Source organism: Hordeum vulgare, chromosome 2H (assembly GCF_904849725.1).
Source record: "Hordeum vulgare subsp. vulgare chromosome 2H, MorexV3_pseudomolecules_assembly, whole genome shotgun sequence".
In the NCBI taxonomy this organism is placed as follows: Eukaryota; Viridiplantae; Streptophyta; class Magnoliopsida; order Poales; family Poaceae; genus Hordeum; species Hordeum vulgare.
The window spans coordinates 602,489,573-602,561,661 of NC_058519.1; the positions used below are offsets into that span (position 1 = coordinate 602,489,573).

General features: G+C 43.7%; 3 protein-coding genes and 1 long non-coding RNA gene across 4 annotated transcripts; 1 reads left to right on the plus strand and 3 right to left on the minus strand.

Annotated features, from left to right (window-relative positions):
• Window positions 1–902: 902 nt before the first annotated feature.
• LOC123430729 lies at window positions 903–1,802 on the minus strand. Its single transcript, XR_006622976.1, has 3 exons — window positions 1,758–1,802; window positions 1,530–1,591; window positions 903–980 (listed from the first exon to the last, which is right to left on the minus strand). It is a non-coding gene; the product is annotated as an uncharacterized LOC123430729 (long non-coding RNA).
• A 4,401-nt stretch (window positions 1,803–6,203) lies between these two features.
• On the plus strand, window positions 6,204–13,627 carry LOC123427649 (probable potassium transporter 15). Its single transcript, XM_045111740.1, has 10 exons — window positions 6,204–6,691; window positions 8,567–8,795; window positions 8,896–9,150; window positions 9,308–9,358; window positions 9,457–9,717; window positions 10,054–10,106; window positions 10,309–10,423; window positions 10,556–10,810; window positions 10,923–11,445; window positions 12,717–13,627. Exons 1-10 carry the CDS (start codon window positions 6,377–6,379, stop codon window positions 13,231–13,233), a joined length of 2,574 nt encoding a protein of 857 aa, XP_044967675.1. The 5' UTR covers window positions 6,204–6,376; the 3' UTR covers window positions 13,234–13,627.
• A 2,232-nt stretch (window positions 13,628–15,859) lies between these two features.
• On the minus strand, window positions 15,860–16,721 carry LOC123430730 (late embryogenesis abundant protein 19-like). The gene is made up of 2 exons (XM_045114576.1): window positions 16,457–16,721; window positions 15,860–16,352 (listed from the first exon to the last, which is right to left on the minus strand). Exons 1-2 carry the CDS (start codon window positions 16,616–16,618, stop codon window positions 16,086–16,088), a joined length of 429 nt encoding a protein of 142 aa, XP_044970511.1. The 5' UTR covers window positions 16,619–16,721; the 3' UTR covers window positions 15,860–16,085.
• A 22,527-nt stretch (window positions 16,722–39,248) lies between these two features.
• On the minus strand, window positions 39,249–40,089 carry LOC123430732 (protein EaeB-like). Its single transcript, XM_045114577.1, has 2 exons — window positions 39,858–40,089; window positions 39,249–39,731 (listed from the first exon to the last, which is right to left on the minus strand). The coding sequence occupies exons 1-2, from the start codon at window positions 40,014–40,016 to the stop codon at window positions 39,447–39,449; spliced, it is 444 nt and encodes a 147-aa protein (XP_044970512.1). The 5' UTR covers window positions 40,017–40,089; the 3' UTR covers window positions 39,249–39,446.
• Between the last annotated feature and the right edge of the window lie 32,000 nt (window positions 40,090–72,089).

Sequence of the window (72,089 nt, forward strand, 5' to 3'; positions counted from 1 at the left end):
TAGGTGTGTGTTTCTCTTATATGAAATGTTAACATTTACGATGATAGTTTAGTGCCCGTGCGTTGCCACGGAACAGAAAAATATATATAAACACATTGATCAAATCTGATAGGGCAATCAATTATCAGCTTTATTCATGGCTGTCCTGAACTTGGTCCGCCACTGTTGTAATGAAACAGACAACGATGAGAGGAATCAGAGTAAGACATGATACAAAAGTGATCATCAGATATATTAGATTGAGCATTTATGTAAGCAAGAATATCCTAAGACTACAGCTGCGATGACAAAGTACAACATTCACACCTGTGTCAAAGCCAAAGTGAAAACAACGTAAGTAGCGACTGAAACTGAAGTAATCCAAGCAAAAGTGGAACCAAACTTGTAGGCAAGTATACTTGACACCATACCAATCTGTAAATAAGAAACAAAACACAACACAGACAGAGCTCAAGCAAACATTTCGAGAATAAGTGGCATCAATTATCAAAAGCAACAGCAATATCACAGTATGCACAACTGATGGATGGTAACAATTGGAGAAATAACTGTGAGTACCTCTAGTATTGTGGGAACAATATTGAACGCTGTCACTGTAAGAATGAAATTTATTGCATTGCTGCCTCTGTCAATTATGCGATTTAGAGCTCCAGTTTGCCGGTTGAAAAACATAAACATGCAAAGGAACATAAAAATCAAATAATTCCGAGCTCGTAAATATCAAAACTCAGCAATTACATAATAACTGTAAGTGTTGAATTCTTATAACGTGTTTTCACAATGATGATTTACACAAGTAGCAGTTAGACCTAGGGCCGATTAATTGCTAGCAGGAAGGCACCTTACTGGCCGCGCAGAATATAATGTGGACAATCAATGAATCAAGGAAAACATCAAAGCAGACATGATGGCATGAACCAGAGCATTCACAGATACCATAGATGATAACGAAGATCAAGCTCATGCAAGTGAGAAAACACCTGCAACACGGAAAGTTAATAAACTGAAGTAATACTTAAAGTGTCCACACATAAATATCGAAATAGTTGTGCACGACAGGTCCATCTAAATCTGAAAGTGGCTACAAATGTACAGATGACACTCGATCCTCACGGAAGTACAGATGCAAATAGTTTGGCTCCAGCTAAGTGCAAGATCTTCAAATGGTTCTTTTCCTTTTTCTAGCTTTTCTAGTTTCAGTTAGGCCTTTAGCTTTCTTTTGCTTGCTTTCAATTTTTTCTTACTGCCAAATAGACCTTGCCCCATTTGGACATTTTTTTTAATGAAAATGACACGCACTTAGGTGCGGGTTCGAGCAAGAGAATGTACAGATACCACTCATAGTAACCTTTTTTCAGCTTCACGAATATAAGGACGTATAGGAACAACATTGTATAGCAAGAAAATAAGATACTTCATTCAATATATATCCATACTGTGTTGAAATATCTAAAATTCTGGACAACTACAGTACTTAAACAACTTCACCAAAAAGTGATACCATGGAAATGAAAGGGTTCAGCATTTACCATCCTGGAGACTGAACGGATGGCTCTCCAGGTAACTTTCGAAAATAAAGCATTCCGCAGTTCTGGAAATAGAAAAATTACCATAAATATTTACCATAATGCGTAAATCATAGTTGTATATGTTATGAAAGGAGAGCAGAAAGAGAGAACTTAAAAAATGCAGAGTTTCTTTCGGCGGCTTTTCAGGCATAAAATACATTGATAACCAAGTTCTTTAACAAAATTTACCTGTACAAGCTGATACTCGTGACCGCACAATACCATATCCAATCAGAACTGCTGCTCGGCTTGCATAGAGAGCCAACAAGGTTGCATTAGCATCTGTAAATGATGCCAGTGAGGCTTCAACGCCACCAAGTGCTGCAAGCCAATCGATATCAACCTTAAACATGAAAGGCACTTGAACATTTATAACCTGGTGTTCACTTTAAATACAAAAAGGTCAGGTGATAAAGTTGAAAGATTCATGTAACCCTGGATCAATTCTCTTTTTGAAATGAGATCAATTCAGATGGGGAGCCCTTCCACCCGATGACAATTTCAAAAGAAAAAAAACTTCATGTAACAACTTCCATGTTTTAAGTTCATCATGTCATATATCATAACTACAAGGGCAATATTTTTTCCTTTGATTTAAGAATGACGATAGTTGACTATTTCTATTTGAGACCTTGTTGAACAATTAAACAAGAAGACGTTACCTATTTTGTTTTCAAAAGAAATATGCATCCAACAAACATGTTGCATCTGAATTTACCACATTGCATCAGAATAGGTCAAAAGGATCATTTGTATAGAAGCCAATAATTTCAGTACACTATGAGTAATGCAAATGCACTGCATTCCAATGAAGTGAGGTAAGGAGACTATCAATCTTGCGCCTACTGCATGATGGTCAATGGTAGACTCTACAAAAAAGTGTTAGCCCAAATGGGGTTACTAATATATCACAGATCGCTAGTACTTAATGAGTACAACAGAAACAAAAGCCTTTGCTAACAAAAGTGGGTTGCATTATTTTAGCTCGAACAATATTTGTATAGGTAACAATTTCCACCAGTAACATCTACCTTCGCGGTGACTAAGAGGCCCAATGACAACACAATCCTGATGTTGAAATCACGACTATTGTTCATCCTTAAGTACTTCCAAAGGTTTTGAAGGATCTGAATATCTGCTATCTGATCATCGATGTCCTTCTTTGGGGCATCTTTATGCACGTCATCATCAGCCGTTTCCCAGCCGTAGCATTGGCAGAAGTGGAGAAGGCATTCGCTCTCTAAAAAACAAGCAAGGATCACAAAACCATAATTTGGCAAAGAAATAGTACCTTTTATGAAGAAAAGGAACATAACAGATGCATCAACCTCTTTCTATCGTTTTGTCAACCATTGATGTCATGAACGAACCACAAAACAATACTTGATTAACCATATTTTCAGTTGGAGCTAAAAAAAGGCACGGTAAGTGCAGTTACAGTTCATAGGATCAGAGGAAGTAGAAAGAGAAATGCAATGTGCTCCACACTTGTACTTCATTTTGGGCTTTGATAAATTAATCCAGAAACTGATTTTCATACAGAAACACACTGGAAAGTTGAGTGCATGCAGGTTTCAGGTTGCCTCAGGTTAAACAACCAAATGGCTAGCTGATAGAGAGAAATTTCATATGCATTCTATTTTTTAAGCCGAGTTCCAGGTGCATTATTAGGCAATCAAAAGAGCCTAAACATGCAAGCAGATTTAAGCAAACTAATTTAGATCATCAATAACCTTATAACTTAGAGGGTTACAATGGACTAGGAACATTTTGTGGAACATGCAGAAGGTATACGCATACTTGTGTGCATCTTGTCCAAAAAGAAGAAATTAAAATTGTATCTTGACAAGTTCGCATTTGTTTTGAACACGAGATGCTACTATATAGTGAGCTACAAATGGTGAAACAAATAGTACTCATGCAGAGAAGCAAAACATCAGAGCTATTGAAAAGGCTAGGGGATTATTATTAAAAGTAGGTGCATGTAATCCACATTATCCTAGAGCTAAAGTAGCAGCATATCTGATTGTTTAATCTAATTGCTGGTATCTGGAGGAGAGAAGTATACATTTGTAATATGTTGACTCTATGACAACTTTAATCACCATTAGAAACAATCCTAATTGGAAATTTCTAAAAAGAAACCCAAGCTGTAGCAGATTGGTATTATGAATCTAAATGGTTAGAAATTTAATGCAATTGCACCAGCACTCATATGAATATATCAACATATGAATGCAAAATGGTCTTGCAAAAAATAGAACAAAGCTTCCATGATAAGAAACTCACCTGCCCATTAGGAGTTGTTCTAGACCAATATAGGTAAAAAGAACAAGAACTTTCCATCGGGAGTTATTCTAGGCCAGCATGATCTGCACACTGTCAGATGAAGAATTGACATCTCCGGACAACAACTCCACGCATTTATAACAAGAATATTGCAAGGCCACAGGAATAAACAAAAAATGAAAATAGATTGACACTTGAGGGCTAATATCCTACCATTATATTATGAATATCAGTATTAACAAAATCTCATTCCATGAATAGAGTGTAAACAACTGAGAACTGACGGCATTTAGTTAGTCAGATCCAGTACTAATCAGAACTTGCTTGGGTGCTTCACAATTTCCTTGCCGAAACCATACTTGCTCTAGTAGAAACCAAATTGTTAGAAATTTATTTATCAAAGCATAACATTTTTTTTGCAAGTTATAAAAGCATAATATAATTGAAAGAAGTTGCAATACTTGATTTTGAATCTCGCTAATTTCTCCTAACCACCATATCACTCCTCTCCGACTTCAGTTTTACAAATAACTTGCTGAATATAACATGCTTCTACAAAATATAAAGGCTCTAGTTAATATATAATACATTATATGTTATTGGATCCAGCAGTTAAAAAGAAAAGTAGACCTCAGTAATGTTTGTGGCTGCTGAATACTTGTCGAGGAAATGTACTTCTCAGCAAGGTGATTTTTTTGTTGGGCTGGGAACCTATCACGAGCAACAAACAATTGATCGAACACCTACCGTGCATGCCATGCCACAGCTAGAGTAACTTGGACGAGTGATTAACCATGATATTGGAACGACGCACCACTGAAGACATGCATGGGCAGATCCTGATAGCACCATGGATTATGTGCCGGCATTGCCGCGTGTGCTACAGCCAACATCGGTCTCGCCTTCATCACTGTCGACGTGCTTGAGGGCTGCGAGGTCACCGGTGCCACCCTCTCCTCTCGCTCCTGTGTGGGACCCCCAGGACGCCGATCTTGTTGATGTCCGGCCGGGACGGCGTCCATGGATAGGCGAGCTCGCACACGATGCATTTGTCTGGGTCGGTGTCGCCGTGCTGGGCACCACCATGTTCTTTGCCAGGAATGGCATCTTGGGTGGCGGGTTCATCGTCGTGTTCCCTAATGGGTGCGGCTTGAGAAAACATCACCACGGCTGCTCCCACACCGGGCACCAGCGACCCCAACCGCTGCGGCAAGGCGAGCTGCTACGCGGGTGGCGGTGAAGGGCGGGTCGTAGCCGTCGGAGGAGTAGGTGACCATCCTCCAGCTGCAGGGGAGAAGGTACTTGCCGAAGCGCTCCACCACGAACGCCTTCTTCTCCGGGACGATGCTCATGCCCAGGTTCGCCGGGGTCGGCGGCGGGTCGTAGAAGGACGGCGCAGGGTCCACTCCCCCGCGGTACCACCGCCGTCGCGACTGCGGGGTTGGCGGTGACGGCGGCGGAGCGGAGGAGGTGGCCGGGGACGGCGCTGCGCGCAAGCATCCGGGTCGACGGCGATGTTGCAGCAGCGCCGCCGTCGCGACTGCGGGGTTGGCGGTGGCGGCGGCGGAGCGGAGGAGGTGGCCAGGGACGGCGCTGCGCGCAAGCATCCGGGTCGCCGTCGACATCGCCGCCGACTGCGGGGTTGGGGGAGACCACGAAGGCCGGCGACGGCGATATGACGCCGCGGTCAACGCGCGAGAGAGGAGGGGATCGTGAGAGCGTGGGGGAAGGCAGGTGCGTTTGTGGATCGCGTTTATTTTTTTGCCTTTTGACGGGTTGGGTGGACGTGGGTGGGTCTGAGCGACGGGGGATGGATCGCTAGGTGGTGCGTGCGTAGGTTTAGTGTTTTTTTTAAACCGTTATATTTGGCTGTGCTAGCGACGATTTTTTGACTGGTTTATGAAGGGATTGAAAAAAACGATGAAAGGATGAAAAGGAGAACGAGCGAACGAGAGGTCAAACCATCGCTCTGGTCGAACCATCACAACGGCAGATCCCTTTTAACAGTAGAGATTTACCATCTGTGTAGAGTCTATTGGATCGGTCACACCGAACGAGCACTCTCCTTGAGAGCAGACATTTGGTGACCTCCATTTTGCTGAACCGCGTTGGAATGACCCTAATATGAGTCATTTTAAAACGGATCCTTGAAAGAATTTATGTAAAATCCACACGTCCCAAACAGGACCCCCAACGCGGTACACTTTCAAAAAGAATCTAAAAATCATCGACGGAGAGGGGGAGACGGAGATTGGATCTGGTCATGTGGTCCGCACGTGCTGCCACCTCATCAGTCTCCCCTCCGCGAGCCAAACCGCTCGCTCCACTCCATTCGCCTCCCGTCCCGGTTTTGACGCTCTCTCCTCTCCCACCCTTCCACTACGCCCCGAACATCCCACCCCCCGACACGCAACGACGGACCCAATTTTTTCCTCCGCCTCCGGATTTCCCTGCCCCCGCCCCGCCCCGCCCCGCCCCGTCCTCTCGCCTCTCGATCCGATCGGGGCCACGGCCCGGGAATGGCGGCCGAGTCGTCGGCGGCGGCCGGCATGCGGAAGGCGCCCTCCATGGAGTGGCGCTGGGTGTCCGCGGGGGAGGAGGAGGACGACGAGCTGGAGGGCCGCCGCGGGGAGGGCGGCCCCGCGGCCGTCGGGGCGGCCGGCAGGGGCGGCAGCTTCGAGTCCGAGGACGAGGAGGACAACGTCGACTACGAGGACGAGGACGAGGAGCAGCGGGAGGCCAGGCAGCGCCTGATCCGCACCGTGCCCTCCGTCGACTGGTTCGACGTCGAGGGCAACGAGGTCTCCGGCGCGCAGCAGCTCGAGGACCCCGAGGTGAGGGCCCGCCCTGTTTTCCCTCCATCCGTCGTTTGGTTGCGTGCGCGGCGAGGCGTTCGACGCGCGCAGCTCCATGCCGCGCGCGTGGAATGCCACGAGAGAGAGAGAGAGAGAGAGAGAGCGGTCACCCCCGTCCCGGCTGCTGATTTTGATTAGCTTCAGCGTCCGCCCATTGGATTGGAGGATTGCGAATCTGCGCATCCTTGTGGTTCAGGATGGCTGTGCTTGGGCGAGGGGATACACGTGTTTTATTCGATCAGAAACATCAAAATTGTTTTGTTCCTTCATCCAAATTCCGTTTGCATAACATTGGGGCTGGTAACCAGGACGTGGCGGGAATGGTGATTACAGGCGCGCATGTTATTTGTGACCGTTTTCTTGCGCATGAATGGGAACGATACTTATTTAATGAGTTAAATTCGTATCACTTACATGTACTGTTGATATTTCTGCGACCCATTACCCACCCCAATCTGCTCATACATGACATACCTTGTACATAAAAGTGAATCAGTAAACTGCTACCAATCTCACCGGGGACAATGATTGCCTCCATCTGTTATGTAAATCAGACCACTTTTCCTTCCATAAATGTTTAGATTCTTTCGGTGTAGGTCCAACGCAGGAACCTCTTCCAGCTCTGTGGGTGGTTAAAGCGAGAATACGGGCAATCATCAAATTTCAAGTCTCATAATTAAGAATACCTTGTCCAATGCAAGTACCTCTTTCTAGGTGGTTTAAGAACTTGTATAAGCACCCGTAGTCTATCCAATGCAAAAGTCCAATCCTAGTAAAAAATTGTCTATGCGTGCTATGGAAGATTTAAAGCAGCTATCGAACTAATCTGTACAACTAGAAACTTCCGACATGAAAATGAGATTCCAATTCAACTCCAAAGACCTTGAAGAGTCACGTTTTCTTCCTTTCACATTAGGGAATTGGATTTCTACTTGAACATAATATTTTGGTGGCAAGCTATCAGACCTCGAAGAGTCACATTTTATCGCTTCTTTCAAATTGGAGAATTGGATTTCTCCTTGAACATAATATTTTGGTGGCAAGCTATCAGACCTCGAAGAGTCACATCTTATCGATTCATTCAAATTGGAGAATTGGATTTGTCCTTGAACATAATATTTTGGTGGCAAGCTATCAGACCTCGAAGAGTCACATTTTATCACTTCTTTCAAATTGGAGAATTGGATTTTCCTTGAACATAATATTTTGGTGGCAAGCTGTACCCAGATGCATGCAATGTTCCCTAGCAAAAAGGATGCATTCAAAGTTCTTAGTGAAGCCATCTCAAGCAGCCCCCCTCCCCCTCCCCGCCCTAATATTAGCACCCTACTGTCCTGCATAGCAAACAAAATATTTTGCTATTTACCTTCATTACTCCAAGCAACCGCATTGGAGACAGTGCAGGGATTTTTTGATGCAGTAGTAAAATAGATGGGTGTTAGTACGAAAGCTAAAATTATAGGCCACTGTTACGATTTTGAACGATTTGTCAGGTCGGTGTATGAATAATTTCACCTGTTTTTTTCAAGTGACTTCATCTATGAGTAACCATAATTGAAGTCATATCATCAAAAGAAATATATATTTTCCCAGGAAAGGGAGATGTGTTTAATTAGGAGATTAACCATAAAAGTTAAATATTTTGTCAGCAGAATATCTATGTGGAGATCGATCTATGGGATTAACCATAAAAGTTAAAAAAAAATGTCAGCAGAATATCTTTGTTGGCAGCTGTATGAAATTAAATGCATGTAGATCGTAATGTCCTCACCGTTTTAATAAAGAATCTACATTTTCTTATCATGTTTCCTTCATTATCTGTTGCATGGTTTAGTTATTTCAGTACATGTGCAGGAGTTTGATTTTGGCAGGACAGTATTTCTTGCTCTTCAGACTCTTGCTGTGGTTTTTGGAGATATTGGAATAAGTCCTCTGTATACATTTGATGTCATGTTCAACAAGTACCCTATTCTTGAGGAGGAGGATGTGCTGGGAGCACTCTCACTAGTTCTGTATACTCTGATTTTGATGCCATTGGTGAAGTATGTCTTGGTTGTCCTTTGGGCCAATGATGATGGTGAAGGTATATTTGAGGTTGTGAATTGAGTTAGTAATGTTAAAAAAAATTTATACAGGGATATATTACAGGCTTAACATCCTTCAGTTATTTTATGACTCCACAGGTGGTATATTTGCCATGTATTCTTTAATTTGTAGAAATGCAAAAGTGAGTCTCATTCCAAACCAAGTACAGGCTCAGGCTGAGAAGAGGATGTCAAGTTTCCGTCTCAAGCTTCCAACAGATGAGCTTGAGAGGTCCATAAAAGTAAAGGAGAAACTTGAATCTTCACTCTTGATGAAGAAGTTACTTTTAGGCTTAGTACTTTTTGGGACTGCCATGTTTATATCCAATGGAGTTATCACACCAGCAATGTCAGGTTTGTTTCTTCTTCTTATGTATACTTTGTGCTCAATTTCTAACACACTTTCAGTGGTACATCATAAAGAATTGAAGAACAAAACATGTTTCTTTTCTTTACGACTGCAGTTTATGCAGACTATTTTGTCCACTAATTTCTTTTATCATTGAAATAGTGCTGTCTGCTGTCAGTGGCTTGAAAGTTGGGATACCAAAGGCCTCACAAGGTGAAGTTCCTTTTATTTAGTGGAACAAAAGTAAGCTATTTCTTTTGCACATTATATATGCTAGTTCCTCTTCCTAATCCATCAAATGTTATTTGCAGATGTTGTGGTGATGATTTCAATTGCACTTCTTATAGTCCTGTATAGTCTACAGAGATATGCCACTAGCAAAATAGGATTTGTAGTTGGCCCTTGTTTGCTGATATGGTTTTGCTGTCTTGGAGGAATTGGCATATGTAATCTCAGTAGATATGGCCCTGCAGCTTTTAAGGCGTTTAATCCTCTATACATTATTTATTATTTTGGGAGGAATCCCTTTCAGGCCTGGCTCTCCCTTGGTGGTTGTCTTTTGTGTGTAACAGGTAAAAGTCTGAGTTAGTTTACCTCTAATCAGTTAGTACTATTCGATTTGCTCCCTCTGTTCCGAAATACTTGTTGTGGTTTTAGTTGAAATTTGCACTAAAACCACGACAAGTATTTTGAAATGGAGGGAGTACTACACAATCTTATGTTCTTACTGTCAAAGTGCACCTCTTTCTTTTGATTTCTGTTGTGTACTTTGCTGGTGCGCTTTAACTTCGAGACATTTTTACGATGTATCTAGATTGTTTGTTGTCCCACAACGCAGCTATTGGTTCAGAACTTTTTTCTTAAATGTCTTGGTAAAAAAACTGATTTGTTTACCAACTATACTGCAGGATCTGAGGCTATCTTTTCAAATCTTTGCCACTTTCCTGTACGATTTGTTCAGGTATTATCATTAGTTTATTGAAGTGTTACTTTTATTTCCAACTTTATGCAGATGATGTTTCTATATGTACTCAACATTTCTTATAAACCCTTAGTCATTCAGACTCAGTATTATTTTTATATAAAATTTAAGATCTGCTTAATGTATCCTCTACTCATCTACTCTTGATTATATTTATATCCACCATGTTTCTCCTTTGCAGTCTATGTTTGTTCTTCTTGTTCTTCCTTGCCTTGTCTTGGCCTATTTAGGACAAGCTGCTTTCCTCATTGCAAACCAGAAGACACCCGAACATATCTTCTTTGCCTCTATTCCACGTAAGTCAGATGTGGCTGAATATGCCTGTGATTTCATTTTCTTATGAATGAACTCCATCAGCAGTTCTTTCATATGCGATGTGAATATTCTATTTGTGATTACTGACTTGTTACACTGTATTCTCTATGCAGGGAATGCTTTCTGGCCTGTTTTCTTGCTTGCTAATTTAGCTGCGCTGATTGCCAGTAGGACAATGACGATTGCTATATTCCAATGCCTAAAGCAGTCCATATCACTTGGTTGCTTTCCTCGGCTCAAAATTGTCCATACATCTCGAAAATTTATGGCTAAGATATACATTCCCGTCGTAAACTGGTTTCTGCTGGCTTCCTGTTTGGGCTTTATTCTGCTCTTCAGAAGCACATCTGATGTCGGCAATGCATATGGTAATTGTATTGCACTGGATATGCTAATATGTGTTATGTTTAACTCTCTGCTTATGCAATATGCTGTAATGCTTCAGTATTCTGCACTCTTACACTGTTCCATCTTGAACAGCCATAGCTGAAATTGGGGTGATGATAATGGCCACGATCTATGTTACAATCATAATGCTTCTAATATGGGAAACCAATATTATCAAGGTCATGTCATTCCTTATCACATTCCTATCCTTGGAGCTGATTTTCTTCTCATCAGCTCTGAGTAGTGTTGGGGATGGAGGTTGGGCACTGTTGGTCTTTGCATCTGGTCTTCTCATGATTATGTTCATCTGGAACTACGGAACCAAACTGAAATATGACAGTGAACTCAAACAGAAGCTTTCAAAAGATTTAATGAGAAAACTGGGGCCCAACCTTGGCACAATGAGAGCGCCTGGACTAGGCTTGGTGTACAGTGAGATAGTGACAGGAGTTCCTGCAATTTTTGGCCATTTTCTGACCGCCCTCCCTGCTATCCACTCAATAATTGTATTCGTGTGCGTCAGGAATGTACCAGTGCCTGCGGTTCCCCAAAGTGAAAGGTTTCTTTTCCAGCGTGTCTGTTCAAGGGGCTATCACATGTTCCGCTGTATTGCCAGGTATGTACATGGACTCGTTAGTTCAGGTCTATCTGAATTACATATACTACTGTCTATTACTATGCCTTCAATACCCCCAACCCCAATAGTAGTAACTAGTAACAGGTTTTAGCACTCCAATTGCAGGGTATGAATGTGATTTTTCCATTCATACCAATTAGTGGTCCTACTAGCTTGAAATGGTAGATTCCATATCATGCTCAACTTTCGTACAACCGCAAAGAATACAGGAAATGTATAGAGCAAATATGAAATAAGAAATGCCAAATCAGAATAGTCCAATAACTGGTCGGTAAGCGCCTGGTTACCACAGTCTTGCTCCTTTTTTTTTTTTTGAAATTTGATTTGCTTTGGTCCATGATTATTCCCGTTGAAGTGTATATGTGGATTGCCTAGCCCTTTCCATCAGTTCGGACTTTTGATTGCGTTGGCTAGTGCAGGAAGCTTAACTTGGTGTCAGGCCTAAGGTCTCGAGTTCAAGTCCTGGTTTTCGCAATTTATCAAAAAATTGCTGCTGCCCTCCTCTCTGTCCATGTATAGGCCTCTTGAGTGTATTCACGTGTTTACTTCCCGCCTCACACATGAGAGGAGGTGTTGAAATGTATGTGTGGATTGCCTAGACCTTTCATCAGTTCGGACTTTTGGTTGGGTTGGCTAGTGCATGAAGCTTAACAATTCCCACACTAATACATTGTTACCAATGGACTCGACCTTAGTTATTTTGCTTGGGGGAATTACAAATTTTGGTAGAACGTGAAAATTACTGTGATTTTAATGAATTATTCGTATAGTTTGTTATGCCACCATATCTTGTACTCCCTCCGTCACAGTTTATAAGGCATGCACGTGTACCTAGGTCGTCAATTTGACTTATATAAAATATATTCTTTAATATAAAATTTATATCATTAGAAAATAGAACATCTAAAGTTTCTAATGATATATTTTTTTGTAATATATGCCTCTCATTAAGTTGGTCAAATTGACCGGACTTATAAACTGAAACGGAGGGAGTATCTTCATGTAATCATGTGCATTGACGAGCAACTATTGATTATTTTTTTTACTATTATTTAACAAAAAACCAATAAAAATACGCAGCAGAGTCCTGCTGTTTCCTTAAAACAAATCTATTGATTGTTTTTTAATTGTCATGCAAAGTTGGTGTACATACCATCAAGTATAAACTGTTGGTGAGATTCTGAGAGTTTGCTTCAGTGTATGGAATCAACTCTAAAAGTTTCTTATGATGCTAACTTGATAATGCACAGATACGGGTACAAAGACAAGAAACAAGAGCACCATAACACATTTGAGCGCCTTCTGATAGAAGGCCTTGAAAAGTTCATACAGCGGGAGGCTGTAGAGTTGTCCCTACAGAGTGAAGATGATGTCGACTCTGATGAGGAGCCTTCAACCCCTGGACAGATAATCACTGCACCAAACGGCAGCGTCTACTCACTTGATGCCCCTCTCCTGGTGGACTTTACGCCTTCAGTAGACTCGATTCCTGAAACACCCAGTTGCTCAACGCCTCAAGACCCTGCGTTGGATTACACACAGAACCTTGAACTGGAGCTAGCATTCATCAAGCAGGCCAAGCAATCTGGAGCTGTCTATCTCATCGATAATCCCATAGTCAAAGCCAGGAAGGACTCGTGGTTCTTCAAGAAGTTGACCATAAACTATTTTTTCGCGTTCCTGAGGAACAATTGCCGCAGGGCGATCGTGTCCATGAGCATCCCGCACTCGAATCTGCTGCAGGTGCGCCTGACCTCTTATGTCTGAACGCAAAACCAACCGCTTCAGCACAGGTTGTTTTGTTCATGGCAATCTACTTATCCAGTAGAGATTACACTAACCATATATAAAGGAACGACAATGGTGATTGATGAAAGAAAACCACTCAACTTTCCTGGCTTTATTCAGAAGGTGATAACTAGGACGGTAGGAGCCATTCGCTCCTGTAAGTTTTGTACGGTGCCGAAACATAGCGGGCATTGTGGCAGCAGGCAGGCACATCACACAATGATGTATTTAACCTGTATATTTCCCTTGTGCAGCAGATTGTTGTGTGCTCCTTTGATTTTGTGGGGCCAGTTTTGTTGTTTGCGAAATGAGAGTGCTAGCTGAAAAGGATCATTAGGTCATATATATCACATATACATATGTACATTTTTTATCCTTGCCTTTTCTTTATCTACACTTGATTGGTATTTTTACTGCTTGGCTTTAGTTTCTGTACCCGAATCCAGCCCTGCAAGGACTGAATGAATTTTATTACTCCCTCCGTTCTGAATTAATTGATGCAGACATCGTATAAAGGCAGTGTCAATTGTTAGTATCAGAGGGAGATATGGAGGATTTGTTGTGGTGTTTAAAACTTTTAAACTAGCATTCACTCATCACATATTAAGATAACCTCTAAAAAATTCAGATCAAAATTCGAAACATACATCAAGAAACAAAAAAGAGAAATCTGTCATGAATAGTTTGCGAATGGTTCTATGTAGATTATTCACATCTGAGTTTCTCTTTTTTGTTTCTCGATTTATCTTTCGAATTTTGATCTGAATTTTTTAGGGGTTATCTTAATATGTGCTGTAAGCATGCATGATTTTTTACAGATTTTTTTTGTAATGTTTAAATTTGAATTTAGGCCGCAAGGCACACGGTGACATGCAAACGTGCATGTCACCTGATCTTTTGTCCTTCCTAGTTGCTGCAATGGGTTGCAGTGGCAAACCGTGTGCCCAGAGTACGTCTCCGAATTTCTGATGCCTTGGTGGGATTCTTCTATAAATATATGTTTTGGGTTCTAGTGTTCATGGATTTCATTTTTTTAAGTGCCGTGCATGTGACACATAGCAATTTGGGGTGAACGCGTTTATCACCATCCATCTTGTCACATTATTAGATGCATGCATACACAACGAAACATATAACATTAGTGGAGTCTTTTTGTTTTCTAAAACTTTAAAATGTTTTATCTCTTAAACAAAAAATCTGATTAATAAACTATTTTCATCATTAAATCCGCTTCGACGAGATTTTTAAAACTAGACCCCATATTGATATATTTCGATGACTCTTTACATTAAAATTATCATGATATGTTTCAATTTTTTCTTCTAAATTGTAAGGCTACCATTGTATTTTAACTACTTTTCACGGCAAAATTTATTATGTGACCATGTCAACGCTTAGTAATTAACCACGGAAAATTTACTTCATGGATCATGGAAATTTCTAGTAATTCATCCTGGAAATTTTAGTTTATAGATCATGGCATTTTAGTATTCTGACCAAACAATTTTAGTATTTTGACCATGGTAATATTTTTGTATGAACCATTGCAAATTTAGTACACGTATCATGGCAAATTTAGTGCATGGATCATGGCAAATTTAAGTGATTCACCATGGCAATTTTAGTTTATGGTTCATGCCAAATTAAAGTCATTGATCATGCATTTTTAAAGTAATTGACAACGGATTTCTTTTAATTATGAATCATGTCAAAATTATTTCATGGACCATGACAAATTCAACTAATTGACCATGACAAGTTTTAGTTTCTTAATTCCCATTTTTATAGCATGTCAAAATTTACTTTAAACATAGAAAAAAGCAATTGAAACATATCATGACAACTTTAGTGTAAACATCATGACAATTTATTTGTAATAGACACGAAAAAATTTAACCAAAAAAATCATCAAAACATATCGATACGAGATCTAATTTTGAAAATCTTGTCACGATGGATTTAATGATGAAAACGAATTTTCAATCGGATTTTTTATTTAAGAGATAAAATATTTTAAAAACTAAAAAACCCAAAAAAATCTCACTGACATCATCAGTTTAGTAATTTATGCATGTATACGGTGGCGTGGTGCAATGTGTTATGATGGGGGCCGTTCGGTCCAAGCCCCTTAGCATTACCCATGTGGTACTTATTGGGTCCTAACCTTTTCTGGTGTCTAAGCCCAAAACAAGGATTACATTTATACTTAAGTAATTGCTGGTAATTTTGGTATTTGGGTTTTGAGCCTCTTCACTCATTGCATATCATATACAGTATATACTTGTGAAATTTGGTGTACAGAGGAATCCATGCATGATTTGAATCTGTGGGTTGTGTCTGCACATGTTTCTCCGGATGGATCAAACATATATTTTACTCAACCAGAATCGGTCCTTCAACTCAATTTGATTTTTTTACTCCCACTAATCCATATTAATTGAGCGTGGTTTTAGTATAAATTTAGTACAAAGTTGTACTGAAACACATCAGTTAGATTGGATCGGAGGGAGTATCAAGTTTTCGTTAGGACCTGGGATAATGGTGCACGACTAGACTCGTGCGTAAGGTTTTCTCAACACAGCTTTTGACCAATGTTAATATTCCCTCCGTTCCTAAATATAAGACCTTTTAGAAATTCCACTATGAACTCATATTTTAGGACGTAGATTCACTTATTTTACTCCGTATCTAGTCTATAATGTAATGTCTAAAAGATCTTATATTTAGAAACGGAGGGAGTACAAAGCATACATCGTCAATGACGAGACCCACAAAACAGACACTAGCATGCACACCATGCAGGTTCAATGTTCAGACGGCAAATGTTGAGCTCATTTGCTCACATCCTCAACCGCGGCGGCGACGTTGTCGGCGACGCTCTGCGCGGCGTCCTTGGTGGCGTCCCACGCTTCCTCCGCCGCCTGCTTGGCCTGCCCGCCGAGGTCCTGCGCGGTCTCGCTCACCTTGCTCGCGCCATCCTTGGCCGCGTCCACCACGCTCTCGCCGGCGCTCTTGGCGCCCTCCACGGCGTTGTCCGTGGCATCCTGGACCTTGCCCGCCGCGTCGCCCGCCGCCTCCTTCGCCTTCTCGACGGCGTCCTGGCGCACGAATGAATCCACGAACAGTCAGCAAGCATACAATAACATCTCCGAGAACAAATACCGGCCAGTGTAAAAGTAATAATATCATCAAGTGCACGTACGGGAGTCGCTCTAGGAGGGGTTTGCAGGCAGAGGCGGCGCCCGCTGACGGTGTGCGGGCGAGCGGCGAGGAAGCACGGCCTGGGAAGAGCCTTGCCGGCAGCGGCGCCGGTGAAGGCGGCGGCGCCCGCGCCTCCTCCGAGCAGCACGGAAGAAGAAGCCATCGATCTGGGTCTGGTGGTCGGTGGAGGGAGCTGAATCTATCAGTAGTCTGGCGCCGATGGATGTACGTATGAGCTACTTTGCACTTGCGGTGGTACGACGGTGGGAGGACGAGAGAGGTGCAGCGCCGGTTTTGTAGGCCGGGCGCGAGGGCATGTGGAGGGGTTCCACGTACGTACGACGAGCCGCGATCGCTGCGGGTGCATGGCGACACGGGGTGGTCGACAAGGTTGTGTGGTGCGGCGGTGCGTGCGAGACTGTCGACGGTTTGTGTGGTGCGCGTGGCGGCCATACCCGTGAGGGTTTTACCCCGGAGAAGAAATGGGAACGAATCTTAATTTGCCCATGCTTGCCGACCTCACGTACCTTTGGGTGACCTGTTTGGGGCGGATCGAAGAAGCCAAATCCTGGTGTACACGTTTGAAGCTGAAGGTTACATGAATCCGGGCTCGAGGTATTAACCTGCAAGATGTTTCAGCAGCGATCTCGGTGTGCTCAACTCGATCGCACATTCTAAATTTGGAAACCTAAAACCGCAGATAAGAATTAGCAGTCCAAACTTGAATTGATAATACGTCTTGTATTTTTTTTTGTTTTTTTTGTTTTTTTGCGGGATTGTATTTTGAATTTTTGATACAGAGGAAATAGTTATCAATGAGAGTTAACAAAAAAGGGGCTGTTAGGCGTATGGCCACTCGTGCCTTGCACGGCGTTGATTGACGGGCCCATGGTTGTACCACAGGAGATCTAGGAGATTGCACCAAAATGAATTGTTAGGTGCTGGAACCATGGATTTTAGGGTGGTAATGGGTAGCAAAAATTCTCGTAATCCAAACAACTACCCACTTGGTCCATAATTTATCAAATGGGAACCACATGCTAGTGTCTAGGGATATCAACCCCATTAGCTCGCCTTGAGCAGGCATTGAACTCACTGTTAGCCAACTAATTCATAGTTTTTTCTTCTTCAAGTTTTGGCCAAATTTGAGGCGAAAAATAAAAGTTATGGGAGAATTGTAAATGTACTAGTAAACTGACATATTTTTGGCTAGTATTCTAAAAAAAAATAGCAAAAGTATTTCCTCAGCCATTTAGGACTATGCTTTTCAAACCTCTGCCAAATTTGAAATGAAAATTCAAAGTTTGGAGAAAATTTGGTTTTAGTAAATCAATCAACAATCCTATTTATTCTAGAAGAATCTAAGCTCATTTGTCCTGATATCTAGGCTTTAGAATGTTTTTTAGTTGGACATATTAGAGATGTGAAATCTAAAGTTTTTTAGACAGCCAAAAAATCTACTCGAGTCTTTGTTTTAGGTACTTACATGTGGGACTAATGCATTAGATTTTGTGTCAGCCAGTTAAACTTTAGGACCATGTTTCTTCAATGATTACTCCTAGAGTTAGTAATGTGTTAAAATCCCCTAGAGTTCTACGTGTATGTAGCATGTTTGAAAAAAATGAAGTTATAAGTTTGATATTTCTTTCATTTCATTAACTATTTGTTGCATAATTACTTTTCACATCATATTAGGTTCTTGATGTTTTACCCATTTTTCCAACATATATTACTACAATAAATTTGATGAATATCATTGTCGTGGATTCTTACCCTTCTCATAATTTCTCTAACTACTCACGCACAGAGTAAGCCATGAATATCTCTATCCAAGTGTATGTTGAGAAGTGATCATCGAACCGCTGATTGTTATAAAAACTCAGGGCTCCACGGCATTTGGTTACAATTCTGGTGTAGGGAGAGAGCTTGGATGTAGGCGGACCTAGCGACTCTCCCTGACCCGTCAATGGAGGGAGATGGATTGGGGTTAGAGTGATCGAGGTCTTTCTCGGCCAATGTTTTACAATGACAAGGCTTTTGTCACTCTCCTTCGTGCCACTCCAAAGCATCGAGGTCGTGATGTCTGTCCCATTCCAAATTTGAAAGTATCCACATCTTATTTTACCTCTAGCCACAACGGTGAGGGAATACGACATCTAGTGGGACCTAATGATGTTATACATATATTCTCATGGTTTTTCTAATATGTACTCTGTATGGTCCACCTATATTTTGATGAAAATACATGGAAAATTCACACACAAAACCCAGAAATGTGCAATTCTTAAGGCCAGTTATATCAAAATCCATCACATTCGATCCAACACAAAGAACTTCAGAGAGTATCCCAATATTTCTATCGGAGAACGTAGTATGAAAACGTGCAATAAATCCCCAAGGTCACAGAAATCCGCAAGTTAATGCCATAACATATATCAAGTGAATCCATAGATTACCCCAAACGGGTATTCACATGCAAGATATACATCAAGTGTTTTCAAATCAAATATTCAATCCAACATAACGAGATCTCAAAGGCAAAGATTCAATTCATCACAACAAGATAGCAAGGGAAGAACCATATGATCCAACTATATTAACAAAGCTCGTGATACATCAAGATCATGCCATCTCAAGAACATGAGAGAGAGAGAGAGAGAGAGAAATTGAACACATAGCTACCGGTACATACCCATAGCCCCGAGGGTGAAGTACTCCCTCCTCATCATGGCCTCCACCGGGATGATGAAGTTGGCCACCGGAGATGATTTCCCCTCTGTGACAGGAAACTAGAAAGGCTCCAAGATGGTTTTTTCGTCGATAGAGAGAGTTTCGGCGGTGGAGCAAAAGTTCTTTGTTTATTTCTGAGGGTTTCTCTATATATAGGACTTTTGGCATTGGAATCACGCTTAACGAAGCCACGTGGGCCCCACAAGCCATCAGGCCGTAGCCAGGGGGTGGCCGCACCCTATTGGCTTTTGGCCCAGAGGTGGCTCCCCTCTTGTGGTTCTTCGCTCCAATATTGCTCATACATTTCAAAAAAACCGTAAAAAAGTTTCAAGCGATTCCGAGAACTTTCATCTTCTACACAAAGAACAACACCATAGTAATTATGCTAAAAATAGCGTCAGTCCGGGTTAGTTCTAAATAAATCATATAAAGTGCATCAAAACCATAAAAGTGTTATAAACATAGGCAATCCTAGCATGAATATTTCATAAATTATTGATAAGTTGGAGACATATCAATGGGGCAGTAAGAGTATTGTTCATTTCAGCCGACACTCTCTTTTGGACGAGGGACAACACTTGTTGATTCAGGTAATGCATTTTCGAACTGAAAAGCTTTAAAAAATAATTAGTAATATGATCCTTCAACTCCTTGTGTTTTCTTCAAATCCAAGAATCATCTAGTAGTTTCTTTATATATATTTTTGGGTCGTAGCTGCACTATTGAAGAAGGGCGTATTGCGATCCCGTGCATCAACCGGTTAACACGACCTCCTTGTATCGAGAAGATTTACTCTTGATCCCTTTTTCAGTTAACACAATAATTTCCTTCTGACGACCACGAGATCTTGTACTCAAAGGGCCACACTTCAGTATTTATACCCCTTTTTTAATTTATTAATTCTCTGCTTTAGGCTTTTGAGAATTTCCCTATCCCATCCCAGGAATGTTGATCATAATACACAACTCTCATTCGACCAGCAAGTGAAGGTCCAATACCTGCTAGCTTTGCTCTTTCCCAAGAAGCTTTCACAATTTCTGTGACTGTCTCTTTCTTTAACCACCTAGCTTCAAAAAAATCCACACGCCTCTCAGGTTGCTTGAAGATATCCCAAAAAAATCCATATCCAGGACAAGCGGACGATGGTCACAACGAACTTGTTCTTCATTGATCAACACTGCTCGAGGGAATTTGTGTGCCCACCCAACATTGCAAACTACTCGATCAAGACTCTCTTGAATTTCACCCCTTCTCCAAGTAAAAGGGTCATTGATGTAACCTAAACCCTCTAGTCCACAATCCACGAGGCATTCACGGAAATCCCTCATAATCCCACTTGGTCTCGCATTGCCGCCCTGTTTTTCCAAAGGATATAAAATTTCAATGAAATCCCCCGTAACCATCCAAGGATGGTTGCCTTTTCTATGCAAATTGTGAATATCTTCCCAAGACATATAACGTTCATTCCAGGTTGGGCGGCCATATAAACCCGTGAACCGCCATTGTACCGTATCGTCACGCATAAACAAAATATCAATAAAGTAAGATGATACATAGTTTAACTCAATTTTATTCAACTTTTGATAAAAGAGAACAAGGCCACCAGCCTGATCACCACTTTCCACTACAAAGATAGACTCAAAATTTAAAATGCTACACAACTCATCAACTTTACATTTATTCAAATGGGACTCGGAAAGAAAAATGAAATCTGCCCTTGTACGCTCTTGTAAGTCCAATAGCTCGCGAACTGCCGCGTGAGAGAGCATACCACAGTAGTTTCATCCTAAGATTTTCATTTGGCCCGGCGTACCTCCTTCTCGGAGGCCGCCAATGCTCCATCTTCACCTTTCTCTTCTCCAAACCCCTTGATGAACATATTCTTCTTCCTTCTCTTCAGTCTCCTTTGCCACATGTTTGACCACACCCTCCACATCCTGCAATGTTTCAACCATGTCGGTGCATACTCGCTTGGAAGAGATGATTACATTTCCATATAACATGCGCTCAAAAACTATCGTGGATTTTCTCAAAAGAGAATTCTAAGTCGCTACCCATTGAACGAGCATCACTGAAACATCCCCTTTTTTACCTATGACTTGTTCGCGTGCATTCTCAGATTTTCCTGCCTCCCCATTCTTTCTATCTTTCTTTCCTTTCTTCCTGGTGTGTACTTGCATAGAGTTCTTAATAGTGCTGAACTTGAATCTTGCTATATCCGTTGCTCCTGCTGTGTCGCCACCAACAACAACGAGTCTGGCAGCAATAACACCACAAAGTGTCTCTAGCACCCCAGGTTGGAACCATAATATGTCCACTATGTAACCATAATGTGTGTCCTTTCCCCTCTTGATTGCTGCATCAAAGCGTACACAACTGTTTTGGTTGGTGCTCTTTTGATCTTGGGCGATTGTGTAAAACGTATTCTCATTTATCTCGTACCCTTTGTAAGTCAATACAGCCGAGTACACCTCATCTTCAACAGTGTTGTCACCCATGAGATGTGTTTGCAACCAACCGCCAAAAGTCCTGATGTGTTCACATGTAATCCAGTCGTCACACTGCTCCGGGTGTTTGGAGCGCAAAATATTCTTGTGTTCATTGACATACAGAGTCACCAAGGTAGAATTATGTAGAACTGTGTAGTGTGCTTGAGCCCAAGAATGTTCGTCCCTACATATTATTGAGTTCGCTCCTAGCGTGCCTTTTCGAGTCAGTCTCCCCTCATACCGCGATTGAGGGAGACCAATTTTCTTAAGGTCACGAATGAAGTCAACACAAAACCCAATGACCTCCTCTGTTTGATGGCACGTGGAGATGCTTCCTTCTGGCCTAGCAGGTTACAAACATATATTCTAAGATTCCCACGAACCTCTCAAAGGAGAACATATTGTGTAGAAATACATGGCCTAGAATGTCAATCTCGTCGACTAGATGAACTAGGACGTGCGTCATGATATTGAAGAAGGATGGTGGGAACACCAACTCGAAACTGACAAGACATTGCACCAAATCACTCTTTAACCTTGGTATGATTTCTGGATCGATTACCTTCTAAGAGATTGCATTGAGGAATGCACATAGATTCACAATGGCTAATCGAATATTTTCGGTAGAAGCCCCCTTAATGCAACCGGAAGCAGTTGCGTCATAATCACGTGGTAGTCATGAGACTTTAGGTTCTGGAATTTTTTCTGTGCCATATTTATTATTCCCTTTATATTGGACGAGAAGCCAAACGAGACCTTTGTAGTGAGGATGCGTTCAAAGAGGATTTCCTTCTCCTCTTTGATAAGAGCGTAGTTGGCAAGACCTTCATACTGCTTTGAATGCATGTCATCTTTTTTGTGCACATGTTGTTGGTCCTCCCGTGCCTCCGGTGTATCTTTTGTCTTCCCATACACGCCCAAGAAGCCTAGCAGGTTCACGCAAACATTCTTCGTCACGTGCATCACGTCGATTGCAGAGCGTACCTCTAGATCTTTCCAATAGGGTAGGTCCCAAAATATAGATTTCTTCTTACACATGGGTGTGCATCCCTCAGCGTCATTTGGAACAGATTGTCCGCCAGGATCCTTTCCAAAGATTACTTGTAAATCATTGACCATATCAAGTATGTGATCACCAGTACGGAGGGCAAGCTTCTTCCGGTGATCTGCCTCACCTTTGAAATGCTTGCCTTTCTTTCAAAATTGATGGTTGGTCGAAAAAATTCGACGATGTCCTAGGTACACATTCTTCCTGCATTTGTCCAAATATATACTTTCGGTGTCATCTAAATAGTACGTGCATGTGTGATATCCCTTGTTTGTCTGTCATAAAAGGTTACCGAGAGCAGGCCAAGCATTGATGGTTACGAACAACAACGCATGTAGGTCAAATTTCGGTTGTTTGTGCTCATCCAACACACGTACACCTTTTCCATTCCACAACTGTGAAAGTTCTTCAACTAATGACCTTAGGTACACATCAATGTCATTGCCGGGTTGCTTAGGTCCTTGGATGAGCACTGACATCATAATGAACTTCCGCTTCATGCACAACCAAGAAGGAAGGTTATAGATACATAGAGTCATGGGCCAGGTGCTATGATTGTTGCTCTGCTCCCCAAAAGGATTAATGCCATATGCAGTTAAAACAAACCATACACTCCTTGCGTCACGTGCAAAGTCCCCCACCTTCTCTCAATTTTTCTCCACTGCGACCCATCAGCGGGTGCTCTCAACTTCCCGTCTTTCTTATGGTCTTCCTTATGCCATCGCATCAATTTGGCATGCTCTTTGTTTCTGAACAAATGTTTCAACCGTGGTATTATAGGAGCATACCACATCACCTTTGCAAGAACCCACTTCCTGGGGTGCTCGCCCTCAACATCACCAGGGTCATCTCGTCTGATCTTATACCGCAATGCACTGCATACCGGGCATGCGTTCAAATCCTCGTACTTACCGCGATAGAGGATGCAGTCATTAGGGCATGCATGTATTTTCTGCACCTCCAATCCTAGAGGGCAGAGAACCTTCTTTACTTCGTACGTACTGTTAGGCAATGCGTTATATCGACTAGAGGGGGGGGTGAATAGGAGATTTTTAGAATTTCATCACTGAGGAAAATCCTTTTGAGGAAATTCCTCACTGATGACTAACTTACAGCGGAAACAGTAAAGGATCAGACGTGCAAACGTTCACAACAGCAGTATTACAGAGTGAAGAATGTGAAAACAGATTGCACAGTAAGCAGGCATGCAGAATACATATGATGATTAACTATTGTGAAGAATTTGGGGTTGAGGAAATTCAGAGAAAGTCTTCAGCAAATTCTTCAAACAGTCACAGTGAAAGTCATCAACACATAATACAGAGAAAGTAAAGAGTTGAGGAATTAGAACCCGATTCTTAGTGAAGACTGTTGTTGATGACCCAGTTCCAACTGCTGTGACAGTTGTACATCTGGTTTGGAGCGGCTTGGTATTGAAACCAAAGGACACCCAATCCGGGACACACAGTCCCTACCGTATTCTCCTTGAGCTAAGGACACACAGTCATCACCCAACACTCGTGGTAAGTCTTCAGGGCAGACTTCCAAACCCTCACAAACTTGGTCACCCGGCGATCCACAATTGACTGCTGGATTGCTCTAGACCATGACGCCTAACCGTCTAGAGGATGCACAGTCCTCAAAGGTAAAAGGCTTCAGTCCCACACAGGAACAACTTCTTCAGTGATGCTCAATCACTAGGTTTGGTTTGTGGTTTCGGTGTATGGGGTATTTCCTCACTGATGGATTACTCTCGAAAGCTGTGAGGAATTTGGGTTGCTCTTATGACAAGTGTCAGTTTCTAACGGAGCAGCCAACCAGCTAGTGGTTGTGGGGGGTGGCTATTTATAGCCTGGGAGCATCCCGGCATGATTTGACACTAATGCCCTTAAATAATATGACCGTTGAAGTGGATAAGACCAATGACTTGGCGTGGTTATCGAAACGGTCGGAACCCTCAACTGTGAGAGTCCTCATGTCACTCATATTCCTCACTTGAGGCTTTTGATAGGATTAGGCTTGGGTTGAGCATCATGAGGAAATTCATTCAATAGTGTTACTTTGACCCCCTTTAACAGTACGGTGTTCATATTCATCAAATGCGAAGAAAGTAAAACAGAAAACGTAAATCTTCACGCTTCAATTTCTTCAGAACGATTTTCTTCAGGAACCACCGGTCTTCTCAATATCAGTATCTTCATGAGGAATATCAATTTCATCGCAGATTCCTCACGATTCATTTCTTCAGCTTCAGACCAATTTCTTCAACTGAAGACATATATTTTTAGGGGTCGATATTCTTCAAATATCTCAAACTCCTCAATGACTTATAGATCATGTGTACACTCACAAACACATTAGATACTTAACCTATAAGTCTTCAAACCACCAAAATCACTAAGGGGCACTAGATGCACTTACAATCTCCCCCTTTTTGGTGGTTGATGATAATTAGGTTAAGTCTTCAACAGGGATAAAAAATGTGAAGTGTAAATACTCATTTGAGGAATTTGAAAACAAGATTCAGAGAGACTCCCCCTGAAGATGTGCATACCTTGATGATTTTGCTTTTATAGCAAATGCACATTGATGATTTATATCATGGAGATCTCCCCCTGAGTCTTGTAAATCATGCATACATATAACATATCATATGAAGAAAATGAAGATGCATGATGGCAAATGGTATCTGACGAATTCCAGCATGCGTGCATTAAAACTTGAGGAATAAGCATGCGAAGAAAAACATTCAAAAGCGTGAGAGTACCATCGGGCTTAAGTTACAACTCATTACATAAAAACTTCAGAAGAACCAAGAGTTTGTAACTTAAATATAGTTTATAAGCCCCAAAAATATCCCGTTTGAAGACTAACTCTCGAGTTTCTCCCCCTTTGTCATCAAGTGACAAAAAGGGACAAACTGAGGACTAACGCCCATGAAGACTTCATTTCTTGGCGGTCGAGGAAGAGCCGTGATGCTTCTTGGGAGTAGTCTTCTTCCTGGGGCCGGTTGCAGTGTCGAGTTGTTCCTCATCAGATTCAACAGTGCGGGATGAAGAAAAGGAGCTGTCTTCAAGGTCTGGCACTGGAATGGGCCTGAACTTCCTCTTGGGAGGCCACGACAAGTCAAAGTCCTGCTCAAAGTTCATTTCTTCAAGCTCAGTCTGAGTCTTCAGATGTGCAAGTGTAGCCCAGGTGCGATCGAAGACCTCATGCAGATAGTGATGATTAAGCTTCACAGAGTTCTGAGTCTCAGTGAGGGTTTTCACAATGGCACCAAACTGGCGTTTGACCCATTTGTGGTTGTGATCCACCTTCTGGTGAAGACTGAGGAGGAGCTCTCTGGTGTTCAGCACGCGAGGAGGAATAGGGCTTGCTGGACGAGTCTCAATATCGTCCCATGAAGAATATGCTTCTGGCTCTTTGAACTCGCCATCAAGGGGCCTGCTGCCTTCTTCAATCACAGATTTTCCTTTTCCTTCGATGGGCTCGAAAGTCTTCTTCTTGACCTGGATAGGAGGCATATAACCCATGTGGTTTTGGAAATCAGCATGGAAGTTGATGCCTGTCCTTGTCCTGATGAATCTCATGATCCACGGGGCATAAATCTTGTGATCATATGTGCACATTGCATTGTCAGCCAAAGTCCTCAAGAAGAAATCATGGATATTAATAGGAATACCGTGAATGATGTTGAAGAGGATATTCTTCATGAGGCCTACAACATCTTCTTCATCGTCATGGCCTTTCATTGGCGCGAGCACACTGCAGAGGATTCTGTAGACAGAGCGGGGTGTGTACTTGAGCTCATGGACGAGGAATGTGGTTCTTGAGGGTTTTCCTGCAGCCAAAGGCTTCATGAGGACTTCCATCATTCCATTTGACAGCTCGCACTCACCATAAAGCTTCACTGCCCCATCTGAGGGAATTGGTACGGGCAGTTCTCTGAGGAGTTCAGAAGCAGGAGCCTTGTAGTGAGTGTTTTGGGTCATCCAATCAAACACCCAAGTGTTGATGTCTTCAGGGTTGCCAGATATATGAAGAGTGGCATAGAACTGAAGAATAAGCTCACTGTTCCAGTCTGATATGTCGGAGCACATAGGAAGCAAACCTGCATCGTGGAGTACACTGAGGACTGGTTCCATGCAAGGTATTTCTTCAAGCTCAACATGAGGAATGTGCCTGTGCTGGAATATCTTGTTGCGTCCACAGAGCACAGAGGCATAGTAGTTCATCTGAGTCCTTGTCCAAAACTTCAGATGCCTCATTTGAGGCTTGTCATAAGGGTTCTCTCCGATGAAATACATGCGTTCCTCAAAGAAATTTTATTTCTGAAACTTTGGACGCTTGGAGAAGGGCTGACGCTGAACTGGCTTGAGATTTTGCTGAGGAACGGGGGAGGAGACAACAATGGCAGTCTCTGGGTTGAGCACAATGAATTCATTATCTTGGGCGGGTATATTTTCTTCAGCATTTTCCTCAAGTTGAGGAATTTCCTCAGCTGGTACTTCTTGTTGGGGAGATGATGCTTGCTGTGGCTGAGCTTCAGGCTGAGGAATTTCTGCTTCTTTCTCATTTTGAGGAGTTGGGTCAGCCTGTTCCTCATCTTGAGGAGTCTGCTCAGAATGTACATTTTCCTCAGCAATGTTTTCTTCAGCTGGCTTTGTGGCAGAAGCAGTTTCATCAGCTGGTGCACCGGGTCCAGAGGGGCAGTTTCTTCAATTTCTTTGTGGTGCTTTGCCTCTGTCTCTTCTACTGCTGAGGAGGCTTTTCTCTTCTTTGCTTCCTTTTCAGCAGCCCTTGTTTTCTTCACGTCTAATGCAGACGGAATTATCTTCTTCACCTTTGAAGCTTTTGGTGAAGGTGTTCTTTCTGCAGATTCTTCAGCTCATAGTGAGGAACCAGCTGGAACAGAGTCATCAGCCTGCTTTGATGAAGCAGCTGGATCAGGAGCAGTCTCATCAGTGGTTGCAATTTCATCAGTTGCAGTTTCTGTGATGATTTCTTCAATGGCCGGTTTATCAACTCGACGCTCTTGGTGTTCTTCCTCAGCTTGAGGAGTTTTCTCCTCATCAGGAGATGCATCTGCTGGCTGCTCAACCAAGGGCTGAGGAGTTGGTGCTGGGGGTGCGGTTCTCTTGTTGTAGTCATCAACAACACTAGTGGCTAGCTTGATGAAATTGCTCTTGATGCTTTTGTGATCTGACAGCTTGGCGTACTTGTCAGTCAGTACTTGCAGCTCTGCCTGGGTTGATACCAGTGCATCAGGAGTCAGCTTGAGGAGATTCTGCCTAAGGAATTTCTCCTTTTTGGCCTTTGCAACTTTTGCCTGCCTGGCCTGCTGTTCTTTCCACTTGGCTTCATTTATGAAGGTGGCCACCATGTGGCTGATGCCAGGAGGAAGTTTCAAATCATCAATGGGAGTGTTTGGGTCCTCATACCATATATTGATGTAGTCGAGGACGACCTTGGGGTCCATGGCCAGAGGAATAGCACTGCCTCATGCTTGTGCTACCCTTTCTTGCTTGTTTCTGATGATGGCTTGCAGGGTTTCATCATCATAATCATCACTTCCCTCTGATGCAGATGGGACTGCGATGATTTTGCTGGGGCTGGGCAGAGGTGCACGTTCAGTAGTTGCCAAAGTCTTCATAAGTGGTGTTGAAGACTTTGTCTCCGAGCTAGTTGCAGCTGGGAGTGAGGAGCTGGAGCTGGCGGTCGTAGGCTTCACGACATGCTTCGGTACTGGTTTCTCTTGAGGCTTTGGAGCTGGAGCTGAGGATTTTGATACTGAGGAGATTGGTGCTGAGGGCTTTGGCGCTGATGGTTTTGGTGTTGAAGGTTTTCGTAATGAGGGTTTTGGTGCTGAGGGTTTTGTGAGAGAAGTCTGAGCAGACTTCTCTTGAGGCTTTGGAGCCTTTGGCTTTGATGGCGCAGACTACATTTGAGGAATCTCTGAGCCTGAGGTTTCTGCAGCTGAGGAATGAGCAGCACCGGAGGCAGCAGCTGAGGATTCATTGAATTTCTTCACTGCAGCTTCTGCTTGCCTCTTGAGCTTGGCCAGATGCTTTTCCTTTTCATCTGGATAGTCATCAATGGTTTTGAGGCTTGATGGATGTGCTACTTGATGATCCTCAAGTGGGGCCCTTCTGCCAGGAGGCTTCAAAGCGAATTTCTTTGCATATTTGGGAGTCACAAACCTGTACTCCTTCCATTCCTTCGCCCATCGGCGTTCAATTTTCTGCAGCCGTATTTTTCTCTTGGCCATTGTCTCATGTTCATCAGGCGTACAATAGTCCAAGTATATGTCCTCAGGAATATCAGCAGCTGTGTTCTGCTCCAGTTTCTTTCCTCCCTTCTGTTTCCTCTCTTCCTCCATTTTCTTCAGTTGAGGAATTTTCTGATGATTTTGAACTCTTGAGGATTCTGATGAGCCTTGAAGAGTTTCTTCCAGAAACGCTGCAAATGAGTTAATGTGATGAGAACCGAGAGATTCATCAGCTGACATGTGTGCACCTGTGAACAGAGTATGGTTGCGAGGAATTTGGAGAGGTCATATGCGTTCTCAGATTTGAAGAAAATGAAAAAGTTTGACAGTTTGAGGAATATAACCAGTGGTTGAGGAATTTGCCTAAGCATACTGTTCTTGGGTTCCAGAGTTGTACAGATCCGAAAATTCACACAATTGAGGAATCTCGTGAAAATCTTAGATGCTTAGCTAGTTCATCAATGATTGTGGTGATAGGTAGTGTTTGAGGAATCATGTGTGCATCATATTTTGAGGGAAAACAGATCTCACATAGAAGATGTAAAATTTCAGATCTAATCTGCTATAAAAATGGGATATATTTACCCTGGAAGGTGCATACGAAGGACACAGAAAGTAGTGTTGGAGAGGCTCTTCGCTCGAGTGTCCAATGCACCCTAACTTGGCGGCAGAGGACGTCTACGGCGACGACGGACGAAGATGGTCCGACTCCGGCGTGATTCTGGCGACGAAAAGGTCGAGGTAGTGAAGCTCTTCCTCACCGACGACAAGACTACCAGCGGTGGCGCTAGGGTTCGGTGGAGTGTGCTGTGGCAGGAGAGCGATGAGGCGAAGAAGAGGATACCGAGGGGGATAAGGACATATTTATAGCCCAAAAGTTACTGTTTGGCGCGAAAGTTTCGGACCGAATAGCCCTTGCCTCTACGTCTCCGCAGGACACGTGTAGCTCCCGTACGATGCGGTGGAGATAGTGGAGATCGTGGTTATCCGATTGTGGAAAGTGGGGGTTCAGTTATTGTGCCTTTAAAGAAAACAATTTTTGAAGATTTGAGGATTTTCGTTACGAAATCATCAGCTGACAAGGATGAAGTGAGGATTTTGAAAAAAGTTTCAAATAAAACGCATATGAAGAATTGAATATATTGGATAAGTATAGCATAGAGGGAAAGTAGGGTCCGATCACATTCACTTAGCAGAAACATCAACTTGAACAAATAGCAATAAGTGAATGCTGTTGAGGACTAGAAATCTCAGTCTACCTAGTCAAATGAAAGTCATCAAGTGTTTTTGAAGGTTTTGTAATAGATCATCACAATGAAGAACAACTGTTTTGAAGAAGAATGCATTGTGAGGAAATTGATCATTTGAAGAAAATCAACTTGAGGAATTTCACATTGGGCGGTGGCGTTACCCACCATATAAGAATGTTGATTACAGACGCCGCGTACAATTGTCGTAGGGCCCTGAGAATCATTTTCTCCGTTAATTTCTTCACATTCAGAGTGACATTCTTCATCAGTTGAAGAAAATTGTTTCATCATGTGTTGCACATCTAAGTCATCAACTTTGCATAAGTGTTAGGATGTGTGCATGTTTTTACAAAACATTTGAAGACTCTAAGATATTTAGCTCACACCGCAACTTGCAAAACCTTTTCTCATCCAAGGGCTTAGTGAAGATATCTGCCAGTTGATCATCAGTCTTCACATGGTCGATGAGGATATTGCCCTTGAGGACATGGTCCCTAAGAAAATGATGACGAATCTGGATGTGCTTGGTCTTCGAGTGCTGTACTGGGTTGTATGCAATCTTTATAGCACTCTCATTGTCACAGTAGAGAGGTACATTCTTCATGTTGATGCCGTAGTCCTTGAGGGTTTGCTTCATCCATAGCAATTGAGCACAGCAAGAACCAGCAGCAATGTACTCAGCTTCGGCAGTGGAGAGTGATACGCAGTTCTGCTTCTTTGAGGACCAGCAAACTAGTGATCTTCTGAGGAAATGGCATGTGCCAGAAGTTGACTTGCGATCCACACGGTCACCAGCATAGTCTGAGTCAGAATACCCTACCAGATGAAGATTGGAGCCCTTGGGATACCATAATCCTAGTGTTGGTGTGTGAGCTAAGTATCGAAGAATATGTTTCACAGCCTTATGGTGTGATTCCTTCGGTTTTGCTTGAAAACGTGCACACATGCAAAAACTAAGCATTATATCTGGCCTAGATGCACATAGATACAATAAAGAGCCAATCATAGAACGGTATACCTGCTGATCGAAATCTTTACCATTTTCATCAGTGCCGAGGTGGCCGTTGGTAGGCATTGGAGTCTTGGCACCTTTGTATTCGTGCATGTCGAATTTCCTCAGAACATCCTTGAGGTATTTCTCCTGTGATATGAAGATTACATTGCTTTGTTGACGAATTTGAAGACCTAAGAAGAATTTCAGCTCCCCCATCATGGACATCTGATATTCCTCACTCATCATGTAGGCAAATTCATCACTGTATCTTTTGTCAGTACAGCCAAATATAATATCATCGACATATATTTGAAACATGAATAGCTCATTATCATAGGATTTAGTGAAAAGAGTTGGATCGAGTGAACCATGTTTGAAGCCTTTCTTCATGAGGAATTCCTTCAATGCATCATACCATGTCCGATGGGCTTGCTTGAGGCCATACAGAGCCTTTTTGAGTCTGAAGACTTTGTCTGGATTCTTTGGATCCTCAAAACCTGGGGGCTGAGCAACATATACTTCTTCCTCAAGCTTACCATTGAGGAATGCACTTTTCACATCCATTTGATATAAGGTGATGTTATGATGATTAGCATAAGCAAGTAATATTCGAATAGCTTCAAGTCTAGCAACAGGTGCAAAAGTTTCATCGAAATCTATTCCTTCAACCTGAGTGTAGCCTTTGGCTACAAGTCGTGCCTTGTTCCTCACCACTTGACTGTCCTCATCTTGCTTGTTTCGGAAAATCCACTTGGTGCCGATGATGTTGTGCTTGCGAGGATCTGGTTGTTTGACGAGCTCCCATACGTCATTCAACTTGAATTGAAGAAGTTCGTCTTGCATAACTTGGATCCACTCCGGTTCCAGAAAAGCCTCAGCTACTTTTGAGGGTTCTGTGATGGATACAAAGGAGAAATGCCCACAAAAGTTAACTAAGTGTGAAGCTTTTGAGCGAGTGAGAGGACCTGGCGCGTTGATGTCGTTGAGGATTTTGTCAAGTTCAACTTCGTTTGCAATCCTCGGATGAGCTGGTTGAGGATTTTGTCTGGGCTGAGGAAGTGGTGCTGATGCAATTTCCTCAGGAACATCTTCCTGGTTTTTATCAGCGATGGGGATCGTTTCTTCATCAATTTCCTCAGATGGAACAATGTCTTTAGTAGGCTTGAGCTTTATTGCTTTCTCAGGAGACAGCTTATCTAGATCAGAAGGCAATTGCTTTCTTTGCGAGCCATTAGTTTCATCGAACCACACATCTACAGTCTCAACAACTTTGTTGAGATAGTTGTTGAAGACTCTGTAAGTGTGCGAGTCCTTTCCATAACAGAGCATAAAACCTGCATGTGCCTTAGGTGCAAATTTTGAGTTGTGGTGAGGATCTCTAATTCAGCATTTTGCACCGAAGACTTTGAAATAACTTACATTGGGTTTCTTGTCAGTGAGGAGTTCATATGAGGTTTTCTTGAGGAATTTGTGAAGATATACCCTGTTGATGATATGGCATGCAGTGTTGATTGCTTCAGGCCAAAAGCGACGAGGAGTCTGATATTCTTCAAGCATGGTTCTTGCCATTTCAACCAGAGTCCTGTTCTTCCTTTCGACGACACCATTCTGCTGAGGAGTATAAGGAGCAGACAATTCGTGAGTAATACCAAGTTCATCAAGATAATCATCAAGACCAGTGTTTTTGAACTCGGTTCCATTATCACTCCTGATATGTTTGATCTTGATGCCAAAGTTCGTCGAGGCCCTTGAAAAGAATCGTTTGAAGATTTCCTGCACTTCAGTTTTATACACTATAATATGCACCCAAGTGTATCTGGAATAATCATCAACTATGACAAAGCCATATAGAGATACTGCATTGGTTAGTGTGGCATAGTGGGTAGGTCCAAACAAATCCATATGAAGCAATTCGAATGGTCGTGTAGTGGTCATGATGGTTTTGGAGGGATGCTTGGATCTGGTCATCTTCCTAGATTCACAAGCACCGCAGAGATGATCCTTGAGGAATTTGACTGATTCGATGCCGATGACATGCTTATTCTTCGCAAGCGTGTGCAAATTCCTCATGCCTGCATGACCTACTCTTCGATGCCACAGCCATCCTTCTGAGGTTTTTGCTAGTAAGCAAGTGGTTGGTTGAGGACCTGTAGAGAAATCAACAATGTACAAATCCCCTCTTCTTACACCTTCGAAGACTTTGGATCTGTCAGATTCCATGATGACTACACATCTATATCTACCAAAGATAACAATCATATCAAGATCACAAAGCATTGAGACTGACATAAGGTTAAAACCAAGGGATTCAACAAGCATCACTTTGTCCATATGCCTATCCTTGGAAATAGCCACTTTGCCAAGTCCCAATACCTTGCTTTTACCTTTATCAGCATATGTGATTTGCTTCAGAGGTGATGGAATTAGTGGCATATTCATCAGTAAGCTTTTATCACCAGTCGTGTGATGTGTGCAGCCACTATCGATAACCCACTCAGTATTTTTGGGTTTGTCATCCTGCAGATGAATTAGTACAGCTTACCATCTCATATGCTTCAGATTTGAAGAATATGATACTAATTTCATCAGATCAGTAATTTCATCATAACAGAAATGTAAGGACGTGTGAAATATTTCTATTTCATCAATCATTAGCTTGCGTCCTATCAAGCATTTCTTCAGGTCTCCATAAAATTTTTCAGATGATGATTTTCATCTGGAGACCTGACCTGCAGAAGTGATTAGTTTGATTTCTTCACCACCCACATCTGAAGGGGTGGCAAAGCGTTCATCATCCTGCGAGCACCATATGAGAAAGGTGGCATTGAAGCTAATGCACTTCTCTTAACAGTAGGGGGATTAAAGTACTCATATGAATATGCAGAGAACTGGTTTGAGGATTTATGAACATAATGATTTGAGGAGTAACGCTCATATTCATATTCCTTGTAGTTTCCCTGCATGTTAGACGCATAAGCACGGGTACGAGCATAGTTTTGACCAGTTGAGGACTTTGATCCTCTTGAAGACTTTGGTCCTCCTGAGGAATTTGATCCGGGGTTCAGATTCTTCAGTGGTGGTGTCATGAGGACATTCACCTGAAGATTTTCAAGACAACTTTTGGGAACCCAGATTTTCCTCAGAGGAGGGCCATTCCTGCAGTTAGTTCCAACATATCGAGCAAATACTTCACCAGATTGATTTTTGAAAAGTTTATAGTTGGAACCAAATTACTCATCTGAGGAATAGGATAGTTCACATGAAAAACCAGTTAGATTAGTTGGATCAAAAGGAGGCCCAGTAGCAGCAACCCATGAGGTTTTGGGATACTGCTCAGGTTTCCAATAAGATCCATCAACATTTAGTTTCCTCTCAAAGGAAATTCCTTCTTTCCTCGGTTTCCTGTTCAAGATCTGCTTTTTGAGCACATCACAAAGGATTTGATGTCCTTTGAGACTTTTGTACATGCCTGTCACGTACAATTCCTTCAACCCTGCATTTTCATCAGTGACATTTGTGTTTTCCTCAAGTGAGGAAATAGACACAATAGGTGCAGTTGAAGAATTTGTAGTAATGGTAGCATTTGAAGATTTTGGTGAAGAATCAACAGTTTCGCGTTCAATGCATTTAAGACATGGAGGAATAAATTCAAGTTGACTAGCGCTGATCTGTTGAGCTAGTAATGAATCATTTTCTATACGAAGATCATCATGAGACATCCTCAGCTTCTCAAGATCCAGCTTCCTTTGAAGAAATTCATAGGAAACCTTCTCATGATCAGTGAGGAGTGTATCATAACGATCCTGAAGATTATCAAATCTAGACTAAAGACTTTTCATGTCATCAGTGAGAATTTGGGTAAGGTTCATTTCATCATTCAACAGATCATCACTTTTGTCTAGCAGTTTCTGAAGCTTTTCCAGAGCAGTTTGTTGTTTAGTGGCAATAATAGCAAGTTTACTTTAACTGGGTTTCTTATAATCATTAGGTTCACAGTCACTTGAATCAGAGGAGGAGGCATTATTTGATACCTTTGAACCTTTTGCCATGAAGCAATAGGTTGGAGCGATGTCATCAACATAGTCATCAGTATGGATGGTGCAATCATTTTCTTCAAGACTGAAGATTGACTTGCGGACGAAAGTGGTTGAAGATTGACTAGCCTGTCCTGATTCTGAGTCTTCATCAGAACCCTCTTCTTCATCACATTTCTCTGATTCTGCCTCGGAGTCCATTTCCTTGCCAATAAGTGCCCGAGCCTTTCTGAAACTGGTCTTCTTGTGCGATGAGGGCTTTGAAGATGAGGATTTTGAAGATTTCTTCTTCTTCTTCGAGTCATCAGAACTGTCATCCTTGTATTTCTCCTTCTTTGATTCCTTTCCCCAACGGGGACAATCAGCAATGTAATGACCTGATTTCTTGCACTTGTGATAGGTTCGTTTCTTGTAGTCCTCAGATGCAGATTCTGATTTCCTCATGTCTCTTCTTGAAGATTTACCGAATTGGTCTCGTCGTGTAAATCTTTGGAATTTCCTCACAAGCATTGCAAGCTCCTGTCCAAATTCTTCAGGATCACAAATGCTATCGTCTGTGTCTTCGTCTTCAGATGAGGAAATTGCTCTAGCCTTCAGTGCACGTGGTCTGGAATAGCTTGATCCATATAGATCTCTCTTTTCTTCTAGCTGGAATTCATGAGTATTTAGCCTTTCTAGTATATCAGCTGGATCAAGCATCTTGTAATCTGGTCTTTCTTGAATCATCAGAACTAAAGTAATAAATGAAGAATCCAAAGATCTCAGCAGTTTCTTCACAACTTCGTGTTCAGTGATGTCTCGAGCTCCCAGTGCTTGCAGTTCATTTGATATGTCAGTGAGGCGATCAAAGGTGTCTTGGCAGCTTTCATTGTCATGTCTCTTGAAGCGATTGAAGAGATTGCGAAGAATATCAACGCTAGAGTCACGTTGGGTTGATACTCCTTCATTTACCTTGCACAGTCTCTTCCAGATCAGTGTTGAAGAGCCCAAGGCACTCACTCTTCCAAACTGGTCAGGGCTCAGATGACCACAGATGATGTTCTTCGCCTGAGAATCGAGTTGCTTGAATTTCTTCACATCAGCCGCAGTGACACTGGCAGAGATGACGGGGACTCCATTTTCCATAATATACTAGAGATCATTATCAATAGCTTGTAAATGCATTTGCATTTTGTTCTTTCAGAAGGGAAAGTTCTTTCCTTCGTAGGTAGGACATGCTGCAGTCACCTTAAACATGCCTGCAGTCGACATAACTAAAACTACAGGTGGTTAAACCAAAATCACACAGAACAAGGGAGTACCTTGCTCTGATACCAATTGAAAGTGCGTTATATCGACTAGAGGGGGGGGGTGAATAGGAGATTTTTAGAATTTCATCACTGAGGAAATTCCTTTTGAGGAAATTCCTCACTGATGACTAACTTACAGCGGAAACAGTAAAGGATCAGACGTGCAAACGTTCACAACAACAGTATTATAGAGTGAAGAATGTGAAAACAGATTGCACAGTAAGCAGGCACGCAGAATACAGATGATGATTAACTATTATGAAGAATTTGGGGTTGAGGAAATTCAGAGAAAGTCTTCAGCAAATTCTTCAAACAGTCACAGTGAAAGTCATCAACACACAATACAGAGAAAGTAAAGAGTTGAGGAATTAGAACCCGATTCTTAGTGAAGACTGTTGTTGATGACCCAGTTCCAACTGTTGTGAAAGTTGTACATCTGGTTTGGAGCGGCTTGGTATTGAAACCAAAGGACACCCAGTCCCGGGACACACAGTCCCTACCGTATTCTCCTTGAGCTAAGGACACACAGTCATCACCCAACACTCGTGGTAAGTCTTCAGGGCAGACTTCCAAACCCTCACAAACTTGGTCACCCGGCGATCCACAATTGACTGCTGGATTGCTCTAGACCATGACGCCTAACCGTCTAGAGGATGCACAGTCCTCAATGGTAAAAGGCTTCAGTCCCATACAGGAACAACTTCTTCAGTGATGCTCAATCACTAGGTTTGGTTTGTGGTTTCGGTGTATGGGGTATTTCCTCACTGATGGATTACTCTCGAAAGCTGTGAGGAATTTGGGTTGCTCTTATGACAAGTGTCAGTTTCTAATGGAGCAGTCAACCAGCTAGTGGTTGTGGGGGGTGGCTATTTATAGCCTGGGAGCATCTCGACATGATTTGACACTAATGCCCTTAAATAATATAACCGTTGAAGTGGATAAGACCAATGACTTGGCGTGGTTATCGAAACGGTCGGAACCCTCAACTGTGAGAGTCCTCATGTCACTCATAATCCTCACTTGAGGCTTTTGATAGGATTAGGCTTGGGTTGAGCATCATGAGGAAAATCATTCCATAGTGTTACTTTGACCTCCTTTAACAGTACGGTGTTTCTATTCATCAAATGCGAAGAAAGTAAAACAGAAAATGTAAATCTTCACGCTTCAGTTTCTTCAGAATTATTTTCTTCAGGAACCACCGGTCTTCTCAATATCAGTATCTTCATGAGGAATATCAATTTCATCGTAGATTCCTCGCGATTCATTTCTTCAGCTTCAGACCAATTTCTTCAACTGAAGACATATATTTTTAGGGGTCGATATTCTTCAAATATCTCAAACTCCTCAATGACTTATAGATCCCGTGTACACTTACAAACACATTAGATACTTAACCTATAAGTCTTCAAACCACCAAAATCACTAAGGGGCACTAGATGCACTTACAACATACCTTCTAGATAAAAACATCCCTGTCACGTTGGTCGGCATAATTGTCATAAACACTAATTAAATGAAACAAATAGTGATAAAAGAAAATATACCACGTCTGAATCATAGACCCGACGAGGACCGACGTGGGCGGATACCAAAACCATCGCACTATATAATAACAAACAATAATAAAAATAAGAAATTTATACAAGTATCTATGTAAATCATACACATAAGATTTTTTTATTTTAGAAAGAAGATAAGAACAAGAGGCTCATCACGGTAGTGCCGGCGAGGAGATCGGCGCGGGCGATCGACGATGGTGAGGACGGAGACGGGACGACACCCTACACATATGCAGACTCTAAGAAGTTAATTTGAGCTTAAATTGTGCATCTAAATTAAAAGAACTCCCACATGCACTCCTACACTAAAACCCACAAACCACTCTACTTCTAGAGCATCTGAAATGAGCTAAACTAGTAATGAGAGATGAAAGGATGAAGTAGCTAACCTTTTAAACACTTGTGTAGTTGGTGCTTCGTCAAACCTAGACAAATCTTGAGAAAAAATGGAGCTTGAAGGTCGAGCTTGGAGAGGAGAAAGCTTAAGTGTGGCTCGGGCGTTTCATCGAACACCTTATATGCATGGATAGAACGGTGAACAAAGCATATGGCATCTCTTTAGTCCCAGTTGATGCCAGAACCGGGACAGAAGACTGACCTTTAGTCCCGGTTTCAGCCACCAACCAGAACTAAAGGTTCTTCGCGAGGAGCGAGGACCATTGGTTCCGGTTCGTGTCTGAAACCCAGAGCAAAGGGTCACACGAACCGGGACCCTGACTCGACCGGCGCCCTGGCCTCACGAACCAGGACTAATGCATCCATTGATCTCAATTCGTAACAAAAACAAAATTAAAGCTTTTATCTCGCTGGACCAAAGTCTTACTTTCTACTAATGCCCCAACGCCAGGTGCAACCTCCTCAGTCCATGCGCCACCTCCCGAGACGGAAGCGTTGCAGCCGTCCCGCCACGCACCGGACCCAAGACGCCGGCCGCCCCGCCGCCGTGTTGCTGCGCCCCGCGGCCGCCCAGCGCCGCCACCCAAGGGATCCGCCCCGCCCCGGAGCCCCATGAGCCTTGGCCTTGCCGTTGTGCCCAGGCCTCGTTCTGCTCGCCCGGGCGCCGTTGTCTTCGGGCTCGGTGCTGCGCCTCGTCTCCTCCTTCCTACTCTTACGAATCGACTGAGCCGAATTCAAAGTTCAAACAACTTACACGTAGCATCATTTTCTTTATTGTGTTTGGCATTAACATCGCGGTAATCCTATATTATGTGACATGAAATGAAATACAGCTAGCTTATCTCTTTGTACCAAAGTACGTATATGCATTCTTACATTGCAAAATGAATCGAGAGATACAGATCGGGCTAGTCGACGTATTGTCAGCTTAGCTTTAGCTAGCTTCCTTCTTGGCCGCGGCGGCGACCTTGTCCGTGATGCCCTGTGCGGCGTCCTTGGCGCCGTCCCACGCCTCCTCCGTCGCCTTCTTGGCCTGCTCCGCGAGGTCCTTGGCCTTGTCGTCCACCTCGGTCGCGCCCTTCCCGGCTTCCTCCACGGCCTTGTCGGTGTTGCCCGACACGGCCTCCGCCGCCTCCGCCACGCCCTTCTTCAGCTCGTCGGCCACCCCCTTCACGCCGTCGATGGCCTTGTCGGTGGCATCCGCGGCGTCGTTGTACGCCTGCAGTCCCATGCACGCATATATATCTCGGTCAGCATATCTCAGAGGACGGTTAAAAAGAAGCGCACGTAAAAATAATCGGCATGAGGCCATGATCGAAAGGTACTGCTCGAGACACACACGTACCGGAGTCGCCCTTGGAGGGTTCTGCAGGCAGAGGCGGCCACCGCTCACGGTGCGCGGGCGAGCGGCGAGGAAGCAAGGCCGGGGAAGGGCCTTGCCTGCCGGGGTGCCGGTGAGCGCGGCCGTGGCCGAGGCTCCGAGAAGCACGGAAGAAGAAGCCATTGGTCGATAGAAAACCTGCTTATGGATGGATGGATGGATGAGTAGGGTAGGTTGTGCGAGCTTCACTTGCAGTTCGATGGGAGGACGAGAGGTGCATCGTCGCATTTATAGGCCGGACGCGGAGGGGCGAAGGGTGAGGCGGGGGGCGACACGTCGGGGGGCGATCGCTGCGGCGCATGGCGACAATCGACGGTCGACAAGGTTATGTGGTGCAGAGAGTTGTCGACAAGGTTGTGTGGTACTGTACTGTACTGTCGATTTTCTCTTGCCAATAAAAGAAAAGAAATGAGTATCTGCTGCACCCATGCCTTGCTACTACTGCTTACCCCACCCCGCCTCTCGTACGAACGCACCTATACCTACATAACCTGTTTGGAGCGGATCGAAGAAACAAATCCTGATGTCGACGTTTGAAGGTTACGTACAACCAAGGTTTTGTCAGGAGGAGCTCTTTTAAGATGCTTCAAATTATGATGACAGAAAATATGTGATACCGGCCGTCGATTAATCAAGGTAAGTATTGCCATATTTATAACCCATCTGTACAAAGTATTAAACTGGAAAGTGATTGAATGAACAACAATGACATCACTGATAAATGGTCAAGAGCATGGTTAATAATATAACCGACTGCTGGTTGATGTTGCCACATCATTAATAATCAAATTTATAGCCGTGAAGTATAACTATTTGATATAAATATGTATTATTATTATATTAATACATGACTCACCTCACTCTCTCGTCAAGCCTTTAAGGCGCATGCTAGAGCTGATTGTTAATCTGTAGCATGTTTCTATATTTTTTCTCTTTTACTTAGCAAAACTAAAATATTAAGTCTTATATCCCCCGACCATGGACAACAAAACGGTGTGTGAGGTGGATATGGAGGCAACCGGCCATGGGGCCGCCGGTGAACTGACGGGGCCATGCGTGGTGCCCCGTCAGGAGCAATGAATTGCCTAACGTGGAACTGTCGGGGCGTTGCCAACAAACCGACAGTTCGTGAACTGGCGGGCCTTGTACAAAAAGTAAAGGCCCGGTTGGTGTTTTTGTGTGAAACTAGGCAAAAAGCAACAAAGGTTCATCGTCTCTGTGGTAGATTGGGTCTAAGGGGTTTTGCTGGAACTGACAGTGAGGGTCTTAGCGGGGGTCTAGCCCTGTTTTGGTGTGAAAAACTATGTGTGGATGTTAAAGAAGTAAACGAAAGATACATTGATGTGTATATTCGGTCGTCCTTGTCGGATCCAGAGTGGAGACTCACATGTGTGTATGGGGAACCCAGGGTGGAAAACAGACATCGTATGTGGGCTACGATGCAGACACTGAAAGTGCAATCTGATCTCCCATGGTGTGTTATGGGCGATTTTAATGAAGCAATGTGGTCCTTTGAACACTTGTCAGTGTCACCTCGCGGAGATCAACAAATGCTTGCCTTTAGAGACACATTAGAGGAATGTGGACTTCAGGATTTGGGTTTCTCGGGATTGCCCTTTACATATGATAACAAACGCGAGGGGAGACGGAATGTAAAGGTCCGATTGGACAGGGTGGTCGCAGACAGTGCTTGGCGTGATATGTTTTCTGATGCGGCGGTATCGCATATGATCAGTGCTTGCTCTCACCACCTACCTGTCATTTTATGCTGCGAAAAAGAGCCTGATAAAAATCGAAGACCATCTCATAAGCAGTATGAGATTGCTTGGGAACGCGAGCCTAGTTTACAAGATAGAATTGAATTGGGCTGGGCAGAAGCAGGAAGGATGGTGCACCTTGGGGAAGTACGACAAGGGCTGAACCAGCTTATGACCAAGCTACAGATCTGGAGTAAGGAAAAATTTAGTCATGTCACTCAGGAGCTGGAAAAAAGTAGGTCACGGCTGGAGGAACTCTTTAACATGAATGCAGATAGGAATGAGATTCGGAAGGTAACGGACCATATGAATGAGTTCTTATACAGGGAGGTACTCCTCTGGTTGCAGCGATCTAGGGTGGATTGGTTGAGGGATGGTGATCAAAACACTAAATTCTTTCACCGCAAAGCAGTCTGGCGTGCACGCAAGAACCGAGTTAAAAACCTAGTGGATGCTCAAGGGGTAGCCCATAGTGATCTGAAGGTTATGTGTAACATGGTTAACTCTTACTTCCAGGAGCTATTTACAGCTGAGGATAACCTGATAAGGGAACCCCTGGTAAACCTCTTTGAACCCAAAGTGTCCCAAGAAATGAATAACTGCTTGTGCAAGGAGTTCACGGATAAGGAAATATCAGATAGCTTGTTCCAAATAGGACCCCTCAAAGCCCCGGGAAAGGATGGTTTTCCGGCGAGATTTTTTCAGAAAAATTGGGCAGTTATGAAGGTTGATATTATTGCTGCGGTGAAGAGCTTCTTCAGTACAGGGGTGATGCCCCAGGATGTCAATGAGACGATCATTGTGTTAATCCCTAAGGTAGCAAACCCTAACCTGCTTGTGGATTTCCGGCCCATCAGCTTATGTAACGTGATATATAAGATTGTGGCTAAGTGTCTGGTCAATCGGCTGCGCCCTATACTGGATGAGATCATCTCGTCTGCTCAGAGCGCCTTCGTCCCATGCAGGATGATCACCGACAATGCTCTATTGGCCTTCGAGTGTTTACATTTTATGCACCAAGAGAAAACCCAGATAATAGCTTCTGTGCTTATAAGCTCGACTTATCCAAGGCATATGATCGTGTCGACTGGTGTTTCTTGAGGCAAGCAATGGAAAAGTTGGGCTTCTCTAATCAATGGATACAGTGGATAATGGCTTGTGTTACCTCGGTGAAATATTCCGTCAAGTTCAATGGTGCTATTTTGGACTCGTTTACACCATCACGGGGTCTACGACAAGGTGATCCTTTATCCCCATTCCTCTTCCTTTTTGTTGCTGATGGCCTGTCTGCTCTACTCAGGCAAGGGGTAGTCTCCAATAATATTGTACCAGTTAAAGTTTGTAGAAGGGCTCTTGGAGTGTCCCACCTTTTGTTTGCGGATGATACCTTGCTCTTCTTTAAGGCGAATCAAGAGCAAGCTATGTTTGTAAAAGGTGTAATCCAGAGCTATGCACTAGCTACCGGGCAGCTTATTAACACCCAGAAGTGTTCCATCCAGTTTAGTGATGCATGCCCAGAAGATATTCAACTCCAAGTGCGCCAGATCCTTGATGTTCAAAAAGAAGAGTTTAAAGGGAAATACTTGGGGCTGCCAACACCTGATGGTAGGATGAACCGGGTCAAGTTTCAAAAATTACAAGAAAGTATAACAAAGCGTATATTGGAATGGGGAGACACTCTTTCTCAAGCTGGGAAAGAGACTATGATTAAATCTGTTGCCTAGGGGATTCCCACTTACATAATGGGGGTGTTCAAACTGCCCGCCTCTATCTGCGAGGACCTCTCTCGCCTAGTCCGGAACTTTTGGTGGGGAACCAAAAATGGCAAGAGAAAACACACTGGAAAGCTTGGGAAAAAGTCTGTGAACCAAAGAGTAGAGGGGGACTTGGAATCTGAGATTTCCGGCTGTTCAATCAAGCACTTTTGGCGAGGCAAGCATGGAGGCTTCTAACCAGACCAGATTCCTTATGTGCACAGGTAATCAAGGCAAAATATTACCCCAAAGGAGCCCTGGAAGACACGATGTTTACAGGGAACACGTCACCTTCGTGGCAAGCAATCACTTATGGATTGGAAGTGCTTAAAAAGGGTCTCATCTGGCGCGTTGGTAATGGTGAACAGATACGGATTTGGAGAGATCCATGGATCCCTCGACCCCATTCTTATCGTCTTATCTCGAGCAGAGGAAATTGCCGCCTCCGGAGGGTGTCAGAGCTGATGGATGAATATGGACGCTGGAACATGGAGAGTCTCAACTGTTACTTCGCATTAGTGGTTGTCCATGCTATTAGCACGATCAAGGCTTCCCCAAACCGGATTGTGGATGATGTTCTTGCATGGGCTCCAGACCCTAAAGGAGTGTTCTCGGTCCGTACGACTTACCACCTTGCTCATGACGAAAATTACAGATCGTCTATAGATGCGTCGAGTAGGGTACCTGATGGTACTCGGTCCATATGGAAACCACTATGGGGGTGCGAGGCCCCCCCCAAAGGTGCGGGTTTTTGCTTGGAGGGTTGCTACAAACTCCCTTGCTACCGCTGCTAATCTGAAACGCCGGAATATTGGGGTGACAGACACCTGTGTCATTTGTGGAATGGAGCGAGAGGACACTTTTCACGCACTCTGTAGGTGCCCAATCGCTCAATGCCTATGGAGGGACATGGAGAAATCATGGCGGATGCCGAAGTTAGAGGCTGTACGGAACACTGATGTGGAATGGCTACTCCACCTTCTTGACCAGTGCATTGATACGTCTCCAACGTATCTACTTTTCCAAACTCTTTTGCCCTTGTTTTGGACTATAATTTGCATGATTTGAATGGAACTAATTGGACTGACGTTGTTTTCAGCAGAATTGCCTTGGTGTTATTTTTGTGCAGAAATCAAAGTTCTCCAAACGTCCTGAAAAATTACGGGGAGTAGTTTTGGAAAATATCAAAAATATCTGCGCCAAGTTCCATCTCAAGGGGTGGGCCAGCGGGCCATAAGCCCCTGCTCCGCCACCACCCCCTGGTGGCGGTGGGCAGGCTTGTGGGGCCCACATGCACCTGCCACCCCCAACTCCAGCTCTATAAGTTGTCTTTCATCCCAGAAAAAATAAAAAGAGAAGTTTTCGTCGCGTTTTCGATACGGAGGCGCTGCCACCACCTGTTCTTCATCTGGAGGGCAGATCTGGAGTCCGTCTTGGGCTCCGGAGAGGGGAAATCGTCGCCATCGTCATCATCAACCTTCTTCCCTCTCCAATTCCATGAAGCTCTTCGTCGTTCATGAGTAATCTATTCGTAGGCTCGCTAGGCGGTGATGAGTAGGATGAGATCTATCATGTAATCGAGTTAGTTTTGATGGGGATTGATCCCTAGTATCCACTATGTTCTGAGATTTGATGTTGCTACTACTTTGCCATGCTTATTGCTTGTCACTAGGGCCCGAGTGCCATGATTTCAGATCTGAAATTATTATGTTGTCACCAATATATGTGTGTTTTAGATCCGATCTTGCAAGTTGTAGTTACCTACTATGTGTTATGTGTTGGAATTATGCCCTAGAGGCAATAATAAATGTATAGTTATTATTATAATTCCTGTATCAAGATAATAGTTTATTATCCATGCTATAATTGTATTGAATGAAGACTCATTTACATGTGTGGATACATAGACGAAACACCGTCCCTAGCATGCCTCTAGTTGGCTAGCCAGTTGATCGATGATAGTCAGTGTCTTCTGATTATGAACAAGGTGTTGTTGCTTGATAACTGGATCACGTCATTGGGAGAATCACGTGATGGACTAGACCCAAACTAATAAGACGTAGCATGTTGATCGTGTCATTTTGTTGCTACTGTTTTCTGCGTGTCAAGTATTTATTCCTATGACCATGAGATCATATAACTCACTGACACCGGAGGAATGCTTTGTGTGTATCAAACGTCGCAACGTAACTGGGTGACTATAAAGATGCTCTACAGGTATCTCCGAAGGTGTTAGTTGAGTTAGTATGGATCAAGACTGGGATTTGTCACTCCGTGTGACGGAGATGTATCTCGGGGCCCACTCGGTAATACAACATCACACACAAGCCTTGCAAGCAATGTAACTTAGTGTAAGTTGCGGGATCTTGTATTACGGAACGAGTAAAGAGACTTGCCGGTAAACGAGGTTGAAATAGGTATGCGGATACCGACGATCGAATCTCGGGCAAGTAACATACCGAAGGACAAAGGGAATGACATACGGGATTATACGAATCCTTGGCACTGAGGTTCAAACGATAAGATCTTCGTAGAATATGTAGGATCCAATATGGGCATCCAGGTCCCGCTGTTGGATATTGACCGAGGAGTCTCTCGGGTCATGTCTACATAGTTCTCGAACCCGCAGGGTCTGCACACTTAAGGTTCGACGTTGTTTTATGCGTATTTGAGTTATATGTTTGGTTACCGAATGTTGTTCGGAGTCCCGGATGAGATCACGGACGTCACGAGGGTTTCCGGAATGGTCCGGAAACGAAGATTGATATATAGGATGACTTCATTTGATTACCGGAAGGTTTTTCGGAGTTACCGGGAATGTACCGGGAATGACGAATGGGTTCCGGGAGTTCACCGGAGGGGGGCAACCCACTCCGGGGAAGCCCATAGGCATTTGGGGGGGTCACACCAGCCCTTAGTGGGCTGGTGGGACAGCCCACCAATCCCCTATGCGCCAAGAAAGAAAAAATCAAAGGAAAGAAAAAAAAAGGGAGAAGTGGGAAGGGGGAAGGACTCCCTCCCACCAAACCAAGTAGGACTCGGTTTGGGGGGGGGGGGGAGAGTCCTCCCCCCTGGCTCGGCCGACCCCTTGGGGATCCCTTGGACCCCAAGGCAAGGTCTCCCTCCCTCCTCCTATATATATGGGGCTTTTAGGGCAGATTTGAGACGACTTTCTCACGGCTGCCCGACCACATACCTCCATAGTTTTTCCTCTAGATCGTGTTTCTGCGGAGCTCGAGCGGAGCCCTGCTGAGACAAGATCATCACCAACCTCCAAAGCGCCGTCGCGCTGCCGGAGAACTCTTCTACCTCTCCGTCTCTTTTGCTGGATCAAGAAGGCCGAGATCATCGTCGAGCTGTACGTGTGCTGAACGCGGAGGTGCCGTCCGTTCGGTACTAGATCGTGGGACTGATCGCGGGATTGTTCGCGGGGCGGATCGAGGGACGTAAGGACGTTCCACTACATCAACCGCGTTCTCTAACGCTTCTGCTGTACGATCTACAAGGGTACGTAGATCACTCATCCCCTCTCGTAGATGGACATCACCATGATAGGTCTTCGTGCGCGTAGGAAATTTTTTGTTTCCCATGCGACGTTCCCCAACAGTGGCATCATGAGCTAGGTTCATGCGTAGATGTCTTCTCGAGTAGAACACAAAAGGTTTTGTGGGCGGTGATGTGCGTTTTGCTGCCCTCCTTAGTCTTTTCTTGATTCCGCGTTATTGTTGGATTGAAGCGGCTTGGACCGACATTACTCGTACGCTTACGAGAGACTGGTTTCATCGTTACGAGTAACCCCCTTTGCTCAAAGATGACTGGCAAGTGATGGTTTCTCCAACTTTAGTTGAATCGGATTTGACCGAGGAGGTCCTTGGATGAGGTTAAATAGCAACTCATATATCTCCGTTGTGGTGCTTGCGTAAGTAAGATGCGATCCTACTAGATACCCTTGGTCACCACGTAAAACATGCAACAACAAAATTAGAGGACGTCTAACTTGTTTTTGCAGGGTATGATTGTGATGTGATATGGCCAATGATGTGATGTGACATATTGGATGTATGAGATGATCATGTTGTAATAGAAATATCGACTTGCACGTCGATGGTACGGCAACCGGCAGGAGCCATAGGGTTGTCTTTATACTAACATATGTGCTTGCAGATGCGTTTACTATTTTGCTAGGATGTAGCTTTAGTAGTAATAGCATAAGTAGCACGACAACCCCGATGGCAACACGTTGATGGATGATCATGGTGTGGTGCCGGTGACAAGAAGATCGTGCCGGTGCTTTGGTGATGGAGATCAAGAAGCACGTGATGATGGCCATATCATGTCACTTATGAATTGCATGTGATGTTAATCCTTTTATGCACCTTATTTTGCTTAGAACGACGGTAGCATTATGAGGTGATCTCTCACTAAAATTTCAAGACGAAATTGTGTTCTCCCCGACTGTGCACCGTTGCTACAGTTCGTCGTTTTGAGACACCACGTGATGATCGGGTGTGATAGACTCAACGTTCACATACAACGGGTGCAAAACAGTTGCGCACGCGGAACACTCGGGTTAAGCTTGACGAGCCTAGCATGTGCAGACATGGCCTCGGAACACATGAGACCGAAAGGTCGATCATGAATCATATAGATGATATGATTAGCATAGGGATGCTTACCACTGAAACTACTCCCGACTCACGTGATGATCGGACTTGGGATAGTGTAGGTGGATCATGAACCACTCAAATGACTAGAGAGATGTACTTTTTGAGTGGGAGTTTAGCATGTAATTTGATTAAGTTGAACTCTAATTATCTTGAACATAGTCTAAGTCCACTTTGAATATATTTGTGTTGTAGATCATGGCTCACGCAAGTGTCATCCTCAATTTTAATACGTTCCTAGAGAAAGCTAAGTTGAAAGATGATGGAAGCAACTTTGTAGACTGGGCTCGTAATCTTAAGCTAATCTTACAAGCTGGAAAGAAGGATTATGTCCTTAATGCTGCGCTAGGAGATGAACCACCCGCTACGGCTGATCAGGATGTTAAGAACGCTTGGTTAGCGCGTAAGGAGGACTACTCAATAGTTCAATGTGCAGTCTTGTATGGCTTAGAACCGGGACTTCAACGTCGCTTTGAGCGTCATGGAGCATTTGAGATGTTCCAGGAGTTGAAGTTCATCTTTCAGAAGAACGCCCGGATCGAGAGGTATGAGACCTCCGATAAATTCTATGCTTGCAAGATGGAGGAAAACTCGTCTGTCAGTGAACATGTGCTCAAAATGTCTGGGTAGTCAAACCGTGTAGCTGAACTGGGGATTGAACTCCCGCAAGAAGCTATCACTGACAGAATCCTTCAATCACTGCCGCCAAGCTATAAAGGCTTTGTGTTGAACTACAACATGCAAGGGATGAACAAGTCTCCCGGCGAGTTGTTTGCGATGCTGAAAGTCGCAGAGTCTGAACTCCGTAAAGAACATCAAGTGTTGATGGTGAGCAAGACCACTAGTTTCAAGAGAAACGGCAAAGGCAAGAAGGGCAATTCGAAGAAGAGCGGCAAGCCTGTTGCCAATCCGCCGAAGAAACCCAAGGCTGGACCTAAGCCTGAAACAGAGTGCTTCTATTGCAAGGGTATGGGTCACTGGAAGCGCAATTGCCCCAAGTATCTGGCAGATAAGAAGGCGGGCAAAGAAAAATCAGGTATATTTGATATACATGTTATTGATGTGTACTTAACCAGCTCTCGTAGTGGTGCCTGGGTATTCGATACCGGTTCTGTTGCTCACATTTGCAACTCGAAGCAGGAACTGCGGAATAGAGGAAGGCTGGCGAAGGACGAAGTGACGATGCGCGTAGGAAACGGTTCCAAGGTTGATGCAATCGCCATCGGCACAGTGTCGCTTCAACTACCATCGGGATTAGTGATGAACTTAAATCATTGTTATTTAGTGCCTGCGTTGAGCATGAACATTATATCTGGATCTTGTTTATTGCGAGACGGTTACTCTTTTAAGTCTGAGAATAATGGTTGTTCTATTTCTATGAGTAACATCTTTTATGGTCATGCACCGAATGTGAGAGGATTGTTCATATTGAATCTTGATAGAGATACGCATATACATAACATTGAGACCAAGAGAGTTAGAGTAAACAATGATAGCGCCATATTTTTGTGGCACTGCCGCTTGGGTCATATTGGTGTAAAGCGCTTGAAGAAACTCCATGCTGATGGACTTTTGGAGTCACTTGACTTTGATTCACTTGACATGTGCGAACCATGCCTCATGGGCAAGATGACTAAAACTCCGTTCTCCGGAACAATGGAGCGTGCAAGTGACTTGTTGGAAATCATACATACCGATGTGTGTGGTCCAATGAGCGTGGAGGCACGCGGCGGATATCGTTATTTTCTCACCTTCACTGACGATTTAAGTAGATGTGGTTATGTCTACTTGATGAAGCACAAGTCTGAAACATTTGAAAAGTTCAAGCAATTTCAGAGTGAAGTGGAAAATCATCGTAACAAGAAGATCAAGTTCCTACGGTCTGATCGTGGGGGTGAATATCTGAGTTTCGAGTTTGGTACTCACTTAAGACAATGTGGAATTGTTTCACAGTTAACACCGCCTGGAACACCACAGCGTAATGGTGTGTCCGAACGTCGTAATCGTACTTTGTTAGAAATGGTGCGATCTATGATGTCTCTTACTGATTTGCCGTTATCGTTTTGGGGTTATGCATTAGAAACAGCTGCATTCACTTTAAATAGGGCACCATCGAAATCCGTTGAGACGACACCATACGAACTGTGGTATGGCAAAAGGCCAAAATTGTCGTTTCTTAAAGTTTGGGGATGTGATGCTTATGTCAAAAAGCTTCAGCCTGAAAAGCTGGAACCCAAAGCGGAAAAGTGCGTCTTCATAGGTTACCCAAAAGAGACAGTTGGGTACACCTTCTATCTCAAATCCGAGGGCAAAGTGTTTGTTGCTAAGAACGGAACTTTTCTCGAGAAGGAGTTTCTCTCGAGAGAATTGAGTGGGAGGAAGATAGAACTTGACGAGGTTGTCGAACCTCTCATCCCTCTGGATGGTGGCGCAGGGCAAGGGGAAACCTCTGTCATTGCGACGCCGGTTGAGGAGGAAGTTAATGATGATGATCATGAAACTCCAGTTCAAGTTTCTGTTGAAACACGCAGGTCGACGAGATCACGTGCTGCTCCAGAGTGGTACGGTAATCCCGTCTTATCAATCATGTTGTTAGACAACAATGAACCTGCAAATTATGAAGAAGCAATGGTGGGCCCAGATTCCAACAAATGGCTAGAAGCCATGAAATCCGAGATAGGATCCATGTATGAGAACAAGGTGTGGACTTTGGAGATACTGCCTGAAGGCCGCAAGGCTATTCAGAACAAATGGATCTTTAAGAAGAAGACGGACGCTGACGGTAATGTGACCGTTTATAAAGCTCGACTTGTGGCAAAGGGTTTTTCACAAGTTCCAGGAGTTGACTACGATGAGACCTTCTCACCCGTAGCGATGCTTAAGTCCATCAGAATCATGTTAGCAATAGCTGCATTTTTCGATTATGAAATCTGGCAGATGGATGTCAAAACGGCGTTCCTTAACGGTTTCCTTAAGGAAGAGTTGTATATGATGCAGCCCGAAGGTTTTGTCGATCCTAAAAATGCTGACAAGGTGTGCAAGCTCCAGCGATCCATTTATGGGCTGGTGCAAGCATCTCGGAGTTGGAACAAACGCTTTGATGAGGTGATCAAAGCATTTGGGTTTATACAAGTGGTTGGAGAATCTTGTATTTACAAGAAAGTGAGTGGGAGCTCTGTGGCATTTCTAATATTATATGTGGATGACATATTACTGATTGGAAACAACGTAGAGATTTTGGAGAGCATAAAAGGTTACTTGAATAAAAGTTTCTCTATGAAGGACCTAGGAGAAGCTGCTTACATTCTAGGCATTAAGATCTATAGGGATAGATCAAAACGCCTGATAGGACTTTCACAAAGCACATACCTTGATAAAGTTTTGAAGAGGTTCAAAATGGAACAGTCCAAGAAAGGGTTCTTGCCAGTGTTACAAGGTACGAGATTGAGTAAGACTCAGTGCCCAGCAACTGATGAAGATAGAGAGCATATGCGCTCCGTCCCCTATGCTTCAGCCATAGGCTCTATCATGTATGCAATGCTGTGCACTAGACCGGATGTTAGCCTGGCCATAAGTATGGCAGGTAGGTTCCAGAGTAATCCAGGAGTGGATCACTGGACGGCGGTCAAGAATATCCTGAAGTACCTGAAAAGGACTAAGGAGATGTTTCTCGTGTATGGAGGTGACGAAGAGCTCGCCGTAAAAGGTTACGTCGATGCAAGCTTTGACACAGATCCGGACGACTCTAAGTCGCAAACCGGATACGTATATATTCTTAATGGGGGTGCAGTAAGCTGGTGCAGTTTCAAGCAAAGCGTCGTAGCAGATTCTACATGTGAAGCGGAGTACATGGCTGCCTCGGGGGCGGCTAAGGAGGGTGTCTGGATGAAGCAGTTCATGACGGATCTTGGAGTGGTGCCAAGTGCACTGGATCCAATAACCTTGTTCTGTGACAACACTGGTGCCATTGCCTTAGCAAAGGAACCAAGGTTTCACAAGAAGACCAGACACATCAAACGACGCTTCAACCTCATCCGCGACTACGTCGAGGAGGAGGACGTAAATATATGCAAAGTGCACACAGATCTGAATGTAGCAGACCCGCTGACTAAACCTCTTCCACGGCCAAAACATGATCGACACCAGAACTGTATGGGTGTTAGATTTATTACAATGTAATTCACATGGTGATGTGAGGGCTAGATTATTGACTCTAGTGCAAGTGGGAGACTGTTGGAATTATGCCCTAGAGGCAATAATAAATGTATAGTTATTATTATAATTCCTGTATCAAGATAATAGTTTATTATCCATGCTATAATTGTATTGAATGAAGACTCATTTACATGTGTGGATACATAGACGAAACACCGTCCCTAGCATGCCTCTAGTTGGCTAGCCAGTTGATCGATGATAGTCAGTGTCTTCTGATTATGAACAAGGTGTTGTTGCTTGATAACTGGATCACGTCATTGGGAGAATCACGTGATGGACTAGACCCAAACTAATAAGACGTAGCATGTTGATCGTGTCATTTTGTTGCTACTGTTTTCTGCGTGTCAAGTATTTATTCCTATGACCATGAGATCATATAACTCACTGACACCGGAGGAATGCTTTGTGTGTATCAAACGTCGCAACGTAACTGGGTGACTATAAAGATGCTCTACAGGTATCTCCGAAGGTGTTAGTTGAGTTAGTATGGATCAAGACTGGGATTTGTCACTCCGTGTGACGGAGAGGTATCTCGGGGCCCACTCGGTAATACAACATCACACACAAGCCTTGCAAGCAATGTAACTTAGTGTAAGTTGCAGGATCTTGTATTACGGAACGAATAAAGAGACTTGCCGGTAAACGAGGTTGAAATAGGTATGCGGATACCGACGATCGAATCTCGGGCAAGTAACATACCGAAGGACAAAGGGAATGACATACAGGATTATACGAATCCTTGGCATTGAGGTTCAAACGATAAGATCTTCGTAGAATATGTAGGATCCAATATGGGCATCCAGGTCCCGCTGTTGGATATTGACCGAGGAGTCTCTCGGGTCATGTCTACATAGTTCTCGAACCCGCAGGGTCTGCACACTTAAGGTTCGACGTTGTTTTATGCGTATTTGAGTTATATGTTTGGTTACCGAATGTTGTTCGGAGTCCCGGATGAGATCACGGACGTCACGAGGGTTTTCGGAATGGTCCGGAAACGAAGATTGATATATAGGACGACTTCATTTGATTACCGGAAGGTTTTTCGGAGTTACCGGGAATGTACCGGGAATGACGAATGGGTTCCGGGAGTTCACCGGAGGGGGGCAACCCACTCCGGGGAAGCCCATAGGCATTTGGGGGGGTCACACCAGCCCTTAGTGGGCTGGTGGGACAGCCCACCAATCCCCTATGCGCCAAGAAAGAAAAAATCAAAGGAAAGAAAAAAAAAGGGAGAAGTGGGAAGGGGGAAGGACTCCCTCCCACCAAACCAAGTAGGACTCGGTTTGGGGGGGGGGGAGAGTCCTCCCCCCTGGCTCGGCCGACCCCTTGGGGATCCCTTGGACCCCAAGGCAAGGTCTCCCTCCCTCCTCCTATATATATGGGGCTTTTAGGGCTGATTTGAGACGACTTTCTCACGGCTGCCCAACCACATACCTCCATAGTTTTTCCTCTAGATCGTGTTTCTGCGGAGCTCGGGCGGAGCCCTGCTGAGACAAGATCATCACCAACCTCCGGAGCGCCGTCGCGCTGCCGGAGAACTCTTCTACCTCTCCGTCTCTCTTGCTGGATCAAGAAGGCCGAGATCATCGTCGAGCTGTACGTGTGCTGAACGCGGAGGTGCCGTCCGTTCGGTACTAGATCGTGGGACTGATCGCGGGATTATTCGCGGGGCGGATCGAGGGACGTAAGGACGTTCCACTACATCAACCGCGTTCTCTAACGCTTCTGCTGTACGATCTACAAGGGTACGTAGATCACTCATCCCCTCTCGTAGATGGACATCACCATGATAGGTCTTCGTGCGCGTAGGAAAATTTTTGTTTCCCATGCGACGTTCCCCAACATTATGATCCGACAACCCCGGAGTGACAATAACCGGAACCACTCCCGATGATGATCATAGTTTGAGGAGTTCATGTGTTCACCAAGTGCTAATGCGTTGGTCCGGTTCTTTATTAAAAGGAGAACCTTAATATCCCGTAGTTTCCTTTTGGGCCCCGATGCCACGGGAGGGATGGACAATAGATGTCATGCAAGTTCTTTTGCCTAAGCACGTATGACGACACACAGAATGCATGCCTACATCACATTGACGAACGGGAGCTAGCCACATATCTCTCCGTGTTATAGCTATTGCATGATGAATATCATCCAAACAAATCACCGACTCATTGCCTACGAGTTTGTCCTACTGTTGCCACTGTTGTTACTTGTCTTGCTCTGCTGCTACTACCGTTGCCACTGCTGTTACTTGTCTTGCTCTGCTGCTACTACTGTTGCCACTGCGGTTACTTGTCTTGCTCTGCTGTTACTACTGTTGCCACTACTGTTACTTGTCTTGCTCTCCTGCTACTACTGTTGTCACTGCTGTTACTTGTCTTGCTCTGCTGCTACTACTGTTGCTACTGTTGTTACTTGTCTTGCTCTGCTGCTGCTGCTACTACTGTTGCTACTACTGTCGCTTGCTACTGTTGCTACTTGCTACTGCTGTCACTACTGCTGTTCCTTGCCACTACTATTGCTCGTTACACTGCTACTAGCTGCTACACTGTTGATTCACCGACCGTTGACGGGAACTGACAACTTCCGTCGACGCGACAACGAAGGCGCCATTGATACAATTGTTAGGAATAGTCTGCTGTCAACAGATCGTTTCTGACACAGTTGTTATCATATTACTTTGCTGTTACTATTGTGCTTGCACATACTAATCTTTCATGTGTGGTTGAATCTGACAAATTCAGCTGCTAATACTTGAGAGTATACTCTCACCTCCTGACCGACGATCTACAAATTGGGTCGAATACTCTATCCTCGAAAACTGTTGCGAACCCACGCGCTGGTGGGCCATCAACAACATTCTTCCAGTTTCATTGCCGGGTAGTGCTAGCAACATTCTTCTGGTGCCGTTGCAGGAGAAGGTTCGTTGTGATAAGCATTCGTCTAGCTAACGCCAGAGATTGCAGGGTCAACCCTTTTCTGGAGCCATTGCCAGGGAAGCACAACTGAGGTCAGCATTTTTCTGGCGCCGTTGCCAGGGAGGTATTGCTATATTCTCTGAGTTACTTGGGATTTATATCTGCTGATCACTATGAAGAATCTGAAGGATCCGAAGACCAAAGTCTTGACCTCAACTACGAGGGGAGGTAAGGAATTGCCATCTAGCTCTGCACTTGATTCACCTTTAGTTATGAGTAAGTTTGCGACTTCACCTCCTGCTAGAAATCTTGATATGTCGCCTGTGCTTGATGATGCTTGTGATACTACTGCTAGAGATGCTATGCTTGATACTATGCCTGATGATATTATGCTTGATACTATGCTTGATACTGCTAGAGATGCTATGCTTGATACTATGCTTGATACTGCTAGAGATGCTATGCCTGATACTGCTAGAGATGCTATGCTTGATACTGCTTTGCCTGATGATGCTAGAGATGCTATTTTGCCTGATGATGATATGCTTGATACTGCTAGAAATGCTCCTTTGCCTGTTCCACTAGGAGTGTTCCTTGATGCTCATATTGCTAGAGTTACTGCCAATGCTCGTGATGCTTCTGAAACTGCCGATACTATTGAGATAGAACCTGCTTTTGCTCCTGCTAGATCTAGCTCTCTTAGATATGAATTGCCTGATATACCTGAGGGTTACGTTATGGAGGGAGAGATAGCTGAGGATTTTCTTGCGTGTAAGGATGCCTATGACGCTGAGAAATTAGTTCTCAAGTGGAAGGAAAAATCTTGGGAAGTTAGGATGAAAAATGATCTGAAGTTTGCCACTTCGCCTATCTTTGTCACCGATAAGGATTATGAATTCTCTGTCAACCCTGAGATAATCTCTCTAGTCGAATCTGATCCTTCTCATGGTTATGAGTCTGAGACGGTCATAGCCCATCTTACCAAACTATCCGAAATAGCCAACCTTTTCACTAATGACGAGAAGATCTGCCACTACTATATCCTTAAGCTGTTTCCTTTCTCTCTAAAGGATGATGCTAAAGCCTGGTTCACCTCTCTTGCTCCTGGATGTGTGCGTAGTCCCCAGGAGATGGTTTATTACTTCTGTGAGAAATATTTCCCTGCCCATAAGAAGCAAGCTGCCTTGCAGGAAATATACAACTTTGCTCAACTCCAAGAAGAGAGTCTTCCACAAGCTTGGGGGAGGCTCGTGCAGCTACAGAATGCTTTGCCTGATCACCCTCTCAAAAAGAACGAGATACTTGATATCCTCTATAACGGACTTACCGATGCCTCTAGAGACCACCTAGATAGTTGTGCCGGATGTGCTTTTAGGGAACGAACTGTAGAACAAGCTGAGACCCTACTGAATAACCTCTTGATCAACGATAATGCTTGGACTATTCCCGAACCACCTCCTAAGCCAACTCCTAAGAAAAGAGGTATTCTATTCCTCAGTCCCGAAGATATGCAAGAAGCCAAGAAATCTATGCAAGAGAAATGCATTAGATCTTAAGATGTCAAAAATCTACCACCTACCGAAGAGATCCACGGTCTCGATAACCCGGTACAGGTAGTAGAAGTGAATTCTCTGCGTAGGTTTGATGAGAGTGATATTCCTTTTGATAAACCTGCTAGCCTATGCTTTGATGAATTTGACAACTTTGTTGCCAACCAACAGAGTTTCAATGATTATGTTAGCAGACATTTGGAACAAAGTACTCGTATGCTTAGCCATTTAAGTGCTTGTGTAGACAGAAATGTCAATGCCCTGAAGCTTCTAGTAAACATGCCTCTATGATTACTAATCAGGGAGAACAAGTACTTAAAGCTCAGAATGACTTGCTCAATGAATTAAATGACAACTCTGTCAGAGTCATTACTAGAGGAGGCAAAATGACTCACGAACCTTTGTATCCTGAAGGTCATCCTAAGAGAATTGATCAAGATTCTCAAGGAATCAATGCTGATACACCTAGTCATCCTAAGGAGAAGAAGAAGGATGATAGAAACCTGCACGCCAGTTCACCAAATACTATCACACCTGAAGAACCTAATGATATTTCTGCGTCTGATGCAGAAACACAATCAGGTGATGAACATGAACCTGGTGACAATGTGGACAGTGATGTTCATAATAATGCTCAACCTAGCCATGATGAGGATGTGGAGATTGAACCTACGGTTAATCCTGATAATCCACAACCTAAGAGATACGACAAGAATGACTTCACTGCTAGGAAGCATGGTAAAGAAAGAGAGCCATGGGTTTAGAGACCTATGCCCTTTCCTCCTAAGCCATCCAAGAAAAAGGATGATGAGGATTTTGAGCGCTTCGTTGAGATGATAAGACCCGTCTTTCTGCAGATGTGGTTAACTGATATGCTCAAGATGTCTCCGTATGCCAAGTACATGAAAGATATCGTGACTAATAAACGGAAGATACCAGATCTTGAGATCTCCACCATGCTTGCCAATTACACTTTCAAAGGTGGAACTCCAAAGAAACTTGGTGATCCCAGAGTGCCCACTATACCTTGCTCCATTAAAGGAAACTACGTAAGAACTGCCTTATGTGACCTTGGAGCCAGTGTTATGCCGCTCTCTCTTTATCGTAGACTTGAGTTGGATAAGTTGACACCCACTGAAATTTCTCTGCAAATGGCCAACAAATCAACTGCTTTCCCTATCGGTGTTTGCGAGGATGTGCGTGTTGTGGTTGCTAATACCACTATCTTAAGAGACTTTGTTATCTTGGATATTCCCGAGGACGATGCCATGGCTATCATCCTCGGAAGACCCTTTTTAAACATTGCAGGGGCTGTTATAGATTGCAACAAAGGCAATGTCACTTTCCATGTCAACGGTAATGAGCACATAGTGCACTTTCCGAAGAAATGATATCAAGTACATTGCATCAATGCTATCGAAAAGACTTCATCGATTCTCATTGGGAGCTTTGAATGCCCTATTCCTCGTGTCAAGATGAAGTATGATTTGCTTGTTGGGGAGATACGTATCCCCATTGAGGTGACTTAGTGGCTATTCGAAAATTCTCCGTTCTCGCTTGCGATTCGAGAAGGTTTTGTCATAAGGACTTGATCAATCCCATTGACGGATTTCTTTCGATGACCATGAGACGCATGAATCAAAGAGTCACATACCTCTGTTTTGAGCTTTCCTTTTCTGTTGCTTAGAAGAAAAATGATAGAATTAGTTTAGCTTTTCCTGTTTTCTGTTCTAGCGTCCCGGAGAAAAATACCTCGAAAATAAAAGTTCTCTGATGGTCCTGAAAATTTAGTATGATTTTTTCTAGAATTTTTGAAAATTTCTGGGCCTGACCAGTGGGCCACAAGCCCTCCCGCCACCTACCCCCCTGGTGGCGGGGTGCAAGCTTGTGGGGCCCACAGACATCCCCTCCACTCATTCCAGCTCCCAACCTCTTCTTCCACCTCCAGAAAAAATTGTTTCGCAGCTCAAACCCGTGTTCTTGCTCATTTGGTTGTGATTTTCGATCTCCTTGCTCAAAGCACCATTCTCCGAACCGTTTTGGGGAAATTACTCCTTGGTAAGTGACTCCTCCATTGGTCCAATTAGGTTTTGCTCTAGTGCTTTATCCTTCGTGAATTATTGCTACCTTGGTGACCCTGTTCTTGAGCTAGAAAAGTTGATTTTAGCTGGTCCCAAGTAGTTTTAGCGCATGATACGGTCTCTAGGGACTAGTAGGAGTAGTTGCTACAAGGTGTGGTGGGTGTTTATTCACTTTTCTCTTGAACTTCAAAAATTTCAGCAAAAGGAAATTATGTTCAGGAGGAAGTTTCATGGTGGTTCCTCAAGTAAGAAGGGTCCCCGTCCCTCTTTTCGGGAGCTCGAACCTTTTCAACCAAGGGACGCACCGGTGCAACCATGTGAATGGACTTCCGATGAGTTCATGATTGAAGCAGGTTTCAAGGATGAGTTTGATGCACTTGTCCGCAATGCCGGGTTAGAAGAATTCCTCTCAGATAAATGTGAACAATATGCTATGCTCACTGCCTCTTTTGTGCATAGATTTAAATTCTTAGTTGTCCATGACTCATCCATACTGTTTGATCTGTACGATAAATCCTATACCGTGGGTCTGGAGGATTTCAATAGGATTTGCAAGATACCCGATGGAGGTAGTGTTAATGATCCTCCCAAGTCTTCGGTCAGAGACTTTGTCTCCAGTATAACTGTTGGTTGTCTCCAGTATAACTGTTGGAGAAACCAGAGATATCACGCAAGCCACCATAGGAAGCATCCATTTCCCTGCCTTGCACTACCTTGCCCTCTTCATAGGTAGGTGCGTTAACGGTAAGGGTGCACATTGTCACCTATGCGCTTCCGACCTTAGTATCCTTAAGAGCACAGTAACATGTGACAAGAGCTTCAATATGGGAGCTATTATAGCAAGGAGGCTGAGAAAAAATGCCAGTGAGGGGGATTTCTTTGGTGGAGTTTATGCTACACGCTTAGCAAATTTTCTTGGGGTATCCATCCGTCCAGAAGACCCTCCTCTCCGTACAGCCTACCTTGATCGTGTCGCTCTAACACGCTACCAGTTCCTTGAGAGAGATCATGGATCCCTCCTATACCGCTTGATATTTAACCGGCAGCGTGTTTTCCATATTACCCTTCCTGCTCCTGCTTTCTTTGACTTTCAGGTTAAACGAAAATACTACATAACCATAGGAGAGGCAGAGGAGTATGAGAGGGAGGCGACGGCTGCTCGACTTCGTGAGGCAGCTATTCAGGCAGTGGCTGCAGCACTCCCGTATAATACCCATTACGACTTTGGGTATCACCAGGACCCACCATGGGAGTAGACCAAGCTAGGCCAAAAGCCTAAGCTTGGGGGAGTACGTGTTCTCACCGACTTTACATTCATGCTTATGCTTTCGCTTTGTTAGCCAGTGTTTACACTTTGCCACTATATTATCCATGCTAATTTCTTTTCGTTTTCTTGTTTTGTGTCCTTTTGAGAAAACCCAAAAAGATTTTTCTTTCTTCTTTTGCTTGTTGGGAGCTTTCCCGTGTACATAGTTTTCTTTTTCTTTGTGTCAAGGTAGAAGATATTGGTTACAATGCTTAGTGGTTCTTACATGCTTACCTGTTTAGCTTTCAAAGAGCCATATTATTTCGTCTTCTCCTTTGTGTTTGTCTGCAGATTCAGCTTAGTCCAATGCGCTTATTATCATTTTCATCGTTCGATCGTGCAAATGAAAGGCAACAATGATGATATATGATGAAGTGAGTGAGACTGAAAAGCTGGTATGAACTCTATCTATTTTGTTTTTTTAAATATGACTAGCTTGTCGACCAGGTTTAGCTTTGTTGTGAGAGAACCATGTTTGCAATGACAACTTAGAGATCATAGTTTCTGATGCCATGCTTATTTAGCTGAGATCTTATAATGGTTTGTCTTGATTGCCAACATAGATTTTGAGATGACTATGATGTAGTATGATAGGATGGTATTCTCCTTTGAATGTTTCAAGTGGCTTGACTTGGCGCTTGTTCATGCATGTAGTTGAAACAAAATCAACATAGCCTCTATGATGTTCGTGTTCATGGTGATTTATATCCTGTTCATGCTTGCATTCAATGTTAGTCAAACTCATTGCATCTTGATGACTGTTGTCGCTCTCTAGTTGGTCGCTTCCCAGTCTTTTGCTAGCCTTCACTTGTACTAAGCGGGAATACTGCTTGTGCATCCACTTCCATAAACCCAAAGTTTTTCCATGAGAGTCCACCATACCTACCTATTTGTGGTATCTAGCTCCCGTTCCAAGTAAATTTGCATGTGCCATTCTCTAAACCATCAAGAAATAAATCTGCTTTGCATGCCCGAACCGCTCATGTGGTGACAGAGGGCTATTGGTATCTTCCATGCTAGGAGTGTTATCCTCGACATGTGTTTATTCACAGTCCTCCACGAGAAAGGGGTCGGTATTTGGGATGCCCAGTTCCATGCTTAAATCGAAAACATAACTGTAAAACAAGACTCCCCCCGGATTGATGTTATTATGGACGGTACCCTAGGATTCGACTAGCCATGGAGTGTGATTGATTGGTGGTGGGGGAGTTAAAACTTTACTTTTACGTTTGGGAACCGCCTATAGCATGAGTATCATGGAAGATATTGAGAACTCTTGGTCATTGCGTTGACAATGAAAGCATGCCACACAAAATTATTATCTCTGTTTTCAAAGCTTGAGCTCTGGCATCTCTGCAAATCAATGCTTCCCTCTGCGAAGGGCCTGTCTATTTATTTTCCTATCGAGTTATCCTCCTCTTATATAAGCACCAATTAGAGAGCACCTCTGTCATTTTTATGCTTTGCTTTTGATTGATATTGAGTATGACTATGACTGGATCTTCGTTGCTATGAATTACAATGTTTAGTCAACCCTTGATCTTTGAAAGTGCTCCGCATTTATGTTTTGCGGTCTCAGAAAGAGCTAGCGAGATACCACCTATTCATATTGCTTCATGCTTGTTTTGATTGAAGTGTTGGTATTTGAAACTCATTATTATTTGCTCGTTAGCTGATTATGCCATTGATATTAGTTTACCGTGAGACCTTTGTGTCATTAGCTTATGTGGTTAACTTGTGATCTTGCTGAAGTTCTGGTTATGAGTTAGACATAGTTGCAACAACAAGATCAAACAGAGTTTGTCAAAGTTTTTCTTTGTCTCTCAGTTTTTCAACTGAGTTGCTTGAGGACAAGCAAGGTTTTAAGCTTGGGGGAGTTGATACGTCTCCAATGTATCTACTTTTCCGAACTCTTTTGCCCTTGTTTTGGACTATAATTTGCATGATTTGAATGGAACTAACCTGGACTGACGCTGTTTTCAGCAGAATTGCCTTGGTGTTATTTTTGTGCAGAAACAAAGTTCTCCAAACATCCGGAAAATTTACGGGGAGCAGTTTTGGAAAATATCAAAAATATGTGCGCCAAGTTCCACCTCAGGGGGTGGGCCAGTGGGCCACAAGCCCCTGCTCCGCCACCACCCCCTGGCGGCGGTGGACAGGCTTGTGGGGCCCACAGGCACCTGCCGCTCCCAACTCCAGCTCTATAAGTTGTCTTTCGTCCCAGAAAAAATAAAAAGAGAAGTTTTCGTCGCGTTTTCGATACGGAGGCGCCGCCACCACCTGTTCTTCATCTGGAGGGCAGATCTGGAGTCCGTCTTGGGCTCCGGAGAGGGGAAATCGTCGCCATCGTCATCATCAACCTTCTTCCCTCTCCAATTCCATGAAGCTCTTCATCGTTCGTGAGTAATCTATTCGTAGGCTCACTGGGCGGTGGTGAGTAGGATGAGATCTATCATGTAATCGAGTTAGTTTTGATGGGGATTGATCCCTAGTATCCACTATGTTCTGAGATTTGATGTTGCTACTACTTTGCCATGCTTAATGCTTGTCACTAGGGCCCGAGTGCCATGATTTCAGATCTGAAATTATTATGTTGCCACCAATATATGTGTGTTTTAGATCAGATCTTGCAAGTTGTAGTTACATACTATGTGTTATAATCTGGCAACCCCGGAGTGACAATAACCGGAACCACTCCCGGTGATGATCATACTTTGAGGAGTTCATGTGTTCACCAAGTGCTAATGCGTTGGTCCGGTTCTTTATTAAAAGGAGAACCTTAATATCCCGTAGTTTCCTTTTGGACCCCGCTCCCACGGGAGGGATGGACAATAGATGTCATGCAAGTTCTTTTCCCTAAGCATGTATGACGACACACGTAACGCATGCCTACATCACATTGACGAACGGGAGCTAGCCACATATCTCTCCGTGTTATAGCTGTTGCATGATGAATATCGTCCAAACAAATCACCGACTCATTGCCTACGAGTTTGTCCTACTGTTGCCACTGTTGTTACTTGTCTTGCTCTGCTGCTACTACTGTTGCGACTGCTGTTACTTGTCTTGCTCTGCTGATACTACTGTTGCCACTGCTGTTACTTGTCTTGCTCTGATGCTACTACTGTTGCCACTGCTGTTACTTGTCTTGCTCTGCTGCTACTACTGTTGCCACTTCTGTTACTTGTCTTGCTCTGCTGCTACTACTGTTGCTACTGCTGTTACTTGTCTTGCTCTGCTGCTGCTGCTACTACTGTTGCTACTACTGTCGCTTGCTACTGTTGCTACTTGCTACTGCTGTCACTACTGCTGTTCCTTGCCACTACTATTGCTCGTTACACTGCTACTACCTGCTACACTGTTGATTCACCGACCGTTGACGGGAACTGACAACTTCCGTCGACGCGGCAACGAAGGCGCCATTGATACAATTGTTAGGAATAGTCTACTGTCAACATATCGTTTCTCACACGTTGTTATCATATTACTTTGCTGTTACTATTATGCTTGCAGATACTAATCTTTCAGGTGTGGTTGAATCTGACAAATTCAGCTGCTAATACTTGAGAGTATACTCTCACCTCCTGATCGGCGATCTACAAATTGGGTCGAATACTCTACCCTCGAAAACTGCTGCGAACCCACGCGCTGGTGGGCCATCAACAACATTCTTCCAGTTTCATTGCCGGGGAGTGCTAGCAACATTCTTCTGGTTCCATTGCAGGAGAAGGTTCGTTGTGATAAGCATTCGTCTAGCTAACGCCAGAGATTGCAGGATCAGCCCTTTTCTGGAGCCATTGCCAGGGAAGCACAGCTGACGTCATGCATGCCTGAGGAGCGCCTACCTGTGTTGATGACCATGTGGCGAAGTTGGCATGTCCACAATGAACTGACCCATGGCAAAAAGGCCCCGCATGTTGAAGCTTCCACACGATTTCTGTCCAGTTACATTGAAACCCTTTTGTGTTTAAAGTAGTATCCGAGTGCTGACATCGCCAAATGGAAGATGGTGATCTCCCACCAGGGGAAACCAATTAGAAATCAGGATGAGAACAGGAACACCAATGAACTAGAAGAAAGATGGATTCAACCACCTCGGGGATGGACAAATCTGAGTGTGGATGGGGCTTTCAACGCCGAGAATCATACAGGCGGTGCAGACATGATCCTCCGTGGCGAGGACGGCCAAGTGATTTTTTCCTCCTGCCGATACCTCCGGTCCTGCTCCTCTGCACTCGAAGCGGAGCTGGTGGCTTGTATGGAGGGGATAGCCATTGCGAGAGCTTGGAGTGTACTGCCTATGATCATTGAGAAAGATTGCTTGACAGCGGCTCGGATGATTATCCAAGATGGCATGAACAAATCACCGTGTGCAACCATGCTTATGCAGATCCAGCGGACCCTCGAAGAGGTGGGAGAACATGTGATATCGCATGTGGTAAGAAGCAGGAACAAGACCGCCGATGCTCTTGCCCACATCGGACATGTAAAACAGCGTACAGCTGTTTGGCTGCGTGGAATACTGCAGGAGGTTGATACCCTATGTAAGAAAGACTCCTTTGATTAATCAATGAAATTTTTCATTCGCAAAAAAAAGTCTTATATCCCCCTTACATCACCTCATTATACTTTCTTGCAAGGAGTGTCTTCAAAAGATGGCAGTTGCTATGATGGAGAGATAAGGGGCATCTCACAATGCATCGTCTTTTAGCACGTTACCCCAGTAGATAGAAAAACTTAAGAGACAACTAGCGCGATCGATTATTTCTTAAGGGTTGTATGTAAATTTAATGATTTGGGGTTTATGCATGTATATATATATATGTGATTGGGCTAGCAGATTTATTTATCTAGGATACATACAAGGATTGTATGTTTGCTAAGGTACACTATCCATCTCATTTCGTTAACTATTGTGACACATCATCAAATACCAATAAAACGTGCTAAGAAATCTGCATTGAGAGAGTTATATATGTTCTAAACGGACATCACTATTAGGATTGGACATGGCCAACCGTCTCACCCTTCAATATTGATGGTTCCACGTGATTATTTCGCCTCCTTGCTTCTGCCTCCGTTTGTTAATCCAACGAGAGATACAAGCTGCGTATTTCTATCATGCACGCCCGTGAGCTTCCTACCCCATCAATCTCACATGCAACATCGGGTAAACCACCTGCCTACACTACATGTGTTTGGTGGGCACTACCATGCAGAACCCCACCCCACCTGACTTTTCGCATATGTCATGTCATTGATGTTCCCAATCACCCCTCTAAATCTATAAACCCTTTCACCATCTTGGGTGTAACCCCTTCCACCCCCCTGTGTGCGCCGCACGCCTCACATGTATCGCCAAGCTTTTGCCCCACCTTCGCCAAGGATGTCGGGTTGTCCTCGTATCCAAGACTACCATGGACTAGCCTTGCCAGGGATGCCACAGCCAGCCACGTCGTCCATGCCTCAACCTCGATGCAACAACTTTCCTTCTTCCTTCTTCGACGAAATCAGCTAGTGCAAATTGGGAACTCATACATCTTATGCAAATGGGAAAATGTGAAATTGTAATTGCACCAAAAAATATATGCATTTGTAATGAATATAAAACAAAATAAAAAACAAGTGATACGAAAAAGTGACCATTTTTTTCATAAATTGACAGAAACACCATCACGTAAAAGCAGATATGGACAAACATGGGTCGTGATAGTTCCCAAAGTAGAGTATAATACAAATACACTTAAAAGAATAAGAGGCAGCTGAGTTTCCTCTTCTCACTGCAAGCAAAACTATGTGTTCCCTCTCCCTCCGTCCCTCCCTCCCCCTCTCTCTCTCTCTCTCTCTCCGTCTCTCTCTCTCCCTCTCTCTCTCTCCTTGGGCATGAAGATTGGGAATCCCTAGATTTGTTGTTTCTCGTGTGTAGGAAGTCATTTAGGGATTTAATTGGCATTCATGTGGTTGCAAACACCACATCATGGAGATTCTTTTGTTGTAGCTCCTTCCCTATCACAGGGCGCTCCTCTGGACAATGCTAGTGAGCTAGTAGCCTATATGTCCTTGATGGTTCTTCGGATCACTGAGTTTAGGGTTTGCTCATCGGCATCGTCGCTTTGAGGAGGTAGTCACAATGTGCTTCCCTTTTGGTTCTTCGTGTCCACCTCCTACCTCGTCAGTTGTCAACCATTTTGGCGATTTTGTGGGGGACTTGTGTCTCCTGAATTTGAATATTGTTATCTATGGAGTTTTGCGGCGGCCGTCACCATCTGGTCTAGTGGTGTCTTATTCCTCAAGTGATTCATACTTCTAGATCGATGTTGACATCGTTTCATGTCATAGTTCACTTCCCAATTGCATGTGTGGATAGGACTCGTTGTGACGACAGTGCAAACCTCCAACCATGACAACAATTAGCATGCCATAAGTGCAAGTAGGAGAACAAGGTGGAATCCCCAAGGATTGAGATGCAATTTATATTTCTATTAGGTTTTCCCGTGATGTCTGATCTAACGTTTTACCATTTCCATAAAGAAAAGAAATGAATGTGTGGTAATGCACTATAAAATTCTGGCTTCATAAGAATAAGATTCCACATAACTTTTTGCATGTGGAATTATTTTTTTGTCAAGAATATGACTATCGCATTCACTAATACAAGAAATAACTTTGGAGACATTGTCACACTTTGTCTTTGGATAATTTTTCACATTATGCCAGCATTGTAATACTGGGAGATGGTTGTAATTGCTTTTACTACTCAGAACACATATGAATTGGTTTTGCTCCTCAACCCGCCCGTGTCCTGCATTGCTATTTTTTAACGAATAACTGTTGCTTTGCTTGCAACTTAACAGTTATATATCATTTGTTACAACATGCGTATCAACATAGGCATGTTTGAATTCCATTTCTATTATTAATCTGATATCTCACAAAGCCCTTTAAGACCAAGGTAACGGGAAGCCCCTCGGGGCTGAAGTAAACAAGTAGAATGCGAGCAACTTTACATGATTAGTTTATGTGAAATTTCGGATACTTGATGGAGTGGTTCTCATAGAGTAAATCAATAGGATTTTGTAAATCCTATTCTTATGCATGGTTGCGTAGGGTACGCCAACCTAGACTAGACCAGACCAATTTAGTTGTTTCTCCAATTACTAGTTACTAATGTGGGGACACACTTTTCTGTTCTAAATAAGATTGTACCCGTGGTAAGGAGAAAATAATCAATAGCGAGGAACTCGAATTTTATCATCACTAGCTAATTGACCGTGTGTAACAATGAGGGAATACATATTCTAGTGGTTCAACACAATTTTGTCCGATATATACATTACACTCATCATATTCTAGATTTTGTAACATTTTATTTTATTTGAGTATGAGTACAGGAAGCCAAGGAAATTTTGATTTAGCAGAGGTTTTGCTAATATTTTTATTTGATGTGTGTATGGGTAGGGTAAGTCAAGGAAAGTTTGAAATAGTCGAGATGTTGGTAAAAACATTCTTTTGATTGAATTAATGCAGGACATGGTTTTTTCTAAGATTTGACAGAGTTAATGCATGGTTTCCGATACTACATGGAAAAAACACCAAATTAGTTTAAGTAAAAGGAACATACTTCAATTCGGCTCTTGGGAGCGTAGATCCTGTCCCCTAAGAAAGTTATTTTTTGCAAATGTAAATATTAAATAGGTTCATTCTCACACTCGATAGCAACCTGCAAATTTTTAGGGGCAAAGCTAAGCATTTTGATATGTTCAAAAAGAACAAGTCAAACGTCAAATCTTACACTTCATTTTGTTTTATAACGTCAAAGCTAAGCATTTTGTGCGCTGCTTCGCACAAAAATTATCAAGTATGCTTGTTACACTAACAGGATCATCTACACACAAAAATAGAAATTTTAAATTTTGTTTACTCTTTATTTTAAATTTAATGTTCATCCAAAAGCATACACCCTAGAGCCAAAACGGCCAGCCGAGGACATAAACTCTTCTTTAGAAATACAGAAGAAAAATAATACTTCCTCCGTCTCAAAATAAGTGTCTTGACCTTAGTACAATTTTGTACTAAAGCTAGTACAATGTTGAGACAGTTATTTTGGGACGGAGGGAGTACTATACACCGCACGGACAAAAAAGTCCAAGAAGTGAATTCCAGTTCAATGCCTTTCTTGTGGGTGAAAAGATAAAGGAAAAAGTCCAAAACAAACCTTGAAGTTATAGACGAAAGCTAAATCAAACCCTGAACTTTGAATCACTGAAATTGGCACTCCGAACTTGTAATCCCGGTCTATTTTGAACCCTAGGTCCGTTTGGCACACCGGGATTCTGGCAATACCACAATTCCGATCGGGATAACCTGCTAGGCTCCTACTCTTATAAACATAAATTGGACCGGCCCACTAACAAAAAAATTACGAAGTTTAAAAAAAGTTCGCGCATTTTTAAAATTGTTCAGAAGTTAAAAATATTTATGTTTTCTATTTTTTTCACAAATTCTATGTCTTTTTTGTTTCAAAAAAATGCTTGGTTTTTTTAATTCTATTCGTATTTTTAATTCTATTCGTATTTTTAATTCTATTCGTATTTTTAGTTCTATTCGTATTTTTAATTCTATTCGTATTTTTAGTTCTATTCGTATTTTTAATTCTATTCGTATTGGTCCAACATGCCTTTTATAAATTTGTAGGAGCATAATCCTAGCGCCAAACATTCAACGTTTATTGTTATTTATACCTCAAAAATATATATATCAATTTTATAAAATGTTTATTGTTATTTATAAAATATAAAATATTTATTTAGAAAAAGATTACCATGTATTTTTTTGTAAGATGTACTTTTAAAATGTACATAATGTGTTGAAAAATATTGGAAGTTTATCAAAAAATATACATATATGTGTTAAAAAATACATTGGATACTGGAAAAAATATACACATGTGGAAAAGCAAAAAAAAAATGAAAAAAAAACAGAGCAGAGGGTGCGCGCGTGCGCAACTGCGCTAATGGGCCCAGCCCAATTCAGCAAATCCCGGCTAAGTTCTGTTAAGGTTTAAAATAGACCAGGATCACTGAGTTCGGTGTGCCGATTTCAGGAATTTGAAGTTTAGGTTTTGATTTATGTTTCGTCTACGAGTTCAAGGTTTATTTTGGACTTTTTCCAAAGATAAAACTAGCGAGATACAATTTACTTCTCAAACATCTTTTTCACAGCATCTACCATGTCTTTTTTTTTTCTATATAAGTATGTTCTTAGGAAAAAAAAGGTACGAGAAATGAATTCCAGTTTGTTCCCTTACCTTTTCTTCAGTCCTGGAGCACCCAACAACACTCCCCAAAGAGCCCCCTTCCTCACCTCTCCTCTCCTTCTCCATCCGTCCCCTTGAGGGTTGCTCGAGGCAGCCCGGTCCGATCTCGCGCCTCGTTTGTCGGCGATGCCGATCGGCGATGGCTAGGGAGAGACACATGGAAGTTGCTTGTATATAGTAGTTTAGTTCGAGTCTTTCTATGGTTTGGCCCTAGGACCTGTCATGTCGTTATGCCATTGGTATATTTGCCAACGGAGCTTGTGAGAAGCCGCCGATGGTCGCGTCCCCGTTTTCTTTTTCAACTCCATGTTGGAGGAAGGGAGGAGGCATTGGACCTGGTGAAATCCCTCTTAATAAGCGCATGGGTGCAGGTGAAGTTGGTGTTGTGGATCTTCTCCTAGACTCATGCCACCGTGGTGGCGGGAGCGAGTTGATGGGGAAGAATTGATGGGAACGTTGCATGGGAAACAAAAAATTTCCTACGCACACGAAGACCTATCATGGTGATGATCATCTACGAGAGGGAGATCGGATCCACATACCCTTGTAGATCGTTAAGAGGAAGCGTATATAACGCGGTTGATGTAGTGGAACCTCTTTGCATTCAAATCACAGCTCGTCCCGCGATATCATAAGGATCCGTCCCGCGATCCCATCACGATCCATCCCGATCTAGTGCTGAATGGACGACACCTCCGCGTTCAGCATACGTACAGCTCGATGACGATTCGTGCCTTCTTGATCCAGCAAGAGGAGCGGAGAGGTAGATGAGTTCTCCAGCACGGTGGCATGGTGGTGGTGGTGACCTAATCCATCAGGGTTTCGCCTAAACACCGCCGAACTAGACTAGAGGAGAAACCGATCTAGATGAAGTAGAGGGGGCACGCGACAATTAGAGTTAACTCTTCCCTCTAAATCCTCTAGTATATATAGGAGGGAGGGAGGGAGGGGAGGAGGCAGCCAAAAAAACTCTCTAGGGGTTTGGCCGAACTAGGAGGAGGTGGAAGAGTCCACCTCCAATCCTACTCCAAGTAGGATTCCTTTCCTAATTGGAATCCTTCCCTTCCTTTCCTTTGGGTTTTCCCACCCCTAGCCGCATGGGCCTTAGTGGTTGGTTCGGCCAGCCCACTAGGGGCTGGTTTGACTCCTCACACAGCCCATGAGGTCTTTTGGGTTGAGACACCCCTCCCGATGGCCCCCGGTACCCTCCCGGCACTCCTGGTACACTACCGATGAGCCCGAAACTTTTCCGGTGACCAAAACAGGACTTCCTATATATCAATCTTTACCTCCGGACCATTTCGGAGCTCCTCGTGATGTTCGGGATCTCATCCGGGACTCTGAACAACTTTCAGTTACCAACACACATAACTCAATAATACCGAAACGTCATCGAACCTTAAGTGTGCACACCCAGCGGGTTCGAGAACTATGCAGACATGACCTGAGACACTCCCCGATCAATAACCAATATTGGGACGTCGATGTCCATATTGGCTCCTACATATTCTATGAAGATCTCTAACGGTTGAACCTCTATGTCAACGATTCACTTAATCCCGTATGTTGTTCCCTTTGTCCTTCGGTATGTTACTTGCCCGAGATTCGATCGTCGGTATCTCCATACCTAGTTCAATCTTGTTACCAGCAAGTCTCTTTACTCGTTCCGTAATACGATCCCGTTGTTGGGCAACGTAGCATAAATTCAAAATTTTCCTACGCATATTCAGATCTTCCTATGGAGAGACCAGCAACGAGAGAGGGGTAAGATCATCTTCATACCTTTGGAGATCGCTAAGCGGAAGCGTTGCTAGAATGCGGTTGATGGAGTCGTACTCGCAGCGATTCGGATCGCGGTGTGATTCTGATCTAGTGCCGAACTACGGCACCTCCGCGTTCATAACACGTGCAGCCCGGTGACGTCTCCCGCACCTTGATCCAGCAAGGAGGAGGGAGAGGTTGGGGAAGAACTCCAGCAGCACGACGGCGTGGTGTCGATGGAGAGACGAGGTCTCCCGGCAGGGCTTCGCCAAGCACCCGCATAGAGGAGGAGGAAGAAGGGCAGGGTTGCGCCGAGGGAGAGGGAGAAGTCTATCTCCCAAGGGCCAAAACCCTTCTCTATTTATAGGAGGAAGGGGAGGGGGTGCGCCACCCCTAGGGTTCCCCCCTAGGTGGTGCCGCAGCCACCAGATGGGAAAGGGGGCGGCGGCTAGGGTGGGAGGGGGTGGCGCACCACCTGGTGGGCCTAAGGCCCACCTGTGCCTAGGGTTTGCCCCCCTTCCCTCTCCCCTGCGCATTGGGCTGAGTGGGGAGGCACACCAGCCCACCTAGGGGCTGGTTCCCTCCCCCACTTGGCCCACCTTACCTCCCGGGGTCGTTGCCCCATTTCGGTGGACCCCCGGGGCCACCTCCGGTGGTCCCGGTACGTTACCGGTGATGTCCGAAACACTTTCGGTATCCGAAACCATCCGTCCTATATATCAATCTTTACCTCCGGACCATTCCGGAGCTCCTCGTGACGTCCGGGATCTCATTCGGGACTCCGAACAACTTTCGGTAACCTCGTATAACAATTCCCTATAACCCTAGCGTCATCGAACCTTAAGTGTGTAGACCCTACGGGTTCGGGAGACAC

Bases quoted from the DNA above. Each gene is read 5' to 3' on its own strand.
- LOC123427649 (XM_045111740.1), top strand. From the start codon at position 6,377: ATGGCGGCCGAGTCGTCGGCGGCGGCCGGCATGCGGAAGGCGCCCTCC. The intron at 6,692-8,566 runs GTGAGGGCCCGC...GTACATGTGCAG, and splicing joins AGCAGCTCGAGGACCCCGAG to GAGTTTGATTTTGGCAGGAC. The intron at 10,424-10,555 runs GTAAGTCAGATG...TTCTCTATGCAG, and splicing joins CTTCTTTGCCTCTATTCCAC to GGAATGCTTTCTGGCCTGTT.
- LOC123430730 (XM_045114576.1), bottom strand. From the start codon at position 16,618: ATGGCTTCTTCTTCCGTGCTGCTCGGAGGAGGCGCGGGCGCCGCCGCC. The intron at 16,353-16,456 runs GTACGTGCACTT...TTCGTGCGCCAG, and splicing joins CCCCTCCTAGAGCGACTCCC to GACGCCGTCGAGAAGGCGAA.
- LOC123430732 (XM_045114577.1), bottom strand. From the start codon at position 40,016: ATGGCTTCTTCTTCCGTGCTTCTCGGAGCCTCGGCCACGGCCGCGCTC. The intron at 39,732-39,857 runs GTACGTGTGTGT...ATGGGACTGCAG, and splicing joins ACCCTCCAAGGGCGACTCCG to GCGTACAACGACGCCGCGGA.